The 72,089-nt window shown below is 41.9% G+C and overlaps 1 non-coding gene and 2 pseudogenes across 1 annotated transcript; all 3 read left to right on the top strand.

The window, feature by feature from the left end:
• Nucleotides 1–6,229: 6,229 nt before the first annotated feature.
• On the top strand, nt 6,230–6,420 carry LOC132229082 (U2 spliceosomal RNA). Its single transcript, XR_009451645.1, has one exon. It is a non-coding gene; the product is annotated as a U2 spliceosomal RNA (small nuclear RNA).
• An 11,969-nt stretch (nt 6,421–18,389) lies between these two features.
• On the top strand, nt 18,390–45,988 carry LOC132226668 (polypyrimidine tract-binding protein 1-like; annotated as a pseudogene).
• A 20,197-nt stretch (nt 45,989–66,185) lies between these two features.
• LOC132226667 (neurofilament light polypeptide-like) overlaps nt 66,186–72,089 on the top strand; it is a 6,861-nt pseudogene continuing 957 nt past the window's right edge.

The raw sequence follows: 72,089 nt of genomic DNA, 5'->3' as shown, positions 1-72,089 counted from the left end.
GGAGGCAGATCTTGCGCAGCCACTCCTGAGCGCTGATGGCCTGCAGGCGCTACTTCAGCTCAGCCTTCAGGCTCCACTTGGAGTGCTCACAGCTGTCACCACTGCCATGTGGGGAGTACAGGCCACCCTCAGCCGGCCTGTCTCCCCTGTCCAGAGGCTCTCTGCGCTGCTCACCTGCCCAGAGTGACTGGGGCTGGGTGGAAGCCAGGTGTCCTGCCCTGCACAACCCCGGCTGATCTGCCCCTGTGCAAGCTGCCACCCCGCCGGGAAGGTTCACGGATCCAGGTCCCAGGACCATGGACAGCCTCAAGTGCTGCCCCCTGCCAGGCAGGGTCACAGATCTGTGTTTTGGTCCTGTGGACAGCCTCAAGCGCTGCCCCCTCCCGCCCCCGCCAGGACATGGATCCGGTTCCCAGAGCACGGACAGCCTCAAGCACTGCCCCCCGACCGGCAGGGTCACAGATCCGGCGCCCAGACTGAGGACAGCCTTGCCCGCTGCCGCCTGCCTTCAGTATGCAAATTAGCCACCATCTTGTTGCTTCAGGGTGGGGTCCCCACTGGAGTGCCTGGCTAGTCTGGGTGAGGGGCTGAAGGCCGTTTTCAGGCTGGTGGGCGACTGACGCTCCCAACCTCTCCTTTTTTTCCTTTTTTTTTTTTTTTAATTCTGGGATTTATTTACCTTCTATGGCTCTCACTGGAGCTGAGAGCCAGCTTTAGCTCTGAGGTTCGGCTCTAGCTCTGAGACCTGGGCTGCTGAAAGCAGGTACTTGGTTTGTTCTATAATTGAAACACTGTTGCGGTCCTGCTGGCTGAAGCCTGGCTGGCTGAAAGCAGGTTTCTTGAGTTTGTTTAGGTTCTATAATTGCAACATAGTTGCTTAGACTGCAGCTCAGAGGCCGGCAGCGGCAGGTGGGGAACCTTGGCTTCCTCCTTCACTGGAAAAGCTAGCCTCCTGTTCGCTTCAGCTGCCTGGCTGCTGGCCGCCATCTTGGTTGGCAGTTAATTTGAATATCCTGCTTATTAGCCAATGGGAAGTGTGTTGGGGTTATGGTCAATTTGCATGTTTCTCTTTTATTAGATAGGATGATAGCTTTGCAAGTAGAGTAATATTGGTTGTAGGTCCTTGCTTTTCATTTCTTTGAATAGTTCATGCCAATTCCTTCTGGCCTGCAAAGTTTCAGTTGGAAAATCAACTGACAATCTTATGGTAGCTCCCTTGAAAGCCTGCAACACTTTTCTCTTGCTGTCTTTAAAATTCTTTCTTTGTCTTTAACCTTTGGCATTTTAATTATGATTTGTCTTGGTGTGGACTTCTTTGGGTTCATCTTATTTTGGACTCCCTGGACTTCCTGGTCTTGTTTGTCTATTTTCTTTGCCAAGGTAGGAAAATTTTCTGTCATTTAAAAAAAATAGGTTTTTGATTCATTATTCTTCCTCTTCTGCTTCCACACCCTTATTCTGTGAATGTTGGTTCACTTGATGTTGTCCCAGAGACCCCTTAAACTATCTTCATATTGTGTGTGTGTGTGTGTGTGTGTGTGTGCATTTCTTTTTGCTCCTGTGATTGGGTATTTTCTGCTACCTTATTTTCCAAATTGCTGATTTGATTTTCTGCTTCATTTAACCTGGCTGGTTCCTTCTAGTGTATTTCTTTTTGTTGTTGTTAATCCTCACCCAAATATATTTTTTCCATTATTTTTTTATTTATTTTCATTTTTTTACTCTTTTTTTTATTGCTTAAAGTATTACAAAGGGTATTACATATGTGTCCTTTCCCTCCCCCCCCCGCCCTTGACAGTCCCCTAGCCTTCCCTATCCCCCAGTGTCTTATGTCCATTGGTTATGCTTATATGCATGCATACAAGTCCTTTGGTTGATCTCTTACCCCTCTCCCTCCTGCCCCCCAACCCTCCCCGGCCTTCCTGCTGCAGTTTGACAATCTGTTTGAGGCAGCTCTGCCTCTGTATCTATTATTGTTCAAAAGTTTATAATGGTCTCTATTATCCATGAATGAGTGAGATCAAGTGGTATTTTTCCTTCATTGACTGGCTTATTTCACTTAGCATAATGCTCTCCAGTTCCATCCATGCTGTTGCAAATGGTAAGAGTTCCTTCTTTTTTACAGCAGCATAGTATTCCATCGTGTATTTCTAATCCATTCATCTACTGATGGGCACTTAGGCTGTTTCCAGATCTTAGCTATGGTGAATTGTGCTGCTATGAACATAGGGGTGCATATATCCTGTCTGATTGGTGTTTTTCCATTGATTTTTTAGAGAGAATGGAAGGTCAGGAGAAGAGCTAGAGAGAGACATTGATGTGAGAGAGACACATTGATGGTTTGCCTCCCACATGCACCCCTATTTGGGCTGAGGATTGAACCTGCAACCCAGGTACATGCCCTTTACTGAGAATCAAACCTGTGTCACTTCAGTGTGCAGGCCAATACTCTAACCATGCCGGTCAGGGCCTTCTAGTGTATTCTTTATTTCAGCTATTGTATAATTCATTTCTGATTGGTTCTTTTTTATCTTTTCTAACTCAATTTTTATGGTTCCTTTCAGTTTGTTAAAGTTCTCACTGAGTTGTTCTCTTCTTCCCCTAAATCTGTTGAATATTATTATACCTAGTGTTTTGAACTCTGTATTTGGTATATTGTCTTCATTTTGTTTAGTTCTTTTTCTGATATTTTCTCCTGTGTTTGTTTTTATGTATTTGTTAAAACTGCTATGTCTCCCAGCCTTGGATACAATGGCCTTGTGTAGTAGGTGTCCTGTGGGACCCAGTGGCACAGTGTCTTCCATCATCACAGAGAGTCACTCTAAATGGGCCCCCTGCCATGTGGGCTGTGTGCAGCCTCCAACTATACTAGTAGTTGAACCTTGATTGCTGTTGGTACATCAATGAGAGGGATTGACCCTCAGCCTAATCAGCTTTGAAGACCACCCATGACTACCAGGAATAGCTGCTGTGCAGGGGCTAACTCCTTTGAGCAGGACATGTTTGAGAAAGGTGCTGGTGCTCACAGAGTCTGCTCCTTGAGTGTGTCACACAGGAGGTGGTTGGGTGGTGCCTTAGCGCATAGGTGTGCTGACTCTGAGTCCTCCCAGGAGGTATAGGCCAAGGTCAGCCACTACCTCTGCCCTACTCAGAACCACCCAGTATGAGATTCAGATAGCTGCCACTTTTGCTGGACTTGAAGGTGCCCACAAGAGACCAAGTTGCAAACTGAGGCCAGCTGTTGCTAATGCTAGGCTTGGGGGTTGCTTAGCAAGTTGTACAGGGCTTGCTTAGTCTTAGTCTAAATGCTACTTATTTGGGCTTTGTGAAGCTTTGAGAAATTTCAGGTAAGTCCACAGCATGAGATAAGGCAGTACATTTGTATGAAACATCACTGGAAGTGGCTTCTGTGCACCAGAAACTTAGGTGGGTGGAAGCTCAAGGAATAACCAGGGAAGGGAAAACAGTGTTATCCAGTTTTATGGAGATTCAGATGTGCTGCCCACCTGTTTATGCATGGGGAGGTCTCAATAAAGGAACAATGGCCTCTCCCAGCACTTTTGTCTAGGAAAAAGCTGCCCCTCCATCCCTAACCCTGAGGCCAGACAATTCAGTTTATCCTCCTATGTCCATCCCTGGCACCTTTTGAGCTGCTGCCCCAGTGCTCAAGTTTAGAGAGTGTATGTGAGGCTAAGTAAGTCTATATGCATGCTCTTTTAGAGTAACATTTGGGACTCCTGCAGCTTTCTGTCTCACTCAGCTCCCATCTCTGCTGATTTTCACAACTAGAAGTTTTGAGAACTTCTCTTTCTGGCACTGGAGCCCTGGGCTGGGGATCTTGGTGTGGAGTTGGGATTCTTTGCTTGTTAGGGAGGGAGCTGTCCTCTACAGCTGATATATCTCCTAATTTATGTGTGAGGAACCTGCTAATTCAGTATCTCTGCCTCTCTTACCAGTCTTCACTTTGCCGCCTGAATATGCAAATTAACCACCATCTTTGTTGGGTTAATTTGCAGAGTTGCTCTGATTGGCTGGTGGGTGTAGCAGAGTGACACCAATTTGCATGTTTCTCTTTTATTAGTGTAGATGTGTATACTATATATTCTAAGTGAAAAACAACAGATGGCATGAATAAGATTAACAGATTCTGAAGTACTCAAGATGAGAGCTACAGACTAGACCACCACTGAAACATAAGTTTGACGAAAGGTTTTTCACACATTTCTGGCAAAAAGTAATTGAAAAGTTTGTAACACAGTACATATTTTTATTAAATTTCTGTATATAATTATGCTAAAATTGAGCATATTTTTCTTATATAGATTGAATTTTCTTATTCTCAACTATAATAGCTGACATTTCTTGAGTATTTCTTTTATTTCAGATAGTGCCATTCATTTTCATTGTCTCAATTTTCAAAGCTCCCGAAATATTATTCAAGTGTATATCTAGAAAATAAAAGAAGTAGGATTTAAAATTAGGTATGCTCTACATTAAATATCTAGCCCTTTCTACTACTTTATGTTGCTACGTTTAACAGTTTTTGTGGTCTTCATCAAGAGTTGGATTAAGAATTTTTCAGATATTGTTATAAATATTTAGGCTGGATATATCCCAATTACTCATGAAATAAAAATGCCAGTGCCCAGAGTAGACAATGCAGGTAAGAAATGCTTCTTATAAAAGTTTAATTCTAGAATTTGTTCCTATTACAAAGGTTTTGGTCTATTTCTCTAAATTCATCTTCCATTTGCCCTATATTAATATTCTGCTGCAATTTTGCTGCCTAGATGACATTCCTTAAATACTTTTATTTAATCTATAATTTTGCTCATGTTTTCCTCCTTATCCGCAATGCTCATTCTCCTGAATTCTTTTTGTTCATCTCTTACACAGAAGTCCTTCTCTGCCACTCAGAGACACAATGATCATGTATTTAGGACATTATTCATCAGCATTGCCCACCTGGTAGAAAACATATATGCCTTTTGTTTAGTACTTGCCCTTTTATATATACTCTAGTGGCCTGGTGCATGAAATTTGTGCGGGAGTGGGGGGCTCCCTCAACCCAGCCTGCACCCTCTCCAATCGGACATCCCTCTTGCAATCTAGGACCACTGGCTCCTAACTTCTCACCTGCCTGCCTGCCTGATTGCCCCTAACTGCCCTCCCCTGCCAGCCTGATCTTGCCTTCAACTACCCTCCCCTTCTGGCCTGATCTTGCCCCCAAATTCCCTCCTCTGCTGGCCTGATTGCCCCTAACTGCCTCTGCCTTGGCCCCCACTAAGCAGTTAGGGGCAATCAGGCAGGCAGGCAGGCGAGCAGTCCTGGATTGTGAGAGGGATGTCCAACTGCCCCTTTGAGGGGTCCCAGTTTGGAGAGGGAGCAGGCTGGGCTGAGGGACACACACTCTCCCCGCCCTCTCCCCACCCCCCTGCCGCCCCATGTATGAATTTCATGAACTGGGCCTCTAGTAAATAATGAAATGTCAATAAATGCATATCTATCAATAATCATTTTAAATGAAAATGGATTAAATGATTAAATCAAAAGACACAGTGTAGCTGAATGGGTAAGAACACAAGACCCATATATATGCTGTCTACAAGACACTCAGTTTGGATCAAAAGACACATACAGACCAAAAATAAAGAAATGGAAAAGCCCTAACCGCTTTGGCTCAGTGAATGGAGAGTCTACCTGCAGACTGAAGGGTCCTGGCTTCAATTCCGGTCAAGAGCATGTACATTTGTTGCAGGCACACCCCCGGTGGGGGGTGTGCAGGAGGCAGCTGATCAATGTTTCTCTCTTATTGATGTTTCTAACTCTCTATCCCTCTCCCTTCCTCTCTATAAAAAATCAATAAAATATATTTTTTAAAAAAGAAATGGAACAAGATATTTTATGAAAATGGAAACAAACAAACCAACCAAAAGCTAGGTAGCAATCAGACAAAATTGCAAAACAAAAGCCATAATAAGAAACAAAGAGGACATTAGATCAGGATAACAGGATCAATCCAACAAGAGAATATAATCATTGTAAACATCTGAGTGCCCTAAATGGAAGCAACTAAATATGTAAAGCAAATACTGATGGACAAAAAGGGAAAGATAGACAGTAATGCAGTCATAGTAGGGGATTTTACCACTCCAAGATATCAATGGATTGCTTTTCCAGGCACACACAAAAAATTAACAAGAAAATGTGGCCTTAAATGACACATTACATCACTTCTCAGCCTTTTGGCTAAGATTAAGTGTAGTATATGTTCTTATCAGTGCAATATCTGATATGTCTTCTATCTGAGAATAATATATTAAATGGATTTTTGGAGCAGGGAGATGGAATAGAAGCTTGCTCCATCCACTCCATGCATCAACCCAGTATTGCAGTACCTCTGGGAATGGTGAATAAAAAAAAAAATGACACATTAGGCCAGACATTTTTAGAGCATTTCACCCCAAAGCAGCAAAATATACATTCTTTTCAACTGCACATAAAACATTTTCCAGGATAAACAACATGTTAGGACACAAACAAGTGTCAATAAATTAAGAAGATTGAAGTGACAGGACCACAATAATTTTAAACTAGAAATCAATTACAAGAGAAAATTAAAAACACACCAAGACTAAATAACACATTACTAAACATGAAGGGGTTAACAAGATCAAGAAAGAAATCAAAAGTTACTGGAAGACAAATGAAAATGAAAATACAACAACCCAAAATCTATGAAACACAGTGAAAGCAGTTCAAAGAGAGAAATTATTAACAATATAACCTCAAGACACAAGAAAAGCCTCAAATAAAGAATCTAACCTTACACCTAAAGGAACTAGAAGAACAATAAAAAACAAAGCCTAAATTGACTGGAAGGAAGGAAATAAAGATCAGAGAGGAAATAAAACAGTCTTAAAAAAATTAATGAAACCAAGATCTGGGTCTTTGAAAAGATAAAGATTCACCAACCTTTAGTCAGACTTCTCAAGAAATCTGCTTCTTTGAGAAGATTCAACAATGTTTAACCAGATTTATCAGAGAGAGAGAGAGAGAGAGAGAGAGAGAGAGAGAGAGAGAGAGAGAGAGAGAGAGAATTAAAATAAATGAAACCACTGAGCAACACCAGCTGGGCTCAGTAAAAAAATGACAGTGAGGTATCAACTCACACTTCTTAGAATAGCTACCATCAACAAATGACAAGTACTGGTGAGGACATGGAGAAAAGGGAACCCTAGTACACTGCTGGTGGGAATGCAGACTGATGCAACTATTTTTTTTTTTAATTAAATCTTTATTGTTCAGATTATTACATTTGTTCCTCTTTTTTTCCCCCCATAACTCCCCTCCTCCCAGTTCCCGCCTCACCCTCCGCCCTCACTCCCCACCCACTGTCCTCATCCATAGGTGCACGATTTTTGTCCAGTCTCTTCCCACATCTCCCACACCCCTTTCCCCCCCAAGAATAGTCAGTCCATTCCCTTTCTATGTCCCTGATTCTATTATAATCAACAGTTCATTCTGTTCATCAGATTATTTATTCACTTGATTCTTAGATTCACTTGTTGATAGATGCATATTTGTTGTTCATAATGTGTATCTTTACCTTTTTCTTCCTCTTCCTCTTCTTAAAGGGTACCTTTCAGCATTTCATATAATCCTGGTTTGGTGGTGATGAACTCCTTTAGCTTTTCCTTATCTGTGAATCTCTTTATCTGACCTTCAATTCTGAATGATAGCTTTGCTGGATAAAGTAATCTTGGTTGTAGGTTCTTGGTATTCATCACTTTGAATATTTCTTGCCACTCCCTTCTGGCCGGCAAAGCTTCTGTTGAGAAATCAGCTGACAGTCGTATGGGTATTCCCTTGTAGGTAACTGAGTTTCTTTCTCTTGCTGTTTTTAAGATTCTCTCTTTATCTTTTGCTCTTGGCATTTTAATTATGATGTGTCTTGGTGTGGTCCTCTTTGGATTCCTTTTGTTTGGGGTTCTCTGCGCTTCTTGGACCTGTAAGTCCATTTCTTTCACCAGGTGGGGGAAGTTTTCTGTCATTATTTCTTCAAATAGGTTTTCAATATCTTGCTCTCTCTCATCTTCTGGCACCCCTATAATTCTGATGTTGGTACGCTTGAAGCTGTCCCAGAGGCTCCTTACACTATCCTCGCATTTTTGGATTCTTTTTTCATTTTGCTTTTCCGGTTGGATGTTTTTTGCTTCCTCGCATTTCAAATCATTGACTTGATTCTTGCGCTCCTCTGGTCTGCTGTCGGGCGTCTGTATAATATTCGTTATTTCAGTCCGTGTATGCTTAATTTCTAGTTGGTTCCCCAATATAAGATCGAGGGTCTTATTAGTTTTCGTGTAGATCTCATTAAGTTTATCGGCAGCTTCTAAACAGTTCTTGAGAGACCTTAAAAGTGTGGTTCTGAACTCTATATCTTCCATTGACAATTTTGTCCTGTTTCTTTGTCTCCGCATTTTGTTATGCTTCCTTGGTGCACCCCCTAGTGGTCTTTGTTCGCAGTCTTATAGATAAATCTTGATTGTTGTAGCTAATACCAGGGAGGGTTTGACCTCCAGGCCAAGTGGCTATGAGAATCAGCTGTGTCAGCAGTGAGAGAACTTCTGTCCTCTAGGGAGGTGTTAATCTAGCCTTTGCCTGAGGCTATCCGGCAAATGCCTCTGTGCAGGGCTTGGGCAGGGCGGGTCACACAGGATCAACAGGGTGGGCGGGAGAGAGCAGTTATGGCGGCTCTCAGTCCTGTCCCCAGGGGCTCTGCCTCTCTGAGTCCCAGCACCCGCTGCAAAGCTCGGAGAGAAAGCTGCACTCGCTCTGACCGAAGCCAGACAGTCCCGCTTCTCCCGTTTGAGTCTGGGTCCCTAAAGACTCGCCCGGATCTGGAGCTCAGAGTCTGCGACTCCCTCCCGATTGAAAACGCCAACCGCGCCCTCCGCCGCCAGCCCGCTCTGCGCACTCCGCACCTCAGAACTTGACCTCAGCACCGCGCCTCCTCTGAGTGTCCGTGTGTGTGTTTCTCTTTCCTCCTAGTTGTAGGACTTCCACTCAGCCAGCGTTCCTGTGGTTCTGGGTGATGTCCCTTCCGTTTTTTGGTTTCACTTTTGAAGTAGTTGTTCAAAGCAGCAAACTCCGGCGTTAACCTATGCCGCCATCTTGGTTCTCTCTCACTCTGATGCAACTATTATGGAAAACAATATTGAGTTTCCTCAAAAAATTAAATATGGAACTTCCATTTCACCCAGTAATCCCACTTCTAGGGACATATCCTAAGAAACCCAAAACACCAATCAGAAAGAATATTTGCACCCTATTTTCATAGCAGCATTATTTACAATAGCTAAGATTTGGAAACAGCCCAAGTGCCCATCAGTAAATGAGTGGATAAAAATGCTATGGCATATTTACACCATGGAACACTATGCAGCAATAAAAAATAAGGCTCTCTTAGCCTTTGAGACAGCATGGAGTGACCTGGAGAGTGTCATGCTAAGCAAACATGATCTGACTCATATGTGGAATCTAATGAACAAAATAAACTGATGAACAAAATTGATCCAGAGGCATAGAAGCATGGAACAGACTGTCAAATCTCAGAGAGAAGATGCGGGTGGGTGAGTGGGTGGGTGGGAAGAGATCAACCAATGAACTTATATGCATACATACAAAACCCATGGACACAGATAATAGTATGGCAAAGGACTGGGATTAGCCAGAAGAGGTCAAAGGGGATAAAAGAACATATGTAATATTTTAAAGAACAAAGATTTTTTAAAAATAAATAAAATCAGAAATGAAAGAGAAGTGGCAATTGAGACTGTGGCAATACAAAGAATTATATAAAAATACTCCAAATAATTATATTCCAACAAATTGGACAATCTGGAACAAATTGATAAATTTCTAGAAACATGTTCTTCCAAGACTGAACGAAGAAGAAACAGAAAAATCAATCTCTACCAATGAAATGGAAACAGAAATACAAAAAACTTCCAACAAACAAAAGTCCTAGACTGAATGGAATTCATTGGTGAATTTTACAAAACATTTACAGAAGAATTAACATTTATGCTTCTCAAACTGTTCCAAATATTTGAAAAGATGGAAAGGCTCCCAAGTTCACTTTCTGAGGCCCACATTATCCTGATTCCAAAATCAGACAAAGACATTATAATAAAAATTATAGGACAAAATTCCTGATGAACATATATGCAAAAATACTCAACAACATATTAGCAAACAGAATTAAGTAATATATTAAAAATATCATGCACCATGATCAAGAAGGATTTATTCCTGAAAAGCAAGTTTGGTTCAATATCCACAAATCTATTAATGTGACACCACATAAACCAAATGAAGGATAAAAATTATATAATCATATCAATAAGTTCTCAAAATAATTTAACAAAATCCAACACCCATTTATGACAAAGACACTCAGTAAAGTGGAAATAGAGGGAACACACCTCTGTATAATAAAGGCTATATATGACAAACCCAGAATTACATCATACTCAATGAAGAAAAGCTAAAATCATTTTTCTTAATATCAGTAACAAAACAAGGATGTACACGCCACTTTTATTCAACATAATATTGGAAGTCCTGTAGTCCTAGCTATAGCATTCAGGCAAGGGAAAGAAATAAAAGTCATCTAAATTAGAATGGAAGAAGTAAAACTTCATTATTTTCAGATGACATGGTACTGAATAGAAAACTCCAAAAAGATACCACCAAAAAACTACTAGAACTAATAAATAAATTTAGTAAAGTAGCAAGATACAAAATTAATATTTAAAAATTGATTGCATTTTAACAGCAATAATGAACTCTTAGAAAGAAAATTTAAGAAAAAAATACCAATTACAATTACATGAAAAACAAAATAAAATCCCTAGGAAGATATTCAATCAACGAGGTAAAAGACCTGTACTTGGACCTACCCTGTTTGGCTCAGTGGATAGAGTGTCGGCCTGCAGACTGAAGGGTCCCAGGTTCGATTCCTGTCAAGGGCATGTACCTTGGTTGCGGGCACATCCCCAGTAGGGGGTGTGCAGGAGGCAGCTGATAGATGTTTCTCTCTCATCGATGTTTCTAACTCTCTATCCCTCTTCCTTCCTCTCTGTAAAAAATCAATAAAATATATTTGGGAAAAAAAAGACCTGTACTTGGAAAATTATGACATTAAAGAAAGAAACTGAAGAAGACACAAATAAGTGGGAAAAAAACACACGTATGAATAAGATGATTAACATTGTTAAAATGTCCATAGCATCCAATGCAATCTATAGATTCAATGTGTTATCTATCAAAATACCAATGGCATTTTCCACAGAACTAGAATACTCCAAAAATTTATATGGAACCACAAAAGACCTCAAATACAGAAATCTTGAGAGGAAAACACACACACACAAAGTTAGAGGTAACATGTTACCTGATATCTATACTAATAATAGACAAATATGGAAATTGACTGTCCATCTGCAATGCCCACAGCCAATCAGGAGTGAGTATGCAAATTAATCTGACAAAGATGGCGGGCCTGTGGGCAGTGCACATGCGAGCAGGCACCAAGTGGCCGGGGGTGAGGTGGGATGCCTGCCCCAATGTGGCGGGCAACCATGGGACCCCGTCCGTTCTGAGCCTGTGGCCAGTGTGTGCAAGCACCAGCACAGAGTGGCCAGGGTCCCGTGGATGCCACTGGAGTGTCTGGTCCTGTCAGCTGGGCCTGGCGGTAGCTAGAGTTGCCAGTCCTTTTGATTTCTGCAGCCCCTGGACTGGAAACGGAAACCAAGAGCATGGGGAGCACCAGGAATTCTGGGAATCATAGTTCTGGTGGCAGACGCATTGTGGGATCTCCTAGACACCAGAGCAAAGTGAGCATGGAGCAATTTACTGTTGCAGATGGGGGATGGAGGGAAATCAAAGGTGAGAGACATAAGTAAAGTCAGAGTGTTGAGGAAAAAATTAAAAGGAAGTTATCCTACAACTTCTAGGAAATCTCCACCAATGGAGCAAAGAAAAAAAAGCCTCTATTATTCAGTGAGCACCAAACCAAACTTGGTTGGGTTCTCAGACAATTCACTCCTATGATTGCAAAGACAGACAGAAACTCCTGGATTGGAGAAGGCTCCCCTGAAGGCTTCCAGATTGGAGAAGTTGCAGGTCGGACTGAGGGACCCACCCCCCATGCACGGATTTTGTGCACTGGGCCCCTAGTCAAACTATAATACAACACTGTAATAATCAAAACAATATGGTTCTACAGAAAAACAGACACACAGGCCAATGGACGAGAACAGAGAGCCCAGAAATATACTCATACTTATATGGTCAATTAATATATGACATAGAAGGCAAGAACATACAATAGGGTAAAGACAGTCTATTCAATAAGTAGTGGTGGGAAAATTGAAAGGATAAAAGAAAAAAATAAAACCAGACCACACTCTTACACCATACACAACATAAACTCATAATAGATTAAAGACTTAAATATACAGTCTGAAACCATAAAATTCCATAGGCAGTGAGTTCTTTGGCATTGGTATTTTTTAAAAATACATTTTTATTGATTTCAGAGAGGAAAGGAAAGGGAGAAAGAGATAGAAACATTAATGATGAGAGAGAATCATTGATTGGCTGCCTCCTGCACACTCCCTACTGGGGAATCGAACCTGCAACCCAGGCATGTGCCCTGACCTGTGAATCAAACCATGACCTCCTGGTTTATGGGTAGATGCTCAACCACTGAGAAACACCATGACCTCCTGGTTTATGGGTAGATGCTCAACCACTGAGAAACACCAGCTGGGCTTTCGCATTGCTCTTAATATATATATATATATATATATATATATATATATATATATATATATATATATATACATATATATATATATATATATGTATATAATCATCAGGAAGGAAAACAGAATAAAAATAAACAAATGGGACTACATCAAACTAAAAAGATTTTGAATAGCAAGGAAATCAACAAAACAAAAAGACAACCTACTGAATGGGGGAAGATATTCACTAATGATGTATCCAATAAGAGGATAATGTCCAAAATTTATAAAGAACTCTTACAACTCAACACAAACCTCCCTCCAAACAATCTAATTAAAAAGTTGGCAGAGGACCTGAATAGACACTACTACAAAGAGGACATACAGATGGCCAATAGACATGAAAAAATGCTCAACATCACTAATCATCAGATAAATGTAAATGAAAACCACAATAACGTGTCTCCTCACACTGTTGGGAATGGCTATCATCAATAAATCAACAGACAATGAGTGTTTGCAAGAATTTGGAGAAAAGGGAATCCTGGGGCACTGTTGGTGGGACTACACATTGATGCAGCCACTATAGAAAACAGTGGGGAGGTTCCTGAAAAAAATTAAAAATTCAACTACCTTATGACCCAGCAATACCACTACTTGGTATATATTTGAAAAAATCCAAAACACTAATTCAAAAAGATATATACACAACTGTGTTCATGGCAGTGTTATTTACAATAACCAAGATATGGAATACCCAAGTGTCCATTGATAAATGATAAAAAAAGCTATGGTACATATATACAATGAAATATTACTCAGCCATAAAAAATAATGAAATTTCAAAAATTTTTTTCAATATTTTTGATATCATGGATATGCCTAGAGGGTATTATGCTAAGTGAAATAAGTCAGTCAGAGAAAGGCAAATACCATATGATTTCACTTATACATGGAACCTTTAAATACAAAATAGAAACAGACTCATAGATACAGAGAACAAACTGATGGTTGCCAGATGGGGGCTGGGTGAAAAGGGTGAGGGGATTAAGAAGTACAAACTGGTAGTTACAAAATAGTCAAGGGAATGTATAGTGAATAATGCAATAGCTACATATAGTGCCAGGTGGGTGCTTGAATTATTAGAGGGATCACTTTGTAAATTATATGTAGTTGTCTAACCACTATGCTGAAAACCTGAAACTAATAAAAATAATATTGAATGTCAACAGAAAAAATAATCAAAGGAGTTATATAGTAGGTTACACATCAAAAAAGAAATGGTGCATGCATGTGTGTGTGTGTGTGTGTATGTGTGTGTAAGTTTGTGGTATGCATGTGCACATGTGTAATGACCTGTGAGCAACAAAGGGGTTGAAGGCTTTTGTACAGGGCGATGACAAACACTGATTGAATTTCATGGACTGTGATCTAAGAGCTACTTCTTTGGTTTTAAAAGGAATTGGTTATTAAGCAATGAGAACTTTTAATGTGGAGTTCTGTAATTATTGTGATCTCCCTTCGAACAGCTGCATTTTCTACATGTATATTTTTAGTAGAAGTGCCTGTACAAACAGAATTAGTGTCCTTCTGCCCAAAGTCCTGTCTACCTTCATTCACTGTTTCCTGTCATCTTCACTCAGTAAACAGTCATTCCACTTACCTTGTAGAGAAATGTTTATTTTAAGAAAAGTTACTTTAAATTACTAGGTATACGCATCTTCTTTTAAAAAAAGACACAATTCATAAAGAAGTGTTTCATGAATATTTGAATTAATGGACATTCAACATTTAGATATATGTTTCTCTATTTGGGATTGTAATGCCAGGAAATGTCAAGACATCCCCAAGTTTTTTTTTAGGGTCTTCACCTCATTCCTGCCAACCTAATCCCACTTATTCAACACCAAGTATTGCTAGAACACCTATTATACATAAGAAAAATATTAAAGTCATGAGTCATTTCCTCACTGCATTTATAGTGTAGTGGGGAAGGCAGCAAGCAAACTGAAATTACAAGAGAAGATATGGTGACTACCATAATTAGATACTCACAGAATTCTAAGGAAGCCAAAGGAGGGTACTTAGCATTTATGGAATGGTCAAAGAAAGCTACCTAGAGAAGGAGCCTTATGGGCAGAGTGCTGAGAAACTTTACTACTCTTATCAGCCAAGCCATTCAATTCAAATCTTCCTTCCCAAAGCTACTTCCAGGTATTTCCATAATCCAACCCAAGTTATTGCTTAATTTGAATATTAAAATCTGTCATATTGAATTCTAAATTAATTTAGCTTTGTCATAGTTTACTTAAAAAGTAGTTAACAATAGTTATCCAATAAGCATTTATTGAGCACCTATTGTATGCCAGGTATTGTATTAAGTGTCTATGCTCTAAAAATGAGTGAGACACAATTCCTGTACAAACATCCAGTTATAAAATGCCATCCTCCTATATAATAAAAGCCTAATTTGCAAATTGTCCCCTTGGGCAGTAGTTCCACCAGGAGTTCGACTGCTTGCTATGATGTGCACTGACCACCAGGGGGCAGAGTGGAACACAGAAGGTGTTGGCAACACAGCGCTGGCAGTGGGCAGCAGTAGAGGTGCTTTCAACCCTGATAGGCCCCAACAAGAGCGAGACCATGGTGGGATGGTGGAGCAAGTGAGCGGGTGGTGCCAGGCCAAGGTAGGTGCAAGCGGGGGCCAATTGCCCCACAGACGGCAAATCAGCAGTGGCAAAAGGGGGCGGGGCTGCCACCCAGCTCCAAGATGCTGAGGGAGCCAGGCAGGGGGCCTGGCCCCAATTGATCACCCTGCAGGCGGGATGGTGGAGCAGGTGAGGGGGCAGCGCCAGACCATGGCGAGGTGCCAGGCAGGGCTGTGGGGCTGCGAGGCTGGGGGTGTGAGTTGGAGCTGAGAGCTTGGAGGCATGAGCTGGGGCCTGATTCCCACAGGCCACTTTGAGGGACCCCACTCATGCATGAATTCATGCACCAGGCTTCTAGTGGGGATATAATATACAACGTAGGGAACAAAGTCAATAATTCTGTATAATAAAAGCCTAATATGCTAAAAGTCCGGTTGTCCAGTAGTCTGTTCAACCAATCAAAGGGTAATATGCTAATGATATGTGAAGGCTGCTCAACCACTTGCTATGATGTGCACTGACCACCAGGGGACAGTCAGTCAACCAGTCAACCAGTCGCTATGACATGCACTGACCACCAGGGGGCAAACGCTCCCCAGTAGGTTAGCTTACTGCTGGGGTCTGGCCAATTGGGACTGAATGAGATGGGCCAGACATGCCCTGGAACCTCCCACGGTCCCTCCCTGGCTGGCCAACTTCCCATATCCCTCTCCCTAATTGTTCACCTGTGGTATCCCTCGGCCTGGCCTGTGCCCTCTTGCAATCTGGGACCACTCGGGGGCTATCAGAGAGCCGGTTTCAGCCAGATCTTGTGGGCCAGGCCAAGGGACCCCACTGGTGCATGCACCAGGCCTCTAGTACAGTAATAACTATGTACCTTGACAGATGCTTATTAGATTTATTATGGTGAACATTCTTTAAGTTACATAAATGTTTAATAACTATGTTGTATACCTGAAACTAATATGATATTGTATGCCAACTATAATCCTATCTAATAAAAGAGAAACATGGTAATTAGTGTACAACCGCTACCCTTCCCATTGGCTAATCAGGGCGATATGCAAATTAACTGCCAGCCAAGATGGCGGCCAGCAGCCAGGCAGCTTGAAACTAACATGAAGCTTGCTTGCTTCAGTGACGGAGGAAACCAATGTTCCCCACCTGCCTTGCCGGCCTCTGAGCTTGCAGTTTGAAACATTGTAACAATATAGAAGCTAAACAAAACCCCAGAAACCTGCTTTCAGCGAGCGGGGATCTCAGAGCTGGAGTTATACATTGTTTTGATTATAGAACCCAAACAAACCAGATACCTGCTTTCAGCAGCGGAGGCCTAAGAGCTGGAGCCTCAGAGCTAAAGCTGGCCCAGAATAAAAAAAAAAGAAAAAAAATGAGCAGTTGGGAGCTTCCATCACCCGCAAGCCTGAAAACAGCCCTCAGCCCCTCACCCAGACTGGCCAGGCACCCCAGTGGGGTCCCCCACCCTGAAGGGTGTGTGACCAGCTGCAAACAGCCATCATCCCCTCACCCAGGCTGGCCAGGCACCCCAGTGGGGACCCCCACCCTGATCCAGGACACCCTTCAGGGCAAACCAGCTGGCCCCCACACGTGCACCAGGCCTCTATCCTATATAGTAAAAGGGTAATATGCCTCCCAGCACCGGGATCAGTGGAGCTGCGAGGCCTCCTGGCACCGGGATCAGCGTGACAGGGGGCAGTGCCCAAACTCCCTGATCGCCCTGCGGCTCTGTGTGTGACAGGGAGCGGAGCCACAACCTCCCTATCGGCCCTGATCTGTTCGTGACAGGGTGCAGCGCCCCAACCCCCTGATCGGCCCTGCTCTGTGTGTGATAGGGTGCTGCGCCCCAACCCCTCCCGCCCCACGGGCCCTGCTTTGTGTGTGACAGGGCAGAGCCATAACCTCTCCATCGGCCCTGCCCTGAGTGTGACAGTGGTGGCGCCCTAACCCCATGATCAGCCCTGCTCTGTGGGTGATAGAGGGCAATGCCCCAACCGCCCCCCATAGGCCCTGCTCTGTGTGTGACGGGATAGAGCCATGACCTCCCCATTGGCCCTGCCCTGAGTGTGACAGGGTGCAGCACCCAAGCCCCTGATCCGCCCTGCTCTGTGTGTGACAAGGGGCGGTGCCCCAACTCCCCTATCTGCCCTACTCTGTGAGTGACAGGGTATGCAGCCCCAACCCCCCTGATGGGCCCTGCTCTGTGAGTGACAGGGGGCAGCGCCCCAACCCTCTGATGGGCCCTGCTCTGTGCGTGACAGGGGGTGGCGCCGCAACCTCCCCATTGACCCTGCCTTGAGTGTGACAGGGGGCGGTGCCCCAACCCTCCAATCAGCCCTACCCTGAGCGTGAATGAGGGTGGCATCGCAACCTCCCAGTCCACCCTGCTCTGTGCATGACAGGGGCGGCACCCCAACTCCCCAATCGGCCCTGCTCTGCGCCCGACCAGGGGCTGCACCTAGGGATTGGGCCTGCCCTCTGCCACCCGGGAGCAGGCCTAGGCCATCAGATTGTTATCTCCCGAGGGGTCCCAGACTGTGAGAGGGCACAGGCCGGGCTGAGGGACCCCCCTTCCCCCCAAGTGCACAAATTTTTGTGCACCGGGCCTCTAGTTAAAAATAAAATTAAAAAAATAAAGAATAAAAGAACTGGGTTTCTGGTAATGTAATTTAAATAATTCAAAATTAATTTTAAAACCAAACATTGACACAGTTTCTGTACCAAAGAATGGAAAAAACAACCCTTCAAATAATTAGTAATTAATGTGTAAGTACAGTAATTATAATATGTAAAGTTGTTTTTAAGATCACAAAGAAAGTACATGTAACCCATTGCATTTAAAGTGGGAAGTATAAGAAGAGGCTATTACAGGCCTCCACTTCCTCCCCTGCAGTCTCTTCTTTGTGCAATGGATGGCATTGTCCCAGAAAAAGCAATTGGTACAAAGCAGAAATTGGATAAGCTCTTCTCTGGCTGCATCACTGACGGACCCTTTATCTGAGCAGTAGCAACTCAGTCTCTGCAGCAAATGGAAATGACAACAAGAAGTTCAAAGGTGACAACAGAAGTGCAGGCTTGTCTTTCAGAGAGATTCGCATCTGGAAGCTTCCCAGTGATGTCACCGAGGACGAGGTCATTTCCCTGGGACTGCCCTTTGGGAAGGTCACCATTTCCTGATGCTGAAAGGGAAAAACAGGTCTTCATTAAGAAAAACATGGAGGAAGCAGCCAACACCATGGTGAACTACACCTTGATGACACCCAAGCATCTTGGCCAGCCAATCTATATCCAGTTCTCCAACAACAAGGAGCTGAAGATGCACAGCTCACCCAACAGGTACAGGCCCAGGCAGCCTTGCAGGTGGTGAACTGTGATCAGTCCGGAACTTGGCACTTGCTGCCTCGGTCCTGGCTATGGATGCTGGGATGGCGATGGCTGGCCAGAGAATGGTGCTCAGGATCATTATGGAGCCCTTCTTCTGCTCAATAACCTTGGACGTGCTTCACCAGATCTTTTTCAAGTTTGGCATAGTTCTGAAAATCATCACTCTCACCAAGAACACCCAGTTCCAGGCACTGCTGCAGTATGCCAAACCATGAGTGTCCAGAAGGCTAAGCTGTCACAGGACAGGTAGAACATCTACAATGCTTGCACACACTCCGTATATACTTTTCTCTGCTCACCAGCCTCAATGTCAATCAAGTACAACAATGACAAGATCCAAGTCTACACCACTCCTACCCTGCCCTCTAGTGATAGCCATGCCTCGCTGGATAAGACCATGGCTCCGGCCATGGGCCTTCCGTGCACCTGCTATCATGTCAGTTTTTCCATTGGCAGGAGCTGGCTCCCCTCTCATCTTTGCAATTTCTCATGCTGCAGGTCTTTCTTTTCCCAATGTGCACGGGGCCCTGGTCCCTCTGGCCACACCTTCAGTGGCAGCAGCTGGCCCGATCACCATCCCAGGCCTGTCAGGGGCTGGAAATTCTGTTATGCTGGTCAGCAACCTTATCCCCCAGAAGTCACACCCCAAAGCCTCTTTATTCTTTTCCGTGCCTATGGCTATGTGCAGTGGGTGAAGATTTTGTTCAATAAGATGGAGAATGCTCTGGTGCAGACGCCGGAGGGAAGCCAGGCCTAGTTGGCAATGAACCCCTCAAAGAGCACAAGCTGCAGGGAAACCCTGTGCACATCATGCTCTCCAACCATGAGAACATGCGGCTGCCCCATGAGGGCCAGAGGGACCAGGACCTCACCAAGAACTATAGGAACTCACTTCTGCGCAGCTTTAAGAAGCCAGGCTCCAAAAACTTATAGTATTTCTTCCCACCCTCAACCAACCTGCACCTTTCCAAGATCTCGCCTTCCATATCCGAGGACAACCTCAAGATCCTCTTCTCCAGCAACAGCGGAATTGTCTAAGGGTTCACATTCTTCCAGAAGGATTACAAGATGGTGCTGATCTAGATGGGTTCAGTGCAGGAGGCCATCCAGGGACTCATCCACCCACACAACCACGACCTGTGAGAGAACAGCCACCTGGGAGGACAAGGGCTCTTAAGCTTTCAAGGTTTTTTTCCCCTGCAAATTATAGACCAGAGTTTTTTGTTTTTGTTTTTGTCTGCCTCTAAGGCTGGCACACATTAAGGTGGCACAACAGCTCTTGAGTCTTAACTGTCTCCTTTACCTTGTGTAGTCCTGCACTCAGGGGTCCCAGGGGCTTCCCTGTGCACAGACCTTGTGCTGGTCGACCCCTCTTCCTGGGGGCTGGACTACTGAGTGTTCGTGTTTGCATGGGGACAAGGGTTTAAATATAATTTTTGTACCTGTTGTAAGACATGAGGGGCAACAAGCACTGTTTTTTATGGTGTCACATGTATATTTTGATGTCAGCAATTATAGGTTCAGTATTGTAATGTGGAGCATTGCACATTTCATTGCCTGCCTTATGGCTTGTAATGTTGAGAAAACTGAATTAAAGTGATTTTATAACAAATCTTCCCTTTTCTGCCGGCTTTCTGTTCACACTGTAGAAGGCAGTTTGGCAATCCTGTACTGGAGTTAAATAAATTCTCTCTATCCTGGTAAGAAAAAAAAAGAAGTGAGAAAGGCAAGAAAGGCCCCATATCTGAGGCAACAGTTAAACTTAGTAGGTTGTGTAGGAGGTAATCAGAGGTATGAAAAACTTATTCAAATTAAGAATGTTCCATTCTATCCCTAGTATTTCTGATGGTATTTAAATTATAGATAATTATTGAAATTTATAAAATTACTTTGCTATAACTTTTGAGACAATGATACAATGATCCCTTTTAGTCAAGTAATGTGATTGATTTCATTGATAAATTTTTCCACTATTGAACCATTCTTAAATTCCTGGAATAAGCCTATATGATCATGGTTTATTTCTTTAAATTCACAGTAGATATACTTGCATACAATTTTATATAGACTTTTGAAATTTATGCTTATAAGTAAAGTAGGCCTATATTTTCTTATGTGTTGTGCTGTTTTTCATGGCTGTTGAAATCAAGTTAACACAAACTTCAAAAAATAAATTGGCAGCTCCTTTTCTTTTTTCCATAAACAACTCTATTATTGGTTATTTTTCCATGAGCATATCCTATTTTGTGAATGTGTTTCTTTCCTGTTATTATTATTGCTGTTGTTGCTATTATTTCTCTGGTTCCCAGCCCGGGTTGCAGGTGGAGTTAATATATATATATATATATATATATACATATATATATATATATATATATATATATATATATATATATATATATATATATATATTAACTTCAGGCCAAATCCCTCTGCCAGGGACTAAACCTCCTTGGACGCCGGGTAGTGGACGAAGAAGATATGAGAAGTCATCTATACTAATACAAGGGTAGTATGCTAATTAGATGTCTTCTGGATGACCTTCCAGACGTCCTTCCCAACAAAGCCGTGGTGGCTGTGAAGCCCAGAGAGAGATGGCTTGGCAGCTGCCATGGCTCCAAGGCCCAGAGAGAGCCACGGCAAGCCAGAAGTCCCGCTTCTGTGTGTGAGCTGCACAGGAAACACCTTTTGCCTTCAATACTGCAGCGACTCTTCTTGGCATTGACTCCACAACCTGTTGAAAGGTGATGCAAGGAATCTGACACCATGCCTGATGAATAGCACTGTCCAGTTCTGTGAGATCTGATGATTGTGGAACCAGCTGCCTGATGGCTCTTTTACCTTTGTCCCACAAATGCTCAATTGGATTGAGATCTGGTGATTGTGGGGGCCACCTAAGCAAGGTAAAGTCTTCTTCACGTTCTTAAAACCACTCCTGCACAATATGAGCACCATGGCATGGCACATTGTCTTGTTGGAAGAAGCCATCTCCATTGGGATACGCCACCAACATGATAGGATGAACTTGATCAGCAATGATACTTAGGTATGTTGTGCTATTCAGACGTTGTTCCACATGAATTAAAGGGCCCAGATCATGCCAGGAAAACATGCCCCAAACCATAACACTGCCCCCACCAGCTTGAAGGGTTGTACTGATGCATGTGGGGTGCATGCTTTCATGCTGTTTCTGTCAAATTCTCACTCTGCCATCTGCATGATGTAACTGGAAACATGATTCATCAGACCACATGACTTTTTTCCAATGCTCGACTGTCCAATCCTTGTGTTCCTGTGCGAATTGGAGACGTTTTATCTTGGTAACTGCAGACAGCAAAAGTGTTTGAACAGGCCTTTGGCTTCCATATCCCATACAATGCAGTGTATGGCTAATTTGCCTACAAACGTCAGGTGGTCATAATAATCTGGCCACTCAATGTTCAAATATCTCCCACGTTCAAAGGCTGTTAAATTGTGTTGTTTACCCATACCTCCGGAAAAAAAATCATTTCTACTGTCATGGTTAACAACCTGCTTCCCTATTTCTAATGGTCTGGCCTTCTAGTAACTTCAGCACGAAATTATAGCTAATTTGCTTACAAATGTCAGGTGGTCATAATAATCTGGCCACTGAGTATATATATGAGTTACCTTATTATATTACTTACTAGTAGCCCAGTGCACGAAATTGGTGCACTGGGGGTGTCCCTCAGCCCAGCCTGCACTTTCGCCAATCTGGGACCCCTCGTGGGATGTCCAACTTCCGGTTTAGGCCTGATCTCACAGGCAGTCAGACATCCCTCTCACAATCTGGGACTGCTGGCTCCCAACTGCTCTCCTGCCTGTCTGCCTGATTGCCTCTAACCACTTCTGCCTGCCAGCCTGATCACCCCCTAACTACTCCCCTGCCAGCCTGATTGATGCCTAACTGCTCCCCTGCAGGCCTGGTTGCCTCCAACTGCCCTCCCATGCTGGCCTAGTCTCCCCTAACTGCCCTCCCCCGCTGGCCATCTTGTGGCCACATGGGGGTGGCCATCTTGTGTGAGATATGGCGGTCAATTTTCATATTACCTCTTTATTATATAGGATTATATAGGATGCATTCTCTATATTTATAGTTTTGTTCACATGATCCACTTTGGACTTAGAAAACTGAATTAAAGCGTCCTACTTCTAGTCTATGCTATAGACTAGACCAGAATTACTAGGATAGACAAAAAGCCTTTCTTTTTCTTCACTGTGGCCTTCCACAATTTATAAGAAGCACCTAATAAATTAAACCTCAAGATTGTTAGCTCCTCTGATTCAAGCAGCCCCTCTTTCAAACTGCAAGACAAGTTACTTTCAAGGCTACATTCTTTTTTATTATTATTATTGCTTAAAGTATTACAAAGAGTATTACCTATGTCTCCTTTTTTTCCCCCCTGCCCTTGACAATCCCCTGGACTCCCCTACCGCCCAGTGTCTTATGTCCACTGGTTATGATTATATGCATGCATACAAGTCCTTTGGTTGATCTCTTACCCACCCGCTCCTGCCCTCCCACCCTCGCCGGCCTTCCTGCTGTAGTTTGACAGTCTGTTCGAGGCAGCTCTGCCTCTGTATCTATTTTTGTTCATAAGTTTATAATGGTCTTTATTGTCCAGAAATGAGTGAGATCATATGGTATTTTTCCTTCATTGACTGGCTTATTTCACTTAGCATAATGCTCTCCAGTTCCATCCATGCCATTGCAAATGGTAAGAGTTCCTTCTTTTTTACAGCAGCATAGTATTCCATCGTGTAGATGTACCACAGTTTTCTAATCCATTCATCTACAGATGGGCAATTAGGCTGTTTCCAGATCTTCGTTATGGTGAATTGTGCTGCTATGAACATAGGGGTGCATATATCCTTTCTGATTGGTGTTTCTGGTTTCCTGGGATATATTCCTAGAAGTGGGATCACAGGGTCTAATGGGAGTTCCATTTGTAGTTTTTTGAGGAAACTCCATACTGTCTTCCATAGTGGCTGCACCAGTCTGCATTCCCACCAGCAGTGCACAAGTGTTCCTTTTTCTCCACATCCTCTCCAGCACTTGTCGTTTGTTGATTTGTTGATGATAGCCAGTCTGACAGGTGTGAGATGGTACCTCATTGTTGTTTTGATTTCCATCTCTCGGATGATTAGTGACTTTGAGCATGTTTTCATATGTCTCTTGGCTTTCTAAATGTCCTCTTCTGAAAGGTGTCTCTTTAGGTCCTTTGCCCATTTTTTGATGGATTGTTTATCTTCCTTTTGTTAAGTTGTATGAGTTCACTATACATTTTGGAGATTAGGCCCTTATCAGATATGACATTGGCAAATATGTTTTCCCACGCAGTGGGCTTTCTTGTTGTTTTGTTGATGGTTTCTTTTGCTGTGCAGAAGCTTTTTATTTTGATGTAGTCCCATTTGTTTATTTTCTCTTTAGTTTCCAATGCCCTAGGAGCTGTATCGGTGAAGAAATTGCTTCGGCATATGTCTGAGATTTTGTTGCCTTTGGATTCTTCTAGTATTTGTATGGTTTCCCCTCGAATATTTAAGTCCTTTATCCATTTTGAGTTTATTTTTGTGTATGGTGTAAGTTGGTGGACTAGTTTCATTTTCTTGCATGTATCTGTCCAATTTTCCCAACACCATTTATTGAAGAGACTATCTTGACTCCATTGTATGTTCATGCTTCCTTTGTCAAATATTAATTGAGCGTATTGGTTGGGGCTGATTTCTGGGCTCTCTATTCTATTCCATTGATCTATATGTCTGTACTTGTGCCAATACCAGGCAGTTTTGAGAACAGTGGCTTTGTAATACAGCTTGATATCTGGTATTGAGATCCCACCTACTTTGTTCTTTCTCAGGATTGCTGCAGCTATTCGGGGTCGTTTTTTATTCCAGATGAATTTTTGGAGAGTACGTCCTAGGTCTGTGAAATATGCCATTGGTATTTTAATGGGAAGTGCGTTGAATTTATATATTGCTTTGGGTAGTATGGACATTTTAATGATGTTGATTCTACCAATCCAAGAACACGGTATGTTCTTCCATCTCTTTATGTCTTTCTCTATCTCTTTTTTCAACGTCCTGTAGTTTTCTGAGAAGAGGTCCTTTACCTCTTTAGTTAAGTTTATTCCTAGGTAGCTTAATTTTTTTGGTGCGATGGTAAATGGGATTGCTTTTTTAGTATCTCTTTCTTCACATTCACTATTGGTGTATAGAAATGCCATAGATTTCTTGGCGTTAATTTTGTATAATGCTAATTGCCGAATTCTTTTATTAAGTCTAATAGTTTGTTGATGCAGTCTTTAGGGTTTTTAAGTACAATATCATGTCATCTTCAAATAAGGACAGTTTTACTTCTTCTTTTCCAATTTGGATGCCTTTTATTTCTTCTTCTTGTCTCATTGCAATGGCTAATACTTCCAGTACTATGTCAAACAGGAGTGGTGAGAGTGGGCATCCCTGTCTTGCTCCTGTTCTTAGGGCAAATGGTGGTAGTTTTTGTCCATTGAGTATGATATTGGCTGTGGGTTTGTCATATATGGCTTTTATTATGTTGAGGTATGATCCTTCAATTCCCACCTTGCTGAGAGTTTTTATCAAAAATGGGTGTTGAATTTTGTCAAACACTTTTTCTGCATCAACTTATATGACTATGTGGTTTTTTCTTTCAATTTGTTTATGTGATGTATCACGTTTATTGATTTGCGGATATTGTACCATCGTTGCATCCCTGGGATAAATCCTACTTGGGCGTGGTGTATAATCTTTTTGATGTACTGCTGGATCTGATTTGCTAAGATTTTGTTGAGGATTTTGGCATCTATGTTCATGAGGGATATTGGCCTGCAATTCTCTTTCATTGTGGTGTCTTTACCTGGTTTTGGTATTAGGGTGATGCTGGTTTCATAGAATGAGCTTGGAAGTGTTCCTTCCTCTTGGATTTTTTGTGTAGTCTGAGGAGGATAGGTTTTCGTTCTTCCTTGAATGTTTGGTAAAACCCCCCTGTGAAGCCATCTGGTCCTGGGCTTTTGTTTGCTGGAAGCTTTTTGATGACTGCTTCAATTTCTTCCATAGTTATTGGCCTATTGAGATTTTTAGATTCTTCCTGATTAAGTTTTGGAATGTTGTATTTTTATAGGAATATGTCCATTTCCTCCAGGTTGTCTAATTTGTTGGAGTAGAGTTGTCCATAGTATTTTTTAACAATCATTTTTATTTCTGTGGGATCTGTTGTTATTTCGCCTCTACCATTTCTGATTTTGTTGATTTGGGTCCTTTCTCTTTCCTTCTTGGTGAGCCTGGCTAGAGGTTTGTCAATCTTGTTTATCCTTTCAAAGAACCAGCTCTTTGTTTCATTGATTTTCTGTATTGTTTTTTTGCTCTCTATGTCATTTCTTTCTGCTCTAATCGTTATTATCTCCTTCCTTCTGCTCACTCTGGGCTTTTCTTGTTGCTCTCTTTCTAATTCTTTGAGTTGTAGATTTAGATGATTTACTACAATTTTTTCTTGTTTGTTGAGATAGGCCTGTAGAGCTATAAACTTCCCTCTCAGGACTGCTTTCATTGTGTCCCAAAGGTTTTGGATTGTTGTGTTTTCATTGTCATTAGTTTCCAGGATGTTTTTAATTTCTTCTTTGATCTCATTGGTAACCCAATAAATATTTAATAATGTGTTATTCAGCTTCCAAGTGTTTGAGTATTTTGAGTTGTTTTTATTGTAGTTTATTTATAATATTATGGCCTTGTGGTCTGAGAAGATGTTTGGTATGATTTCAATCTTCTTGAATTTGGGGAGACTTTGTTTGTGACCCAATATGTGGTCTATTTTTGAAGATGTCCCATGAGCACTTGAGAAGAATGTATATTTTGTGGCTTTGGGGTGAAGTGTTCTGAAGATGTCAATTAAGTCCATCTGATCTAGTGAGTCATTTAGGATTGCTGTTTCTTTGCTGAGTTTTTGTCTAGTGGATTTATCCAGTGATGTCAGTGGTGTATTAAAGTCCCCTACTATGATTGTATTGTTGTCAATCTCTCCCCTGATATCTTCTAAGAGTTTTCTTATGTATGTGTGTGCTCCTGCATTGGGTACATATATGTCTATCAGGGTTATATCCTCTTGTTGTATCAATCCCTTTAGTATTATGAAGTGGCCTTCCTTGTCTCTTGTTATGGCCTTCACTTTGAGGTCTATTTTGTCCGATATAAGTATTGCTACCCCAACTTTTTTTTCATTTCCATTTGCCTGAAAGATATTTTTCCATCCCTACACTTTCAGCCTGTGTGAGTCCCTTCTAATGAGGTGGGTCTCTTGTAGACAGCAAATATATGGGTCATGTTTTTTTATCCATTCAGCCACTCGATGTCTTTTGATTGGACCATTTAGTCCATTTACGTTTAAAGTTATTATTGAAAGGTACTTGTTTGTAGCCATTTCTATTTTTTTCTTTGTGGCTGTTTTCTTTCTGTGCTTTTTATTTCTTCTTTTTACACCAGTCCCTTTAGCATTTCTTGCATTGCTGGCTTGGTGGTGATAAACTCCCTTAGCCTTTTTTTGTCTGTGAAGCTTCTTATTTCCCCTTCAATTTTGAATGATAGCCTTGATGGATAGAGTATTCTTGGATTCAGTCCTTTGCTTTGCATCACTTTGTAAATTTCTGTCCATTCTTTTCTGGCCTGATGTGTTTCTCTTGAGAAATCATTTGATAATCTGATGGGGGATCCTTTGTAGGTAACTCTCTGTTTCTCTCTTGCAGCCTTTAAGATTCTGTCTTTGTCTTGTACATTTGCCATCCTTATTATGACGTGTCTTGGTGTGGGTCTTTTGGAGTTCGTCTTGCCTGGGACTCTCTGTACTCGTGTAACTTTTTTCTTCCCCATATCAGGGAAGTTTTCTGACATTATTTCTTCAAATAGATTTTCTAATCCTTGCTGCTCTTCTTGTCCTTCTTGCAGCCCTATTATGCATATATTACTTCGTTTCATGTTGTCCCGAAGCTCCTTTAGGCTCTCCTCCTGCTTTCTAATTCTTTTCTCCAGTTGCTGTTCAGATTGAGCTTGTTTCTCTGCCTTATCTTCTAATTCACTAATTCGGTCCTCTGCTTCTTCTAGTCTGCTGTTGAAACTTTCCATGGTGTTTTTGATTGTAGCTACATCACTTTTCATTTCTTCCTGATTCTTGCATAGGTTGTTGATTTTCTCATCCATCCAGTGAATGAATTGTACAACCATTATTCTGAATTCTTTTTCTGTCATGTTGCATGCTTCAACTTCATTAATGTCCTTTCTTGGTGACTCCTCATTGTCTTTCCTCTGGGTGTTGTTTCGTCTCTTCATTCTGATTATCTCCAGATGGTTCAAACGTCGAGTTGCGTGGGCCTGGGCTGTGTGCAGTGGGAGCCTCCCACCACCCTAGTGTCACTGAAGGCTCTGACACTAAGATGTGTGGTTGTTGTGGGTTGGTGGAAACCAGGTTCGCTCAGAGTCAGTGTTGTCATCGCTCAATGTGGCCTCATAGGCGCCCTTAGAATCAGGGACCCTGCCTGCACCGTGCTGGAACAGAGACCACCCTGAAGCATGTTGAAAACCAGAGCCCCCTAGCGTGCGCCAGGAGTCAGAGTCCCCCAGAATCCAGTATCAGAGTCTCTGTTGCTTTGCGCGACCTTGCCTTGAGAATCAGGGTCCCTGTGTGCCCTTGCACCAGGAATTGGAGTCACTGGCTCTTAGTATGAATGCACAGGAAATCAGGATCTCAGGCGCAGGTGAGGAGAAACACAATGAAGTCACTGGTGCTTGGTGCTACCTCCTGCCCAGAGAATCGGGGTCCCTGGGCCTGTGATACGCGGGACAAATTCCCGGTGTTCTCGCAATTGCTCCCAGCCCAGGGCTCAGAAGCAGGCAGTGCACCCAGGCTCAGTTCCTGGGGTTCGTGAGCTTGCTCCCAGCCCAGGACTCTTGAACCCGGCCCTATGTGGGATCAGTTCCAAGGTGCTAGTGCACTTCCAGGCTAAAGTTCCTGGAGCACTGAGGCCCCAGAAAGGGGTGGGTCTATCAGTTAGTTACTCTGGCACTGCCCACAAGCCTGCGGAAGGGGGGATGGGCTCTGTTACTCAGGGCTCTGCCGCGGGATTTCTGAACTTTTGGTGTCCACAGGTCTGTAGCTGTAGTCACAGGTCTCTGTCCCCAGTGGCTGCAGGGTCCTGGTATGCGTCTGAGATCAGACTGGGTGGTGCTGAGGCCAGGATCCTAGTCTCAAGCAGCTCTGTTTCCCAAGATGGTGTGGTCGCCATGCCTGTGCTGGCCACCCAGGAGTGTCCATGCAGGGAGCGGGACTCCGCCGCCTAAGACTGCCCAGTTTAGCAGCCCCTTAGAAGACCTGCAGAATCTAACTGTCCCTACACGCGTCCACACACTCCTCAATCACTTCCTTGCGCTCTCACACTCTCTCCCTCCCTACCTTCCTGCTGGTCGCCATTTTGGAAGTCCTCAAGGCTACATTCTTGCAAACCTCTCCTACCTGTTGTTTTTTACAACTCTGGGATAGTTAATAAAAAGTTTCCTACCTTCTTTCTCTTCAAACAAGATTCTTTTGAACTCTTCAAAACCTTTACTCTAAGAATGTTTTACAGGCTTCGGAAAATACTGATAAGACACCTCCCTAGGACATCTGCCTGAATTGTTTCCTGAAGAACCAGCAAACTTTTCAAGGACAACCCCCTGATGTCTGGTCAACTCCAACCTCAAAATCCCCCTCCCTTCCTTATCACCTAGCAATAGCAGCCAAGGCTTTAAAAGGGGGAGCAGCTTTTGTTCTTTGCCCTTGTATTGATTAGTAATACACTGGCCCTCTCCCTTCCAGAAAAGTAAAAATAAGCTTTCTCTCTGCATCTATCTATCTATCTATCTATCTATCTATCTATCTATCTATCTCTTCTTTTAGTTCTGAATTCACAGGCTGTATCACCAGCTAAAAACCCTAACAAAAAAATCTTCTGCAAATTCTGCTTCATACCTAGCCCCGCCTCCTTATACCACAATTAAGTTAGTATCTCTGAAGTAGAGATAAAGCATTATTTTTAAAGCAATAATTTGCTGTCATGTTAATGGCTGCCCAGTCTTTAGTGCTCCAAATCCTTCATCTGTACATTATTTAATTGTTTTAAGCAAATTTTAAAAACGTTTCAATCTTTTTGTTTCAATTGCATCTCATGTATATAGCATACAGAAACATTCCTTCCCTAGGAGGGTTAAGTTGAAAATAATTCTCACTATTTCCTTTTACTCACCTCTCTGCTCTCTGCTTTCTCATTCACACCCACTTTCCACATCCAGTCCAACAGCAAGCTATTATGGCAAAACTCTCAAATCCACTATTTCTCTCACTCCCAACACCTTAGTCTAGGGCAGTGGTCGGCAAACCGAGGCTCAAGAGCCACATGCGGCTCTTTGGCCCCTTGAGTGTGGCTCTTCCACAAAATACCACGTGGGGGCGCGCACGTACAGTGCAATTGAAACTTCATGGCCCATGCGCAGAAGTCGGTTTTCGGCCTGGGCGACTCTATTTTGAAGAAGTGGTGTTAGAAGAAGTGGGGGGTGTTGGTCGTTCAGGCAACAGGAGATGATGCGCAGGCGGACCAAGGGATACTCAGCACAGGGGAGGTGCACGATTCATGCAGGAGTGGAGTGAGCCAGTCAGTCAGCAGTCTCATTGTGCAGTGGTTAGTGCTAGTCGCTTCCGCAAATCGTGCACAGGGGACAAAAGTACCTACTTGAAGCATAAAGTTACCTGTATTTTTCCAACCAGCTGCAAATCCTACAGGTATTCAATTTTATCAATAAATAATATCGTTATTAAGTATGATATCAAGTTTTATTCAATGTACCTATAGTTTAACTAAGACTTAAAACTTTAAGTAAAATTTATTAAGTTAATTTTAGTGAACGTTTTGGAGTGAAAGAAGATGTAGGATTGAGAAAGGTATGTTGGACATATAGAGAGGATGAACGAAAGGAGATAGACAAAACAAGTATATAAGACGAGTGTGGATGGGAGAGTTGGAAGGTATCGACCTCAGGGAATGTACCTCAATCAGCTTAGGAGTACCCTAATTAAGTTAATAACAATGTACCTACCTATATAGTTTAAGTTTTAAAAATTTGGCTCTCAAAAGAAATTTCAATCGTTGTACTGTTGATATTTGGCTCTGTTGACTAATGAGTTTGCCGACCACTGGTCTAGGGCAGTGGTTGGCAAACTGCGGCTTATGAGCCACATGCGCCTCTTTGGCCCTTTGAGTGTGGCCACGAAGTTTCAATCACACTGTACGTGAGCACCCGCACGTGGTATTTTGTGGAAAAGCCACACTCAAGGGGCCGCAGTTTGCCAACCACTGGTCTAGGGTAACATCACTGGTTGTCCAATTTTCTTTAGTAGTCTCCAACCTTGCATCTTCTCTCCCTCCTTTTTCCCTTACCAATCACTTTTTCTCATGGAAGTCAAAATAATCTTTTTTATATTTAAAAAAACTTTATTGTTGAAAGTATTACATATATCCCCATTGACCGCTCAGAATATTATTTTTAAATACTTGATTAGATTTTGTCACACCTCTGCATAACATTATAAAATCCAAACTCTTAAGGGAGTCTATGTGGGCCTACATGGCCTTTTCTCTAACTAATTCCAGCCTTATTTCATGACGCCATCTTCTAAGTGCCAAATATTCTGGTTCCTCCAACACACTGTAATTTCCATTCTAAAATTTTATTTATGTTGCTCATCCTACTTGAAACTACCCTAGCTTCCCCCTTCATCTAATTAGCTTCTACTCACCTCCCAAGTTTCTGTTCAAATGTTACTTTCTCAAGAGACCATACCTGACTACCACATTTAGATTAACTCCTTCCTGTTATTTTTAGAAAACCATTCTTTTCCTTCATTACACTTATATAATTTATACTTAGATAGTTACATGTATGCTAGTTATGTGTGTGCTGGTCATTTCTCCCTGACTAGTGCCCTATTCCATTAGGAAAGGGACTTGTGTAGTTCCAGGCAAGTAGTAGGTTTGTCAAGTTGTAAAAGTTTTAGTTATATGTGAGAAAATTGTCTCTGAGAAGTTATATAACTTTGTGAATGCATTAAAACTTTGAGATAATCCTGCTGTGTTTTAGTTCTAGTTGAATCCTACAAGAATTTTGAGAACTTTTCATTATACACAATTCAATATAGGTTAAAATAAAATCAAAGGTTTATAATATTACTAGAGGTCCATTGCACGAAGAGATTCATGCAATAGGCCTTCCTTCCCCTGGCTGCCAACACCGGTTTTCCTCCAGCACCCGGGACCCAGGTCTTCGCTCCGGTCGCAGCAGAGAAGCCAAGCCTCTTCAGTCTTCAGTCTTCTTTAGTCTTCAGTCTTCAGTCATCTTCAGTCTTCATTCTGCCATCTTTGTTGAGTTAATATGCATACCCATCCTTGTATTAATTAGTAATACACTGGCCCTCTCCCTTCCAGAAAAGTAAAAATAATTTGCATACCCATCCTGGTGGGCTTATGGAGTGACACCAATTGGCATGTTTCTCTTTTATTAGTGTAGATACAGCTCAATACTGGCCTTGCGAACATTGACTGCCTTAGCCCTTGTTCTATGTGTCTCCATTCCTACATGCAAGCTGGGCAACTGTGGTCAACCCTGCCCCAGGACTGTTGGGTACTTAGGCCTTATAGCATTAGACATACTTAGAGGGGATCCATCACTATCCCCACCAATACTGCCATTAGACTTCATCTTTGAGACAGAATCTATTGACCCAATAAGGTAACAGGGAATACTCTTTTATCATGTGAAACTTTAAAATATTAACATGAACAAACATCATTGTTATTTTACCATGAGGTTCTCTAGGAGACAGAGACATTTAAAAAGCTCAAACAAAACCCAGCATTTAAAAATGTCATCTCTCTCTCTCTCTCTCTCTCTCTCTTCTTTTCTTTTTTAACAAGTAGGACAGAAGGAAACTATAAAAGAAGTTAAAAGAGCAGACTTTCAAATTATTTTTCATCTTGATGGGAATGAAAAAAATACCTGGTAGCTTTTCCAATGTAGAAAGTTTGGTTATTCTTGACCTAATTCCTGTCTAGCACTCTTTGCACTGTTCCTCTCTCTACCACACCTCCCCCAGCTTCTCTGCTAAGGAGTGCTCATTTGCATAATTAAACTGCTTAACAGGGATGCTGAAAGAGTAGAACAAACCATGCTTGGAGCCAAATATTCTTCAAGTGCCATTTTTACCCACACCCCCATTGCGGGAGAGAAACCATTTGAAGAAAAAGTGGAAGCTGCATAGTGATATATTAAAAATGCCCATGGAATATAGTTTATAAAATTGAGAAGTTTAGCATGGGTCTATTAGCCTGAAGGCAGAAAGAAATGAGACATAGACAAGGAGGAAATATGAGGATCTGTGAGAACTGAGTTGGGAAAATTTAAATGCATTTTACAGCTTTTGGAACTAGCTTGTCAAGGCTGAATCCATATATATGAGGAGTTAACTCTCCCCATTGTAGTAAGTGTGAAATACCACATAGAACTCCAGTTATTAGAGTCACTCGTTTGGGTAAATTACCTTCAGGAAACTACTCCTAAAATGCACATAGTTTTTTTTGTTTGGTTTTAATTTGTTTGTTTGTTTTCTTGCTTCTTTTGCTCAGAATACAGGGATAAGACAAAACAAAGGGCTAATTTTGTATAAGGATGAATTCTGGACCATAAAAGAATGCCTCAAGCTGGTTAAGTTTGATCTGAAATGACATTGCAACATAATGCCTAAAACACAAAGCTTGATGTGGGAAGGAAATAAGAACTCTGCTTTTATTTAGCTTTGCCTTAGAATAGTTCTTTAGATGCTTTTTATCAAGAGATGTTTATTCATAATGTTAGCAGGAAAAATCAGTTAAAACACTTGTATGTTGGAACATCTGTGATTTTTAATATGTCTTAGCTAATGACAATAGAGATAATGGCCAGAACCCAAGGCAATAGAGTTCTTCTGAGTAGAGGTAACTGGGCCTTCTTCACAGCTCAGACTCAACCCCAACCATAGCCTGCATCTCTCCTGAGCAACATCTGTTGGCTAGTGATACCTCATTCCATTTTCCCATGGGGTTTAACATTAGTCACATTATGTTAAATGTCAGCATCCCATGAGCCACTAGTCCAAGCTAATGCCCCTCCTGTAGAATATAAGCTACATGGTAGATGATGCTTTGTCTGAGTTGCTCATAGATGTATTCACAGTACCTAAACCAGTGCCTGTGCCATGGTAGGCACAAAATAAATATTGAAACAACAAGTGAAAGAATGAGCAAACAAGAAGTTAAAGCAGAAGCTCAGTAGAGTGATCAAGTCATCTGGTTTTAACACTGAAAATTCTATATCACAGAAACCTCAGTCTTAGATAAAGCAGATGGTCAATAACCTAATGTCCAATCATATAAGTAAAACTCACAATGTGGGCGTTAGAGGTTATCCATTCAACGAATGTTTTTTTGAGTATCTAGTAGGTTTCAGACACTAATCCAGGCACTAAGATTAGGGTAGTGTGCAAGACACAAAAACACCAAATGTAGCTTACATTCTGGTGTAGCAGTCATTAAATACGCAGACCATCAGACACATTGCATAAAATCAGGCAGTAAGATGTTCAGTGAAGAATAATGAAGCAACGAAAATGATAACGAGTGATGAGGGAGGGGCGCTGTTTTGAATATGATAAGTCAGTAAGTGTCTGCTGATGTGATCAGTGTTCTGAATGAAGTGAGGGAGTAAACTTTGAGGATCTGTGGGAATGAGTGTGCTGAAAAGAGAAAAGCAGATGCACAGGCCCTGTAGCAGGAGTATGCTAGGCTTATCTATACATATATAAAAGCCTAATATGCAAATTGTCCCTCCTGGGAGTTCGACCGGGAGACCGATCACTCACTTTGATGTGCACTGACCACCAGGGGGTGGCATGGAATGAAGGAAGGCCCCAGCCAGAAGACAGAAGACCCCAATTGGGCCTGATTGCCAGCCAGGCCTAGGGACCCTACCCAGGGACAAATTTCATGCACCAGGCTTCTAATTGGAGAATCAAACTTTGCTATTGTTTGACCTACCTCCTGAAGTTTAGGCCTACAGGAAAACAAGCCTGTATATGATCACTTTTTTAATCTGTGCATTCCTTTATTCATTCACGTATCTCAATAACATATTTTTAGGTGCCTACTATGTGCCAGGAACTATGCCATATATTGACATATAAAGACAACATTGGCTCACTCTTGTCCATCCTTTCTCTAAAGGAACAAGAACTCTCCCAAGTATTCTTCAGAGGTTTATGAGGTTATATTCTGAACAGACTAAAATTGTTAACCAGCCCTGCAGCCTAACTAGCTTAAACTTCTACTATTGCCATATCCTGGGACATCCTGCTCTACATCCCACCCATGAGGCTTATCTCTGCATCAATTACACACTTAGATAACTGAAAGCACTTAACAAAACTCTATAGCAGTGGTTCTCAACCTTCCAAATGCTGCGACCCTTTAATACAGTTCCTCATATTGTGGTGACCCCAGCCATAAAATTATTTTCGTTGCTACTTCATAACTGTAATTTTGCTACTGTTATGAATCATAATGTAAATATCTGATATGCAGGATGTGTTTTCATTGTTACAAATTGAACATAATTAAAGCATAGTGATTAATCACAAAAACAATATGTAATTATATATGTGTTTTCCGATGGTCTTAGGCGACTCCTGTGAAAGGGTCGTTCTACCCCCAAAGGGGTCGCAACCCACAGGTTGAGAACCGCTGCTCTATAGGATGTGCTTTTCCAGGCTTTAATAAAGATAAGGACATGTTACAGCAGGAAAAGGAAAGCACAAGCAAACATCAAAAGAGTTCTGAGGCTTCCAGGTCCAGTCCCCAGGCTGTGTTTCATCTTTAGATTGATTGTTAACCCCATAGACATGTTGGTCTCGGGATTCAAGGCTCAAGTTTATAAAGGGTCTTTTATGTGCCACTCATCATGTGGCTAAAAGCAAGCTTCATAATTGGTTAAATCAGGGCCAAACCATCAAGCAACACATTTCAGTAAACAATGTGGAGATGGTAATACATGGTGCATCTAAAGGCATTTTGGACCTTCATCGGTGCATTATATATCATTCGCTATTACCAGTAATTTTCATTCGTAACTTGACTGAAGATTTCCAGTTACTTTTGCTGCTGTGACTGATGCTGCCTTAGCACTAAACTGCAAAAACTTCATCTGTGCCCATTTTCTTCTTTCCTTTTCTGCTCATCTTATCTCTACCCATAAATTTGAAACACATTTATCACCTGATGAAACCTGAATTAAGCTTTTGCCCATTTATCCATCACCACACTTAATCACTGCTTAATAGCCAGTAGGCAGCCCTAACTTAATATGTTCTAAATAAAACTATTATTTTTCCCCAACCACCTCCCTCTCCCGGGCATCCCAGTGTGTGGAATAAAAACTTATCCAATTATACACCCCCCAACTAAGGAGATATATATCTTTTTCTTTGAATTTATCAAAACAATCATCTGATCAGTTTTTTCTGCCTTTGAATAGAGGAGTTTTATTTTTTTTTTTAATGCAGTACATATAGTACAAAGACATTGGAGATTACATATACAGTATCTTAAAGTCAGGTTTGCTGAAATATAATTGACAAACAATATATCACATACTTCTGAGTGTACAGAGAGGATATAGTCTTGATTTTTATCATTCATTTTTCTTTACAATTCACATTCTAACATCAAGCAAATTCATTAGCTTTATTTTCTGAAAGATTCTCATTTGACATCAACATGCTGAAGGCTACAGCTATACTTACTGAACATGCAATCAGGGCAAATGTGTGTGTGGGGGTGGGGGTGGGGGGTTGGCGCGGGATGGTCTTAGGTATAGCTGACAACTTCCTCTCCTGGGGGAGAAAGAAGGAGATGAGGCTACAATTTGCAATGCTCTGAAAAAGAACTCAAAGTGATTCCGATGGGCATTTAGGGATCAGCAAGCACACTGAACCTTAATATTAAAAGAAAGTATTCTAAGCACTAAGAAAACTTTAAAATTAAAGCTGATCCTGCTTGAGATAGGGAATTTGTGACACTTTCTGCCAGGAAAAGGAACAGTACAGAGTAAGTCCAACTAAGGGCTAAAAGAAGGAAGGGAAATCAACCTACCTCAGATGGGATTGTGTATAAGGGGGATTCTGATATAGAAGGAGAGTGGGTGTGGTAAGGTGGGGAATGTCCAGTCAAAAATAAAGTTAGTTACTTAATGCCTAAAATGACAGCTAATAATACTTACAGGCCAACTCAAAGAAAAGTTTAGGTTTTAAAAGAGTTTTCAGAATGTAAAAAGTTTTGCTGAATTTGACTTTTTAGTATAAAACCAAATAAAACCAAAAACGTATGGAAACCCAAATATGCTTGCTTTAGAAGTCATAATTGACATAGATAAAGTAACTTTCTCACACACAAAAATAAGATTTATGAAAGTACTAGAGGCCCAGTGCACAAATTCGTGCATAGGTGGGGTCCAGCTGACCTGGCCCCAATTAGGGCCAGGCCTGTAGGAAGGAGGAGATGGCGGGAGGGCCCAATTAGGGTCGGGCAGGCTGGGGGGAGGGGCCATGGGTAATTGGCCAGCAGACCCAGCCCCTGAGTGGGGTTGGGGTGCCGATCAAAGACAGAGCTGGCTGGGGGGAGGGGCCACAGGCAGATCAGGTGGTGGGGAGCTGATCGAGGGCCAGTGGCCTGTGGGAGGGGCCATAGGTGGTTGGCTGGCCAGCCCTGCCCTTGATTGGAGTGAGGGGGGTCAATCATTGGCAGGGCCAGCCTCAGGGAGGGGCTGTGGGCTGATCAGGATGGTGGAGGCCCTTTGGGGTGGGACTGGTTGGAGGGAGGGGCTTCAGGAGGTCAGTCGGCCAGCCCTGCCCCCTATTGCTTTAGAGCCGGCGGATCAGGGACAGGGCCAGCGGGGATGAAGGGCCGTGGGGAGTGTTGGCTGGCCGGCCCCATCCCCCTGATTGGGCTGGTTTGCTGGCCACAGTGGGCGTCATAGCAACTGGTCATTCTGGTAGTTATGGCATTACAATTGCTGGCTTTTTATAGAGAGAGATTATTGCTAAATAGGGTCTTGGCATCCTTTTTAAAATTTTTACTTGTTGATTGTAGTTTGCATTCAACACTTTTTTGTCTTAGTTTCAGGTGGATAGCACAGCAGATAGATATTCATATAGGTTTCAGTGTTTCCTTCCATAGTCAAGTGCCCACCTGGCACTATAGTTACTAGAATTTTGTTAACTATATTCCCTATGCTTTACCTTTTATCCCCTTGCCTATTTTGTAAATACCTATTAGTACTTAATCCCATAATCTTTTTTTTATTAAATCTTTATTGTTCAGATTATTACATTTGTTCCTCTTTTTTCCCCCCATAACTCCCCTCCTCCCAGTTCCCGCCCCACCCTCCGCCCGCACTCCCCACCCACTGTCCTCATCCATAGGTGCACGAATTTTGTCCAGTCTCTTCCCACATCTCCCACACCCCTTTCCCCCCCCCCCAAGAATAGTCAGAAAATTCCCTTTCTATGTCCCTGATTTTATTATAATCACCAGATTATTTATTCACTTGATTCTTAGATTCACTTATTGATAGATGCATGTCTGTTGTTCATGATTTGTATCTTTACCTTTTTCTTCTTCTTCCTCTTCTTAAAGGATACCTTTCAGCATTTCATATAATACTGGTTTGGTGGTGATGAACTCCTTTAGCTTTTCCTTATCTGTGAAGCTCTTTATCTGACTTTCAATTCTGAATGATAGCTTTGCTGGATGAAGTAATCTTGGTTGTAGGTTCTTGGTATTCATCACTTTGAATATTTCTTGCCATTCCCTTCTGGCCTGCAAAGTTTCTGTTGGGAAATCAGCTGACAGTTGTATGGGTATTCCCTTGTAGGTAACTGACTGTCTTTCTCTTGCTGCTTTTAAGATTCTCTCTTTGTCTTTTGCTCTTGGCATTTTAATGATGATGTGTCTTGGTGTGGTCCTCTTTGTATTCCTTTTGTTTGGGGTTCTCTGCGCTTCCTGGACTTGTAAGTCTATTTCTTTCACCAGGTGGGGGAAGTTTTCTGTCATTATTTCTTCAAATAGGTTTTCAATATCTTGCTCTCTCTCATCTTCTGGCACTCCTATAATTCTTGTGTTGGTATGCTTGAAGCTGTCCCAGAGGCTCCTTACACTATCTTCGTATTTTCAGATTCTTTTTTCATTTTGCTTTTCTGGTTGTGTGTTTTTTGCTTCTTCGTTTTTCAAATCTTTGCCTTGATTCTTGTGCTCGTCTGGTCTTCTGTTGGGAGTCTGTATAGTATTCGTTATTTCAGTCCGTGTATGCTTAATTTCTAGTTGGTTCTTTATCATAACATTGAGGGTCTCATTAGATTTCTTGAGGATCTCACTACATTTATCGGGGGCTTCTAGACAGTTTTTAAGAGACCTTAAAAGTGTGGTTCTGAACTCAATATCCTCCATTGACAATTTTTTCCTGATTCTTTTTCTCCGCATTTTTTATGCTTTCTTGGTGCACCCCCTAATGGTCTTTGTGCGCAGTCTTGTTGTAGTTAAGCCTTGATTGTTGTCGACAATACCGGGGGTGATTTGACTTCCAGGCTAACTGGCTATGAGAGTCCGCTGTGTCTGCAGTGGGAGAGCTTCTGTGCTGGATCTCTAGCTCGGTGCTAATCTAGCGTTTGCCTGAGGCTGTCCGGCAAATGGCTCTGTGCAGGGCTTGGGTGGGGTGGGTCCCTGGCGATCTACAGGGCTGGCAGGAGCGAGCAGTTATGGCTGCTCTCAGTTCCATCCCTAGGGGCTCTGCCTCACAGAGTCCCAGCAACCGCTGCAAACCTCGGAGAGAAAGCTGCCTTCGAGTTCCAACCAAAGCCAGACAGTCCCGCTTCTCCCGTTTGAGTCTGGGTCCCTAGAGACTCGCCCGGATCTGGAGCTCAGAGTCTGAAACTCCCTCCCGATTAAAAACAACAACTGCGCCCTCCGCCTCCAGCCCGCTCCACGTGCACTCCGCACCTTAGTATTTCACTTCAGCACTGCGCCTCCTCTGATTCTGGGTATGATATTCTCTTTCCTCCTAGTTGTAGAATTTCCACTCAGCCAGCCTTCCTGTTGTTCTGGATGATGTCCGTTCCGTCTTTTAGTTGTTTTTTGAAGTGGTTGTTTGAGGCAGCAATCTCCGGCATTAACCTATGCCGCCATCTTGGTTTCTCCCATAACCTTTTTTAACTTAATCTTCCAATGTCCCTCTTCTCTGACCTTGTCTGTTGTCTGTGTCTATAAGACTATTTCTAATTTGTTTGGTCCTTTATTTTGTTCTTTAGATTTCACATATAAGTGAAATCATATGGTATTTGTATTTCTCTGCCTGTCTTATTTCACTTACATAATAACATCTAGGTCTATCCAGCTATTGCAAATGATATTTCATTATTTGTTATGGCCAAGTAATATTCTATTATACATATGCACCAATTTTTTTTATCCACTCATCTATTGATGTACATTTGGGTAGCTTCCATATTTTGGCTATTATAATAATGAGCCAGTGAACATGGGTGTTTTGAGTTTCTTTGGCATCTCATATGTTAAAAAGAACTCACAAACCCTCCCTCGTGCACTGTTGATGGGAATGTAGATTGGCACAGCCACTGTGAAAAGCAGTATGGAATTTATTAAAAAAAATAAAAATGGAACTGCCTTATACCCAGTGATTCCACTTCTGTGAATATATCTGAAGAAACCTGAAACACTAATTCAAAAAAATATATGTACCCCTATGTTAATTGCAGCTTTATTTACAATAGCCAAAATTTGGAAGCAGCCCAAGTGTCCATGGGTAGATGAGTGGATAAAAAAGCTGTGGTACATTTATATAATGGCATATTACTCAGTTGTAAAACAGAAGGAAATCTTACCCTTTGTGACTGCATGGGTGGACTTGAAGAGTATTATATGAAGTGAAATAAGCCAGTCAGTGAAAGACAAGTACCATACGATTTCACTTATACAAGTGTGTTAATCTAATGAACAATAAATGAACAAAATAGAAAAAGACTCATATCAGATACAAAGAACAGACTGACAGCTGTCAGAGGAGAGGGGAGTTGGGGAGCTGGTGAAAAAGATAAAGGGTAACAAAAAAAACTTCATAAACACAGACAACAGTATGGTAATTACAAGAGGAAAAGGGGAGTGGTGGGAGGTAGAAGAGGGTAAGATGGGGATATGTGATGAAAGGAGACTTGACTTGGGGTGGTCAACATACAATGCAATTTACAGATGATGCATTATAGAATTTATACCTGAAACCTATATGATGTTATTATTGTCACTCCAATAAATTCACTAAATAAAATAAATAAATTGATAAATAAATAAATAAATAAATAAATAAATAAATAAATAAGAAGTCACTTTAGTTTGTTCTTAGAATTGCTAAGAGCAGTACTATTTGTAATGGTACCCACAAAGATAGGACATAGTTTATTGCCATCACAATTGAGAAGAGAAAGTTCACTTTACTAATGAAGACAGTAAAGCAAGAGTGGGCACAGCAAAAAGGGGGACCAGCTACAGCATCTTGTAATTAATCAAGATTCACACCCTGGAAGAATCTCATTTTTTTAAAAAAAACAACACTAGCTAACAGCACTCACTGAAGAAGCAGTTGTTGATTTTATTTTCAGCTTATAAGAAAGTGGCCTTGGAAGTTTTCATTTGCATCATATGTAAACATGACTTTTGCAATAGAAAAGAGAAGAGTTATACATTATCAAATATAAATAAACAAAAATAAAACAACTTTAAATGTTGACTATGTTGACCTTAAAAATAAGCTCACCAATGTGTGATTTACTAACTAGCATAGTAAGTTAATATTTAAGAAAGAGGATATAGTGACAAAATATAACTTGATTACATTTACATTTTAAAATGATTGGAGTAGTATAAAATATAGGCATTTTTAGATATGTGAGCTTATTATGTAAATGGTAACAAACACACAGCTATAATACACTTCTGCATGTGTGGGTGAATTAGTGAGGAAAAAAGAAAAAACTGCCAAATTAAAAAAATCTGTGCTGAGATAAAAAAAACTATATATATACATATATTTGTATTACTGATTTGTGTAAAAGTTAATATTAATTGGTAAGGTAATCCACTAAACCAAACCTAATATGATGAATCAAAAAGACTAAATTACACTGCATTTACATGCAACTTTATTACATACATGATTTCTTTTTCTCAGATATTAATTAAAAATATAGTCAGATTATTTGTAAGAACTTTAGCTATATAAGAGACTAAAATGTATGATGACACCACAACTGAAAATGAAAAATACTGTGTCCCCAAGACATGAGACAGGCCTTAGTGCTGAAGTAAGTCATTTCAGATCCATTCTGGAATATTTTTCTGCCCGAGGGAAGAACACTACAAGCAGAGGATAAAGTTGGAAAAGGCAACAGCCAACCCAGTTTAAAGATTATTTTCCATGTAATTTTTTCCAACTTTCCTATGTTTCAGCATTAAGTGGCCCCTCTACTGTGTGTAAAAAAATCTTAAACAGTATTCAATGTATATTAAAAAGAATAAAACAGGCTTATTTAAATTCATAAGCAAAGTGGGGATTTTTAAATTAAAAACTAATTGATATGTCCCTTGGCCTTCCTTCTGTCTTCTTTCAAAAAGTATCTATTTAGTTCCGTTGACCATTTTTTGATTGGGTTGTTTAACTTCCTTTTGTTAAGTTGTATGAGTTCCCTGTAAATGTGGAGATTAAACCCTTATTGGTGATAACATTGGCAAATATGTTTTCCCATGCACTGGGCTTTCTTGTTGTTTTGTTGATGGTTTCTTTTGTTGTGCAAAAGCTTTTTATTGTGACGTAGTCATTCGTTTATTTTCTCTTCAGTTTCCATTGCCCTAGGACAGGGGTGGGCAACCTTTTTGTGAGTGTGTGTCAAAACCAGCAAAATCTCTGACTCACAATTCTTCTGCGTGCCAACCCTAATTTTTTGAGAACATGTTACGCCTACTTGATATCTCATAATGTGTACATATGTGAAGAACCTTGAAGAAATAATAAAATTCATTTGAGCAACAAAAACACAGTATATGATGATGAAAAATAAATTTATTTTTTGATGTATACATGTACACTGATATTCCAACAGAAAACTTTATGACTCTGTTTGATATTAACAGTGAAACTTTGGCTGCTGCATCACTGATGCCAGAGATTTTACATCAGGTTTATATTTCGTGACCTTCAGAGATATGCAGGAGCTACTACTTTCATCCATCAGACTACTTCTATTACGAGACTTAATAAAATTCATCACTGAGAACAAAGATTCACAAGCGTATGTGGATGAAACCAAAACACTGGTCAGATCTAGGAAGGCAGGGAGAGTTAAGGCAGAGGCATAGAAATTGCTCTTCCCCTCTCTCGTCAATCCATGTCTACGGTCTTTAAGATAACTTGTTATGTAAAATTATTTATTTATCTAAGATGCACCTACACTGAATTTATCTGAAAAATAAAAGTCGATATTAAGAAAAAAATTGTAAATGGAAGATTATAAGAGAGGGTTTCGTGTGCCAGCAAAAGTTACTGGCGTGCCAATTTTGGCACACGTGCCAGGGGTTGCCCACCCCTGCCCTAGGAGCTATTTTGGTGAAGAAATTGCTTCAGCATATGTCTGAGATTTTGCTGCTTGTGGATTCCTCTAGTATTTTTATGGTCTCCTGTCTGATGTTTACGTCCTTTTTCCATTTTAAGTTTTGTTTGTTTGTTTTTTTCTGTGTGTGTGTGTGTGTGTGTGTATGTGTGTGTGGTGTAAGTTGGTGGTCTAGTTTCATTTTTTGGCATGTATCTGTCCAATTTTCCCAACACCATTTATTGAAGAGAATGTCTTGACTCCATTTTATGTTCTTGCCTCCTTTGTCAAATATTAATTGAGCATAGTGGTTTGGGTTGATTTCTGGGTTCTCAATTCTATTCCAATGATCTATATGTCTGTTCTTGTGCCAGTACCAGACAGTTTTGAGAACAGTGGCTTTGTAATACAGCTTGATATCTGGTATTGAGATCCCACTTACTTTGTTCTTCTTTCTCAGGATTGCTGCAGCTATTCGACAATGCAATACCATCTCACACTTATCAGAACAGCTATCATCAACAAATCAACAAATGACAAGTGCTGGCGAGGATGTGGAGAAAAAGGAACCCTCGTTCACTGCTGGTGGGAATGTAGACTGGTGCAGCCACTGTGGAGAAGAGTATGGAGTTTCCTCAAAAAACTAAATATGGAACTCCCATTTGACCCAGTGATCCCACTTCTGGGAGTATATCCCAAGAAACTAGAAACACCAATCAGAAAGGCTATATGAACCCCCATGTTCATAGCAGCACAATTTACAATAGCTAAGATTTGGAAATTGCCTAAGTGCCCATCAGCAGATGAGTTGATTAAAAAACTGTGGTACAACTACACAATGGAATACTATGCTGTGGTAAAAAAGAAGGAATTCGACCTGGCTGGTTTGGCTCAGTGGATGGAGCATCGGCCTGGGGACTGAATGGTCCCAGGTTCGATTCTGGTCAAGGGCATGTACCTTGGTTGTGGGCACATCCCCAGTGGGAGGCATGCAGGAAGCGGCTGATCAATGTTTCTTATCGATGTTTCTAACTCTCTATCCCTCTCCCTTCCTCTCTGTAAAAAATCAATAAAATATATTTTAAAAAAAGAAGGAATTCTTACCATTTGCAACAGCATGGATGGAACTGGAGAGCATTATGCTAAGCAAAATAAGCCAGTCAGAGAAAGATAAATATAACAGGATCTCACTCATTTATGGAAAATAATGAACAACATGAACTGATGAACAAAAACAGATCCAGAGACAGAGAAGCATATTTCAAACCATCAAACCTCAGAGGGAAGGTAGGGGAGGGTGGGGATAAGGGAGAGATATCAACCAAAGGACTTGTATGCATGCATATGAGCCTAATCAATGGACACAGACAACAGGGGGGTGAGGGCCTGAGTTGGGGGGTGGGGGTTGGGGGGCAATGGGAAGATAAAAACACATATGTAACAACTTAATCAATTAAAAAAATTTTTTTTAAAAAAAGGAAGGAACTGTGAGCCATGAGGCTGCAGTGGGCACAGGGGCAGGTCTCAGCCTATCCTCTGCACCCCTGCCTGGCTCCTCACGCCATGGCCCCGTCTGCTGGCAGACTTGCTCCTGCTGCCACCACTCCCAGGTGCTGACAGTGTGTCCTGGCTTGCACCCACTGAGGGTACGGAGCAACTGGGGCCAGTGCCAGCAGCAGGAGTGAGCAACTGCTGACCCTATAGCCCCTCAGGAGCAAGGGGAGGTGGAGAAGCCCTCAGGGGCAATCAGGGACGGCAGTGGCCACTCGCACCCACTGACAGCACTGAGCAATTGGGACTGGCGCCAGGAGCTGGCAGTGGGTGCAAGCAGTGGCTCCGGTGTTGGCAGCAGGTGTGAGCGCCTGGCAGGACCACAGTGCAAGGGATCAAAGAATTTTCAATAACCACCAGAGCTCATCCAGATGACAGTGACCGGCTCCTGGCCTTGGTCTGGCACCCCCACTCACCTGCTCCACCATCCCGCTGTGGCCAATGCCGCCATGCTCTGCACTCTGCTGCCTGCTGCCAATGCTCACCATGTTTCGCACGTACTCCCTGGTGGTCAGCGCACGTCATAGTGACTGGTTGTTCAGTTGTTCAGTTGTTCCGCCATGTGGTCTATTTGCATATTAGGGTTTTATATATATAGATTGGCTAACACAGAACTCTCTGATATTGGGCCATTATGTTCTGAAGTCACTGTCCTGCTTGATGCCATGGAGCAAAATGATGTACAACTTCAGGATGTTTGTGGATCTCAGGATGCCTTCGTCCAATGACTTCCAAAATTGAGAATAGCACATTGCATTTCCAAGTACTTGAGATGGGTTCCTTTCTTGGTCTAAAGCAGGGGTCCTCAAACTTTTTAAACAGGGGGCCAGTTCACTGTCCCTCAGACCATTGGAGGGCCGGACTATAGTTTTTTAAAAAAACTATGAACAAATTCCTATGCACACTGCACATATCTTATTTTGAAGTAAAAAAACAAAACGGGAACAAGTACAATATTTGTATTTGCATGTGGCCTGTGGGTATTTGCATTGAGGACCCCTGGTCTAAAGATATGTAACCTAGTACTTTAATGAAGTAGTGAATGGAAAAGAAGCATAACTAGCTCTCAGTCCAGCATAGAATAAAGGATTGTCAAGAAAAAGTCCAGCAGAGCCTTCTGAGAAGCAACAAAGCTTTATTCATATATGTTTTGCAAACCAGGGAGATATGAAAAGCATGCTCCACAGAGTGCTGGGTAGGTGGTTAGGGCAGAATTTTAAAGACAAATTTGAAGAAGCGAACTTTTAAGGGTATTGGCTGGAAAGGAAGTATACATTTTCTGATTGGTTGGGGCAATAGGATTATCCAGCATCAGCTAAATTAGCAGAGGAGTACCAGAAGGTAGTGTTATAAGATATGGGAAACATCCTAGTTCCTGTAAGGCTTGATAAAAACAAGATATTGTTAAGGTCCCAGCTTCCTTAGATCCTGCAAAAATTTTTGTTATTAAACAAACAATACAGCGAGTGCTGTTTGTCACTTTGGCAAAATCAGAGTCCAAATTGCAAAGAAATCTGAATATCTGACCAAAAAATTGTATTCTGATGTTAAAATCCATAGATGCACAAGACATGTGGCATGGCATCTCTAATTTCATTTTAAAGTGGCTCCATTTTTATTATTGTTCACAGGATGATGACGAATTATTGAGAAAATTCATAATCATAGAAAAATGAAACCAACTTATTGTGTTGGGTTCTTGCCACCCCCCTTCATCTATGAAGGGGACAGGTTGGTCCTTCTTTAATATCCCATGCTCAGTGGTTTTATTGTATGTGAACTCTTACAATTCATGATACATATATGTAACAGAATGGTTAAATGGGATTTGGATGTATCACTTTCCATTGGGATGCCAATTTGACAGATATCAGGATACTAAACTGAATGTACATGTGGAGATTAACTGAAAAAATGTCCCCAAGAATCTCAATGACTCCTGGTTCCTCTGCCTGACCAGGAATTGAAAAAGGCTTCAGAAAGGATGGATAGGCAATTTGCTAAAAGATTTGTTTGAAGATAGCTATTGTCAAGCTGTGAGTCACTGCTACCCCTTTTGCAGGGTGGCACTTTCTTCTAACCATAAGCTAGTGACAGGGGCTTCAATGGGAACTCTCAGAGATCTTTGACATGGCTCCATCCTGGGAAATCTAGGGGCTGGAGAAGCCTTGTGGGCAGAACCAGAAGACGCTGCAGTGTTGGCATCAGCGTGCACCTTACTGATTATGAAAGCAAGTAATGTGTGGGTGTTTTCCTGAACCAGAAGTGGGTCTTGCTGGAGAGAGACCCATGAGAAGATGTTTTGAGTCCTGCTCAAAATAATCACTTAAAAAGAAGGGTAATTCTCAGCAAAAAGAAACTGTAAGTTTACACTGAACACTCAGGGCTGAGGGTGTAACATTAGTGACTGACAAAAGTAGAGAAACATCCTCTCAGGTCATAAGACTATAGCAGGAAGGGTCCCAGTAAGGAATCTCTAAAGAGCCCATAAAAGCATCACATAAATAAAGATTTAGTTATCAGCCAGGTCCTCCCAGGTCTAAGTAAGCAGAAAACTACCCAGCCAGGTAGGAATTGCTTCATCCTTTCACCTCTACTCTCTGACCAAGTTTAGGAGTTTACACCTTGGAAAAGTCCTTCAAAAAAGTGCATGGGATGGAGGTAAACAGGAAAGAGGAGAGAACAGGAGGGAAAGTCCATCTTCCCTACCTGCAAGGTTATAGATATACAGAAGGTCCAAACTGGAGGAGGGAGATATATAACTCGAAGTTATGTTTAGATCTTTGGTTATTATGTGCAGTTGGATATTTACTGTAATTATAAATTGAGGTTGTGTTTGTCATTTAAAGTAATTTCCAAAACTCTCACTGGGGCAGAGGAAAGTTATCCCCATTGAAGAAACTTTAAAGGGATAAGTTTTAAAAAGTAGGTTAAGAAAAAATGGCATATATTGATGGTATCCCATGAGTTGCACTTGTTGTATAGTCAGCTTATAAATAAATGTGGAAAGTTTAGGAGTGTTTCTTAATATCAGTTTTATGTTAGGGTACCAAAAGGAAATACCCCAAAATACATATGCTCAGACTTACCCTGTATATCCTGAGTGTCAGTTTGTGGTGGAGTTCTAGCAGATGCATTTTTTGAGGGGGAAAATTTTCCAGAGAATTCTGATGCTCACCACTCCTGATAAACAATATACTTACATGAATCCATGGGTTATAGTTCAAAAATTACAGTTACGGCATTGAAACAAAACAGATTTGGGGAGGAATGTGATTAACACTTTGAATCGGAATTAATTTTGAGCTAGATTGGCCACATTGTTTATAATATGTAATATTTCTCATATTATGCGAGGATTGGTAGCTAATGCCAAAAGAATAGCAGTGAATGCTCTGAAAAGCATGCACTAACTGGAAGCAGGAGGCAGTTGATATGAGGACACTGTGTTGTTTGTTGGATGCAGAGAGCAGCTGAAGAAGGTGGCATTCAAGGAGCATTCATGGAGAAGAATGCAGTTTTGAACATGCATGAGAATTATGGCTGGGGGACGCGTTCAAACATCATCTCTGAGTTTCTGAAACTCTTCTCATACTCGCAACACCTTAAAGTGGCAGAAATGCTAAGCAACTGGAAGTGTGTAAAATCTTAAGCAGTCTTTAGTTCAAGTTCAATGATATAGAAAATTGTAGTTAAGGAAGTTCAGAGGGAAAAATCAATGTTTTATATTTTATGGAACCACTATAATTAGTTTGCTTCTTTCAAAGCATCTTTTGAGTTCATGCTTATTTTGCCAAGAGGTTGACAATCTGTAAAAACATTCAGTGGATCCTGTACACATGACAAAATCAGCTCCTTAAAGTTGTAGTAAGAGAGACAGAATCTACTAGATATAACTGATACTTTTTTTTCACTGCTTAAAATTATAGTTGAGTTCCTTTAATTAAAAAACAACCACAATAATTTGTTCAGTGTTTTATACTTTCCAAAATGTTCTCCCTGATAACATACCTTTTTTCTGTTTTACTCATAACAAGTCAAAAAAGAAGGCATGACAAGTACTAAAATTGAGGCAAATATCCTAAAAAAAATGAAAATAGCTAAAACCTCTAAATGATTAAGTCCACCTTTTACTTTTCTCCTAGACTCTGAATACAAACAGTAACTATGAACAGCTCCAAGGGTTACGTGTGCAACTTGATTGGAAGCTTTTTGACATAAAAAATCTGGCTAATGCAGTGCCTTTTCAGAGGCTGACATTATCCAAACTTGTGTGAGGTGTGGAAAGTTGACCCAGTTACTATAACGAAGTGGCTCTAGACCTCAAAAACCAGGACCATCTCAGACCTCTCCACCCAATTTCCTCAATTTGTGTGTCACTTTCAGTCAATGAAGGGTGCAAGGTCTTTCTATTAAGACTTGTCATCATTTGTTTTTAGCTCAACAGCTGAGTCATCAAGGATGAAAACACTTCTGAATATTCAAAGAAATCAGTCTTCTTCATAATTAACAAGCACCAACTCTCATAGGTGAGGATGGGATGTGGAAAGGGCAAAATTGAAGAGTCTGAAACAAACATCTCAAATCTCACTTATTTAATCATAAGTTGCATGACTCTGGAGTTTTCAATGAGAGCCATAAAGAAAATATATATAAGATCAAATAGATCAAATTTAAAACATCATGCAAGGCCATATAAGGGCAAATGAGTAAAACTCCTGAAACTCATTTGTCTGCAATCTTTATGAAAATGTTTTGTAGACTATGCCAGGCACAGCTCTGGGTTCTACATAAGAAAACTGCATCTGGTTTGACTCCAATATAGCTGTGTTGCCTTCCTTGGTCAAAGTCACTTAACTGCTCCTCACCATCATTTTGACATTTGTAAAATTGGGATACTACAATCTAGCTAGCTACCTTGCTCAACTTTGGGTGTATTAAGATCAAATTGGATAAGATATGTGAAATTATTTCATGAACTCAGACCACTATATAAATGGAATATTTCTATTTCTGTAAAATGCACTTTCCGTCTAGGTAGCACATAAAACACATGATCTCACTCATTTGTGGAATATAGAGAACAACATAGACTGATGAACAGGGACAGATCCAGAGACAGAGAAGCAGCAATCAGACTGTCAATCCTCAGAGGGAAAGTAGGGGAAGGTAGGGGTAAGGGGGAGAGATCAACCAAAGGACTTGTATGCATACATATAAGCCAAACCAATGGACACAGACAACAGGGGATGAGAGCATGAGTGGGGGGCGGGGGGCGTTGGAGGCTAATGGGTGGATGAGGACACATTTGTAATACCTTAACCAATAAAGAAATTAAAGATTAAAAAAAAACACATTTTGACCTTCATAGTTGCTGTTTGAGCACTTTTCCCAGAGTCTCTCACCTCTCCCACTATTTCCCACTACATTCTACTCCTTCTTGTGTCAATTTAGCCCTCAACCTTCTAGGTGTTGTCTTATGCGCTGATCTTGACTCAGTCACAGAGTTGACTTATCTGTGTTGACTCTCGGCAAACATCCTATCTGACCAATTCCTAGTCTCCAGAACTCCATCCTAATATAAGCAGGTCTGTCTCTAGTGGCTCTCCTAGGATCTGCCCGCAAAGGAAAAAGGGTACATATTCTTTTCTCTTACCTCCCTACTCCATGCCCATTTCCTATGTGCTTGCAAAGTGACTCTATATGAAAACAAAGAACAATTCTGTGAGACAGAGCTAAGAATGAAAAGGAGCTGGTATGCTCTTCACAAGGGTTAACACTGGGGCAAGCAGGAATCAGAAAGTTGTGGAGGCATGTGGGACCGTGTTATCCCTGACTGTTCTAGGTCTGGCCCGGGATTCATTCCCAGATGCTTTGAGAGTCAGGGGGCAGAGAACCTCCTTTCCGTTATTTATTCAGAGTAGATCACCTTCCTATGGACAGGGAAAAGAATACAGCCACAATCCTGTGAATTCTGATATTTGTGCTAATGAGCTCCTTAGCAAAAATAAGTATCACAAAAGACTTTAGAGAGACTCAGACTGTTTTTTTGATCCCACTTTAAGGCAAAGATTCAGAGTTACTAGTACACTGTTAGTCACAACACACTGGAAAAATCCTTGACAAAGCTCTTGAACCTCTGCACAGTGGGATTTAAAACATTCTCATAAGAAATGGAATGAGGCAACAAAATCTCAGACATATGCCGAAGCAATTTCTTCACTGATATAGCTCCTAGGGCACTTGAAACTAAAGAAAAAATGAACAAATGGGACTACATCAAAATAAAAAGCTTCTGCACAGCAAAAGAAACCATCAACAAAACAACGAGAAAACCCACTGTGTGTGACATTTGCCAATGTCATATCTGATAAGGGCCTAATCTCCAAAATTTATAGGGAACTCATACAACTTAACAAAAGGGAGATAAACAATCCAATCAAAAAATGGGCAAAGGACCTAAATAGACACCTTTCAAAAGAGGACATTCAGAAAGCCAAGAGACATATGAAAACATGCTCAAAGTCACTAATCATCTGAGAGATGCAAATCAAAACAGCAATGAGGTACCATCTCACACCTGTCAGACTGGCTATCATCAACAAATCAACAAACGACAAGTGCTGGAGAGGATGTGGAGAAAAAGGAACACTTGTGCACTGCTGGTGGGAATGCAGACTGGTGCAGCCACTATGGAAGACAGTATGGAGTTTCCTTAAAAAACTGAAAATGGAACTCCCATTTGACCCTGTGATCCCACTCCTAGGAATATATCCCAAGAAACCAGAAACAACAATCAGAAAGGATATATGCACCCCTTTGTTCATAGCAGCACAATTCACCATAGCTAAGATCTAGAAACAGCCTAAATGCCCATCAGTAGATGAATGGATTAGAAAACTGTGGTACATCTACACGATGGAATACTATGCTGCTCTAAAAAGGAAGGAACTCTTACCATTTGCAATGTCATGGATGGAACTGGAGAGCATTATGCTAAGTGAAATAAGCCAGTCAATGAAGGAAAAATACCACATGATCTCACTCATTCATGGACAATAGAGACCATTATAAACTTTTGAACAATAATAGATACAGAGGTAGAGCTGCCTCAAACAGATTGTCAAACTGCAGCGGGAAGGCCGGGGAGGGTGGGTGCAGGAGGTAGGGGGGTAAGAGATCAACCAAAGGACTTGTATGCATGCCTATAAGCATAACCAATGGACATAAGACACTGGGGGATAGGGGAGGCTAGGGGACTGTCTAGGGTGGGGGGGGGAAATGGACACATATGTAATACCCTTTGTAACACTTTAAGCAATAAATAAAAAATAAAAAAAAGAATAAAGAAACTGATGGAATAAATTTCAAACATTAGACCAAAAAAAAAAAAAAAAAAAAAAGAAACGCCCTAACCTTTGTAATAGAGATTGATAGGATTGAATCAACTGGTATAAATACAGATGTAACAAGACAGCAAGACACAGAACTTAGAAGACAGAAAATAAAAGAAATGGAATGAAAGAAAATATTGACATATGTGCCTCATGTGCCAGGTACTGTGGAGGATGCTTTGCAATGTGACTGCCTCTCATACTTACATGTTTTACAAGACAGGTGATTGACATCTATCATTTGCAACCACACAATATGTTATGAAAACCCTCTTTCCATTTTTATAATTTTCCATTTTATCAACTCTGCCTTCCAATGGCATGATAATTCAAGGAAACTGGCCACTCCAGCCTCCCTTCCAACTACGTTGCACACAGGAGACCCCAGTCAAGCCCACCAATCAAATGCAGCTGCATGAGATTTCAATTTGGAAGTAAGCAATATGAGAGTGAAGGCTTGTCAGGACATTTGTATTGTTGATATGGGTGACAGCAGAAGGGTCCAGTTTGGGGAATAATAAGAAGGGTTGTAGAATGATCAAATTCCTGCAATGTATAGCATTGCAGTTAAGTTGGGTTCTTGCAGGCAGATCGAGGAGCAGCAGGGGACTCCTAATAAAGTCTCTTTCATAGCATGGTATTAATTATTGTTTGTGAAAGCTTAGCCTCAATTCTGTTTTCCTAGCCCTCCCAGAAATTCTGAACTACCTAAAGCACCTTAATAAATTCCCTCTTTAAATATGAGAAAACTGACTCACAGAGGCTAAACAACTTTCCAAAGGTCACACAGCTAGTTAGAGATAAGATGAAAATAGAAAAGCTGTGTCATCTCCATAAGATGGGGAACTGTTTACTGAAATATGTTGATCTCATTTACCCTTCTCTTATGTACTGTAATATTTAGCTTATTGAATCAGCCTCTTTGCTCTAGGCTAGAACTTTCAAACTGCAAATGTGACCATCAAAACTTAATAATCCTTGAGGTACAGAGTTTTGCAAAGAATTACAGCGACTATCCTTGGCACAAGTATTTAAGTGTTACAACAGCTTTCAACTGAAATGACCTTCATGACTCAGACGTGTTTCTCCAGTGGTGGGTAAGCACTCTATGACTCTCTCTGAGTCATTTCAAGGTGAGCATATGTCACTGAACAGAACCCTCAGCTCTTTATCAGACAGAAACACATTGCTGAGAATTATCAGAGGATGCAAGAGCCCATGGACTTCTGATGACTCAGAAGGGAGTCAGGAGGGTGGAAGTGAGACATTTTACAATGTCCTGTTCTTCTGCTCCTGTGTGGTTTTCACAGCTGTCTTTTTGTACTTTTCAACACCAACATCTCAATGTGATGATGAAGCAAGTGGTCCTTTTGGGAACACACATTTAGAGGAATAAAGGGATATGTAAGCAATAGATAGACCGTCAGAAAAGAAACAGTCCCCAGAGGGAAATATGTTCCTTGTGACTAGGCATATGGAGCAACTGCTGAATCCCAGCCTATCTGATGGTATGTTCAAAATATGAAATTGGCTTTGATGTCCTTCTAAGGAACAACATTGGGAAGAAAATCTGTTGAACAAAACAATCATTACAAAGTAAACATTTTTAAATTATCAGCTTCTCCCCATTGTCTGTTTCTTCCATTGTACATGCTGCATGGATCTCAGTACAAGTGTGCTTTAATAGTAGGTCTGAAATACATTATTTACTAACTGTCTTACCTGCCTCATTATAATATCCCTCACAAGCAATTACATTTGTATTTTATTTTGATTCTAAGCTACTGCAATTACAGCTAGATTTTAGTCTGATTACAAGATTTTGCTATGGAAATTGAATACAGTTGTGTATGATTGAAAGTTTTACAATAAGAATTATATGTGCAGAGCCACACATGTTAAAAATGGAATGTGTGCAAACCACTGACCTGAATCAGATTTTTAGCACCAGATTTTTAGGTGCAGAATTCTTAACCTAAATGAAGTCTTATTCAGAACTCCAAAATATAAAATAGATATAAGGCATATTTTTTAAGAAGGCTGTACATTTAAAATGTGCAAAATTGATCTGCTTTTACATTGATCAATGAGAACAGTGAAGCCATCTTCACAGACATAAAATTTTGAGATCAAGAATGTGAATGACAGTTACAGTCATATATTAATATCCGCATCTAATATATTCCTGTATACTTTGTATTGCACAGTAATGAGAAAAAATATAACTTACACAGATAGGCATTATAATTGTGGAAATTTTAACAGCTTGATTTGAAACCTGAAAATATATCCTAGTAATCTGATTCTAAAACTTTAAATATTATAAAATTGTGTTTCAAAGTTGAAATTTATGAATTTAAAAGTCAAACAAACAAAAAGCACCCAAAACTTACAAGTTCCAAAAATATCTATAATACAGTTTCATTGTGATGCAACCTTTCATATATTTCCTTGTTATTACACAGTTCAAGATTATTCCCTGGCCCTGTAGTTTAGGTTCAAAAACATACTGTAGAAAAATTTAATCCAGGCTCAGATTTGCAGGCCAGGACTGGAGTGGGCTTATGGAGAGTGAAGTAACCAGAAGATTTCTTTTCTGGTTCTTAGACCTTATTATTATAGAAGTCCTGAGAAGTCTGATGATAACGCATGATTTTAAGCTGAAACCACAGAAATAGTTTCTTTCTGTGGTTTCTTTAAATATGCTCATTTTGGAAGTAAGTAAATTGAGATGAAATTATTAATTACTTGTACAAAATTGTAGGACTATAGCAATACTGCTGAGACTCATATGCCATTCTTCTGACCCTCAGTATGCTGCTCATCCTATTACAGCTAAGTTGTAGGAACATGGAGTAGTGAGAGAAAGGGGAGAATATTAGTTTTTATAATAATCTACAGAATGATACCCTATAATCCAGTTTTCTTTGAAGCAAAGCTAATATCAGCTATTTTCTCTTTTGTCCTTTAGTTGGCCTCTAGAGCACTAAGGAAGGAACCACCATGGTTCCCAGTGCAGCAAACATGATTCCAATACTGATGAGTCTCCTGGGAGGGAGCACAACCACTTCACAGTCTGACATTTAGATGGGCCACAAATTCTCCCAACATTCTAACATTAAAATCATCAAGAAATATCTAAACTTTCTTTGAAAAGACTATCAGTAAAGTCCAATCTAGGGATAAGCCAGAGCTATCTCAGTCTCCCTTTCTTCTGGATTTCACTGTTTAAAAAAACAACAAACAAAAAACTGTTAGAGGATAGATCTGTATCTTAGGCTTTTTAGAAAAAAAAATACAAGCTATTTTCCAAAATATTATAAACTAAAGGGAAGGTGCATGAAATTTGTGCACTGTGGGGGGGGGGTCCCTCAGCCCAGCCTATACCCCCTCCAATCTGGGACCCCTTGGGGTATGTCCAACTGCCGGTAGTCAGACATCCCTCTCACAATCCAGGACTGCAGGCTCCCAACTGCTCGCCTGCCTGCCTGCCTGATTGCCCCTAACCACTTCTGCTTGCCAGCCTGATCACCCCCTAACCACTCCCCTGCCAGCCTAACTGATGCTTAACTGCTCCCCTGTGGGCCCAATTGCCCCCAAATGCCCTCTCCTGCCGGTCTGATTGCCCACAACTGCCCGCCCCTGCCAGCTCGGTCACCCCCAACTGCCCTCCCCTGCAAGCCTGGTCGCCCACAACTTCCCTCTCTTGCCAGCCATCTTGTTGCAGCCATCTTGTGACCACATGGGGTGGCCATCTTGTGTGAGGGTGTGATGGTCAATTTGCATATTACCTCTTTATTATATAGGATTGCCAGATTCTTTTTTTTTTATTGCTTAAAGTATTACAAAGAGTATTACATATGTATCCATTTTATCCTCCCGCCCTAGACAGTCCCCTAGCCTCCCCTATCCCCCAGTGTCTTATGTCCATTGGTTATGCTTATAGGCATGCATACAAGTCCTTTAGTTGATCTCTTACCTGCCTACCTCCTGCCCCCGAACCCTCCCCGGCCTTCCCGCTGCAGTTTGACAATCTGTTTGAGGCAGCTCTGCCTCTGTATCTATTATTGTTCAAAAGTTTATAATGGTCTCTATTGTCCATGAATGAGTGAGATCATGTGGTATTTTTCCTTCATTGACTGGCTTATTTCACTTAGCATAATGCTCTCCAGTTCCATCCATGACATTGCAAATGGTAAGAGTTCCTTCCTTTTTAGAGCAGCATAGTATTCCATCGTGTAGATGTACCACAGTTTTCTAATCCATTCATCTACTGATGGGCACTTAAGCTGTTTCTAGATCTTAGCTATGGTGAATTGTGCTGCTATGAACATAGGGGTGCATATATCCTTTCTGATTGGTGTTTCTGGTTTCCTGGGATATATTCCTAGGAGTGGGATCACAGGGTCAAATGGGAGTTCCATTTTCAGTTTTTTAAGGAAACTCCATACTGTCTTCCATAGTGGCTGCACCAGTCTGCATTCCCACCAGCAGTAGGATTGCCAGATTCTTCTAGTTGAATCTAAAGGCTGGTCCAGCATACATTTAAATAAAACACTGGACAGTATATTTAGTGACTGTATTTCAGTTTGTTCTTGGTAAGATTTAGGGAAAATCTGTCTGAAGGTGAAATTTTAGCATGGTTGAAAGCAGCATTTTACAAATGAAAAAAATATTAATATGTTAGTTATTGGAAAAAAGAGGAAGAAACAGTGTCTGGTAAGCTTGGGATAATGACTATAGCTTTCAAATAATAAATAAAGAGATCAGGCAGGCAGAGTGGTTAGGGGTTAATTATTATCCAGGAGGTGTCATTAAAATATTAGCTCATAAAGTTCAATTACAGAGTGCAAGCCTCTGCAAAACTTTATATTTCTCTACACATTTAGACTTTAAAAGTTACTTTTATTTATTATTATTATTATTATTATTATTATTATTATTATTGCTAGAATATAATAAGACATTGCATAACTAGGCTGAGTGAATCTCAGCACTTCTAAATATGGTCTTGTGCTACCTTTCATGAAGGAATCTACATATATAAAAAGCCATCATCCACAACAACCGGAACGACCAATGACCGGTCACTATGATGCCCACTGTGGCCAGCGAACTGGCCTGATCAGGGGGTGGGGCTTCTGGCCAACCTCCTACGGCCCCTCCCCCTGGCCAGCCCAGCCCCTGATTGCCTTCTGCACCCCAATAGGGAGTGGAGCCAGCTGGCCAACCTCCTGCAGCTCCTCCCCCTGGCCAGCCCCACCCCTGATCACCTTCCCCACTCTAATAAGGGGTGGGGATGGCTGGCCAACTTCCTGCAGCCCTTCTGCCTGGACAGCCCCACCCCTGATCACCTTCCCCGCTCTAATAGGGGGTGGGGATGGCTGGTCAACCTCCTGCAGCCCCTCCCTCTGGCCACCTCACCCCTGATTGCACCCCTCACCCCAATAAGGGGCAGGGCTAGCTGGCCAACATCTTGAAGCCCCTCCCCTGAGCCAGCCCCGCCCCCAATGGGCCCCCACCACACTTATCAACCCTCAGCCCCTCCCCCCACCTGACCCCACTCCAAATTGGCCCTCTCCAATCAGAGGCAGGGCCGGCTGGCCAACCACCCATGGCCCCTCCCCCAGGCCTCTGGCCCCTGGTTGATACCCCCACCCCATTCAGAGGTGGGGCCAGCTGGCCCACTGCCTGCAGCACCTCCCCATGGTTGGCCCTGCCCTCAATTGTCCTCCCAACCCCAAACAGGGGTGGAGCCCACCAGATAATCACCCGCAGCCCCTCGCCCCAGCTGGCTGGGGTGGGCCAGCTGGCCAACCTCCCACCATCTCCTCCTCCCAACAGGCCCAGCCCTGATCTGCCCCAGCTGGGGTTAGGCTGACTGCACCCCACCCGAATATGAATTTGTGCACTGGGCCTCTAGCCTGTAATAATAAAAGCATAATATGCTAATTACATCAGACAGCCAAACAACTTTCTGGATGTCATTCCGGAAGTCCTTCCTGAGGAAGCCATGGCAGCAGGGGCTGAGGTAGAGGTGGTTAGGGGTGATCAGGCAGGCAGGAGAGCAGTTAATGGAGATCAGGCAGGCAGAGTGGTTAGGGGTGATCGGGCAGGCAAGCAGGTGAGTGGTTAGGATACAGTGGACCCAGATTGCGAGAGGAATGTCCCACTGACAGTTTAGGACTGATACCTCTGGGGTCCAGGAGTTTGAGGGGTGCAGGCTGAGCTGAGGGACCTCCCCACCCCCTGTGCACAAATTTCGTGCACTGGGCCTCTAGTCTACAATAATACCAGGTCATAAGAACAAATACCTAGTATGTCCCGCACTCTGAATAATGCAATCATTACCTTTACCTTTCACAATTTTTAGAATCAATGAAAAGATCTTTCAGACAAAAGTCAACAAGGAAACAGCTGCCTTAAATGCCACACTATACTAGATGGATTTAATTGATATTTTCAGAGCATTTTACCTCAAAGCAGCAGAATATACATTCTTTTCAAGTTTACATGAATATTTTCTAGGATAGACCCCATATTAGGACACAAAAACATCTCAATAAATTTAAGAAGATTTAAATCATATCAAATATCTTTGACCACAATAGTATGAAACTATAAATCAATTTTTTTATTGATTAAGATATTACATATGTGTCCTTGTCCCCACGTTACCCTCTACCCCCCCCCATGCCCTCATCCCCCCCCCCCCGTTGTCCGTGTCCATTGGTTAGGCCTATATGCTTGCATATAAGTCCTTTGGTTGATCTTTCCCCCTTACCCCTACCCTCCCCTACCTTCCCTCCAAGGCCCGACAGTCCAATCAATGCCTCTCCGTCTCTGGATCAGCCCGTGTTCATCAGTTTATGTTGTTCATTATATTCCACAAATGAGTGAGATCCTGTGGTATTTATCCGCTCTCCAGTTCCATCCATGCTGTGGCAAATGGTAAGAGTTCCTTTTTCTTCTTCCTCTTCTTAAAGAATACCTTTCAGCATTTCATATAATGCTGGTTTGGTGGTGATGAACTCCTTTAGCTTTTTCTTATCCGTGAAGCTCTTTATCTGACCTTCTATTCTGAATGATAGCTTTGCTGGATAAAGTAATCTTGGTTGCAGGTTCTTGCTATTCATCACTTTGAATATTTCTTGCCACTCTCTTCTGGCCTGCATGGTTTCTGTTGAGAAATCAGCTGACAGTCGTATGGGTACTCCCTTGTAGGTAACTGACTGTCTTTCTCTTGCTGCTTTTAAGATTCTCTCTTTATCTTTTGCTCTTGGCATTTTAATGATGATGTGTCTTGGTGTGGACCTCTTTGGATTCCTTTTGTTTGGGATTCTCTGCGCTTCCTGGACTTGTAAGTCCATTTCTTTCACCAGGTAGGGGAAGTTTTCTGTCATTATTTCTTCAAAAAGGTTTTCAATATCTTGCCCTCTCTCTCCTTCTGGTACCCCTATAATTCTGATGTTGGTACGCTTGAAGTTGTCCCAGAGGTTCCTTACACTATCTTCATATTTTTGGAATCTCTTTTCTTTTTTCTTTTTCGGTTGGGTATTTTTTGTTTCTTTGTATTTCAAATCTTTGACTTGATTCTTGGGATCCTCTTGTCTGCTGTTGGATCTCTGTAAATTATTCTTTATTTCAGTCAGTGTATGCTTAATTTCTAGTTGGTCCTTTTTCATGTCCTCCATGGTCTCACTATACTTATTGAGGGATTCATTAAATTTATTGGCGGTTTCCATAAAATTCTTGAAAAACCTTATAAACGTGGCCTTGAACTCTATATCCAGTCGTTTGCTTTCCTCCATTTCTGCAATTTGTGACCTGTTTCTTTGTCTCCGCATTTTGGCTGCTTTCCTGTGTTGGTAGAGTGGCCCTGCGTGCCAGGTGTCCTGTAGGGCCCAGTGGCTCAGCCTCCTCAGTTACCTGAGGTGGACACGCTTGGTGCACTCTTGGTGCCTTGGTTGTTGTAGGATCACTGGGAGGAATTGACCTCCAGGCCAATTGGCTATGAGAATCAGCTGTGTCTGAAGTGGGAGAACTTCTATGCTGAAGACACCCTTCTGGGGCAAGACTTGCTTCAGTGGGGCTTTGGTGCTCACTGAGTCTGCTCCCTGAGTGTGTCCCTTATGGATCTGAGGCATTGCAATCTGATGGTCCCCCTCTGACCACTGGGTACAGTGGCTCCTGGATCTAAGGAGGTGCTAATTCAGCCTCTGCCTGAGGCCACACAGCAGGAGCCATGAAGAGGCTCAGCTGTGAAGCAATGCAAGCCGCTGCAGGGCCTTGGGCCTTCTCTTTATAAATCAATTTTTAAAAACACCCTGAAAATCACAAACACATGGAAGCTAAATAATATGTTACTAAACAATAAATGGGTTAACAATGAGATCAAGAAAGAAATCAAAAGATACCTTGAGACAATAGAAAATAAAAACACAACAACCCAATATCTATAGAAGACAGGAAAAAGTAGTCCTAAGAGAAAATAATAACAGGCCTACCTCAAGAAGCAAGAAAAATCTCAAAAAAACAACAACAACAAAAAAAAAACAATCTACCCTTACACCTAAAGGAACTAGAAAAAGAACAACAAACATAGCCCAAACTGAGTAGAAGAAAAAAAATAATAAAGATAGAGTGGACTACAACAAACTAAAAAATTTTTGCACAGCAAAGGAAACCATCAACAAAATGAAAAGACAACAGCAATCCCTTTTCTGGGTATGTAGCCAACTATGTTTAAATACTAATTCAAAAGAATATATGTATCATTATGTTTATTGCAGCATTATTTATAGTAGCCAAGATATGGAAGCAAACTGTGTCCAACTGCATAAACAAGTTATGTATATATGGTGAAATTTTACTTGGCCATAAAAAAGAAAGTAATCTTACCATTTGTGACATTTATGGACCTAGTGGGTATTATGCTGGTGAAATGTCTGACAGAAAAAAACAAATACTATATGATTTCATTTTCATGTAGAATCTAAAAAACAAAATAAACAATCAAAAACAAACTCATAGAAACAAAGCACAAACTGATGCTTGCCAAGTATGAGGGCTGTTGGGGCACTGGCTGAAAAAGGTGAATGGAATAACAAGTACAAATGGGCAGTTACAAAATAGTCAGGAAGCTGGATATATAGCATGAGGAATATAGTCAATATTATTGAAATAACTATGTATGGTGTCGGGGGGGTACTAGACTTACTAGGGTGATCACTTCGAGGCATTCATAGAGGATGCAGTATGGAAAGTATTATTTCTGTGGAATTAAACCCACTTTCACCAGGAACAGGTGGGGACATAGGGGACACCACAATAATAACAGATGGTGACTCAATGGGACTAACACGGGAAAATAATTGGCTCATGGAAAGCCATCCCTCTCTGCTCCTTCCCTCCAAAAGGGCCTGCAGCTTCCAAGCCTGCCATTTTGACCTGCATCTGGCCCCCACACAGAAGGGAGAAAACCTGGAAAAGCTGACCAGTATTATGGTGAGATGAAACCTCACCTCTCTAGGCTGGGAGTTTTATCATTAATTTATCTCCTTCTATCCTGTCCTGGTTTCTGTGTGATTTTTTTGTTGCCTTATCTCAGCTTAGCCCTTCACTGTTTCTGGCATTGCTGGAAATGCTGAAGCTTGGGCCTGCTTCCTCTCACCCAGTGCAGCTCCAGTAGCCTGGGCACACAGGATCCAAAGTGTGGGTTGGGAGGGAATGGTCACAGGAGATGCCTCTGTAAGTCGCCCCAGAGGTATGGGGCCACTGCATGCAAAGTGTTGAATGTGAGAACATATTTGGAACATGCCAGGTGCCTGCACACAACCAGAAATAACAGGCTTCTAAGACTGCCCTAGTCTCTGGGTGCTTAGGGTGTGGCTAGCAGCCTAGCACCAAGCCCCCAAACTTTTCTCTCAGCCTCTACGCTTGCAGTGGAGGTGGCTGCCTCCCTGTGACACAGACTTCATTGCTTGACAAGGGTATGGAATTTCCTCTTTTTAGGCAGGCTGTTGTACAGGCTGGAGCCCTGCAGGCTTAGGTCAGGGATCTCAGATCTCCTAGCTGTGCTAGCTGTGCCCTCAGAGCGGGAGGGGGCACTGGTTAGCTGGAGCAAATTCCCTTGGCAACCAGGTTTGTTTATAAGGGTTGGGAGTTGCAACTGCCACCAGAAACTGCCAGCAGGATCCTGCCCCTAGGAGCCCAAACTGCTATAGTCTGATCCCGCCTTCTCTGGTAACCACCTTGATGGGAGGCAGGAGTTGCAGCCGCCCCTGGTAATCACTTGTTACTGGGACAGTAGAGCCACCACAGCTAGGCAACCCTGGTAAATTTTAGCTTCTATTGCAAACGCAACTGCTGTATATTTTGGCTCATGCAAATACTAATACTTGTTTGTTAATGTTTCCATAGATAAAACTATATAAAGAAAAACCTCAAATATACAGATGCCCAGGAAAATGAAAGATCCTTAAACTAATCTTGGAGACTGACTAAATGTTTATTAATATCCCCAAGAAAAGATAATTTAACCCCAGTACCCAGGTGTTAAATCTCTGTTCAGCAAGTTAACAGGGAATGTTCTTTCTTCCCTCCTCTAGCCCAGTTAAAGGCCAGAATTTGTCTACCCAAGACAGGAAAGGATAGAAACTTTCAGTAAAGTTAGAGGCCATCACAATATCTCATGAGGAGAAGTTAGCAGGGTTAACAAACCTCCACACCTAAGCAAAATTGCATTGCCACTATTTGCCACTTCAGGAAGAGTCTCATTCCTCAGCATTTGTCTATGGACAAATTCTGAAACTGGCATAGACAGGATGGCCATGGGATGCCACAGCAGCTAAGGGGTCACAAACCATCCTGGATTTTATTTATTTATTTTTAATATATTTTTATTGATTTGAGAGAGAGAGAGAGAGAGAGAGAGAGAGGGAGAGAGAGAGAGAGATCAATGATAAGAGAGCATCATCATTTGGCTGCATCATGCATGCCCCCTAATGGGGATCAAGCCCACAACAGGGGCCATGACAACCTAGTTCCTGGGCCGCTGCTTAACCACTGAGCCACATCAGCTAGGCCCATCCCAGATTTTAGTCTGTGACAGGAGCTAGGGGGTATTAGGGATGTTCATTCTCCCTCAGCTACCAGTATCTTCCTCTTCCAAAAGGATGAATTGAATTTAGGTTTTTCTCCCCAAAGTCAGTAGGTATTACAACCTCCATTTAGAATGCTTGGAAAGACTCTTTAAGAATGCATAATCATTTTAAAAGCCAGTTCTGGATTTTTCAAGGAAAGGATTGTCAACCTTTAAAGTGCTAATACCTAGTCTGAAAAAGTCTTATTTGGGCCATATCTTGGAATGCAATTTCTGGAAGAAACTATCTAAGACAATCAGTTTAATTTAGTTCCCCTGTGATTTGCTAAATCAATGAGTATTGCTATATAATACCTGTATCCATGGAAGTATGTCTCTTAATGTATAAATGTGTTTGCCAATCAAGAAGCCTATGTTTCTAAAAGTTATAAAATATGTTTGCCAATCTAGGGACTGCTAATTGCCTACTTTTAGCTGTATAATACAATTAAAGTTTGGTTCTTTTCACTCTGTTAAAAGGACAAGTTTTCTCCCTAACTTATTCCTCCAAAATTTGGTAATTTTTACTGAGTGAATCAAGGCGATACACTTCTTTGTGTAAGTTCAATAAGGCCAGTCTTCACCTGTGGTTTTATTTCTAAGACTTTGACTAGAATGCCAGGTCTAAGAAAGACGTGCCTGGACTCTGGATGTCACCAGAAAGCCTTAAGGAATTAAGATTGAGTTCTAAAGCTAATCAAAGCCTGCTGCAGAAATGGCCTGATACCTTGCTTGGTTACATGAAACATGAAATCTTTCCAGATAAGGAAGGAAGATTACTTTCCTGAAAGATGGTAAGGAAACACCCTCAAGACATTTTTGGGGACCTCAAGGATTTGAGATATTGCAAACAAAGCCAGATGGCAATTATGGCTTGGCTTCTTTGCTCTGAGGGGCTGACTAAAAGCTCAATATAAAGATTTCTTGTGTGTTTCCCTGGCCGGTGTGGCTCAGTTCATTGAGTGTCGTCCCATGAACCAAGAGGTTGCCAGTTCAATTCCCAGCCAGGGGACATGCCCAGGTTGTGGGCTTTATCCCTGGTGCAGGGTGTGCAGGAGGCAACCAATCGATGTATCCCTCTCACATCAATGTTTTTCTCTCTCTTTCTCCCTCTCCCTTCCTCTCTCTCTAAAATTTATAAAAACATATTTTTTAAAAAATATTGCTTGTGAAAATTCCAACAAGATAAATTTGAAAAAAGACTGCATAATTTATTTGATCAATTGCTATTCTTGTGTGTTTATGCAAGTAATCAGACCAAATTAAAGCTTAACTTAATACAGTCTTTTATAAAATAAGGGCAATTTTAGGGGAAAATGTATTTCAATTGAAATCACAATGCCCAATTGTGAATATTAGACTCCACTGCAGTTAAGTCTTCAACATTTTGTTTTTAAGACTATGTCCATGTATGCCATACAGATCTTAGCACCTGATGACATCACCAGAGATGTTCAAACTCTAAACTGTCAGCGCAACCTATCAAATTGTCACTGCTTGCTTTCATTCCAGCAAAAGCCTTGCATCTGAAGTCTTATTCACTGGTTTATGATTTGCTGTGTTCGTTAACCTTTGTATTCTATGTGTGTTCTTCCTGCTCTCTTCATAGAATATATGCCTATGTTATTATTTATCTGATTGCTTGTTCACACAGTATAAGCTTCAGTTTCTCACAAGGGACATCTTAGAACATTCTCTTAGCTTATTTTAAGTTAGGTCTGGTAGAAAAAAAGAGCTTTCAGATAGACATAACACACCTTCTACCAGGAAGCCACTACTCCAACCTAAGCTGGAACACTGTAGAGTTAGTTTTTCCCTTTATCACATGGGTTTTTACCTCTTACCAGACCTTTAGTTGCTATAAGTCTCCTCACTCTTGTCACCTCTAGAATACAACAAGAATGCAAGCTTGTCTAGCAGCACCATCCTCTAGACACCATCATCTTCTAGACACCATCATCCTCTAGACACCATCATCCTCTTCTAGACCAGTGATGGTGAACTTATGATACGCGTGTCAGAGGTGACATGCGAACTCATTTTTTTTGGTTGATTTTTCTTTGTTAAATGGCATTTAAATATATAAAATAAATATCAAAAATATACATCTTTGTTTTACTATGGTTGCAAATATCAAAAAATTTCTATATGTGACACGGCACCAGAGTTAAGTTAGGGTTTTTCAAAATGCTGACATGCCGAGCTCAAAAGGTTCGCCATCACTGCTCTAGACATTGCCTATGCTGCCTCTCAGGGACAGTAGACTGGACTTTACGAAATCCATCTTTCCTGCATAAAGACTCCCATTCCACTTTTCTCCTTCTTTCTCTGGAAGATAGTGAGAACCTTTAACCCTTGCAATAGTCAAGACTATGCCCCTCTGACAGCATGAAGCAGTTACAAGAAGATGAAGAACTTGTGTTCTGTAAATGGAGGGAGGGGGTTGTTACTGTTGTAATTAGCTAGTTATTAATATTAATAATAGGAAGAGGGCAAAGGGAAACCCAGACATTATAAGCATGTTCATCTGGGCAGCTTCACCAGGAAGCTGCAGTTTCACACTCCACAGGGAAACATGAGTCCATTCCCTGCAAATCACTGGAGGAAAGGCTCCAACAAAAGGGAGATGGCCATTTGCGTAGTGAAGATCCTTGCCTTTCAGTCTAACTTGGAACAAAGATAATTGGCTGGGGTGAGTGACTGGGGTGGAGGACAGAGCCTCTGCAAGCCTATGAAAACTTGGAATGCACAAACCCAAGACAAAGAAATTCTCTCTCTTGTTCATCTTGTTTTCCTCCTCCTTCCTTGCATTTGCCTGTGCACTAGCCTGAAAGGTGGCCCTAAAAGCTGCATGGCCCATGGCCATGCAGACCCTACATGCAACAAACTGCAGCTGGGAACACAAGCTAAGTGAGACCGATGCTAAACTGGACTATGCATTATGGAGCAAAAACTCTGGACACTGGTTTTAATCCTAGTTCATCTGAAGAGGGGCTTTTTCCTTGGTTGGGTGGAGCGAGATAAGACTTAGGAAATGCAGAGGTTTAATTCTACAGAAATGACACTCTCCATGATGCATCATCCTCCCATGTGGGCCTCCAAAAATTCTTATTCCAGTGGCATCCCGAGAAGCCCACTTCCACTAGCAATAGGTGGGAACATGGAGGACACCCCACCAATAACATTCCCTCCCCTACTTCCTTTAGATACACTCAGAAGACTTTCCTCTTTACTAAGTGCCATCTTTCTACTAGCTGCTGAATGGTGGCCTTAGTGGGCATGGGCAGCATGCTGCGGAGTAGAATGGAGTATGGTCCTAGGAGCACAGCAGGAGCTTATTTTTTTGGCCTTTTGTTCTCCTTCCAAATAATGAATAGAAATCTGGTCTTAAGTCTTTGACAAACTAAACTGAGGTCCCTACCAACTTTGGAGGATACATAGACAAGGCATAATTGTCCAGTTATCCTATGTCAGCAAAAACTTTCAATGGCCCTCCCACCTGTTTAACATGCTTTCTTTCCCTTTGCCAAACATGTGCTGCAATTTTTGACCTGTGTATTCTTTAAGACTTTATCTAAATCATTTCTTTTTGCAAGTTTGTCCAGGTTCCTAGTTAATATCAATGTCTCCTTTAACTTATTATTTGATGAGCTTTGACTCTTTATTACAGTGTGATATTAATATGAATCTATATCTATAACATCATCTAGAACTAGATCTATGTCTGCATTTCTTATGTTATTATTTCATTTTACTATATTACTATGAGATTATGTTTACCTTTAATTTGTGCAGCACAGTGCCTTGCATACAGTATTTGTCAGACTGGATTGAAAGTCAAATAAGCTGAAATTGTTCATTGTCTCATTACTTAGTCCTTCCAGTTGGCAAGTGTATTGGGTTCTGAGAAGCTCGTGATTGATTACTAGTTGTACTGATTCAAACTTAGGCTATCCATATTCAATTTGGACATATTCCAAATTTAATGAATGATGCCATACTGCCAGATTTCACATTGCAAAGTGAGTTTGATTAAATTATATTAAATACATAGAATTTTTTATGTAGACTGCTTCAAATTTACTTACTTTGGGGCCTTGATTTACTTGATTTGTGGGCTCATATGTTCAGTCTTATTCACTAGTTTATGATTTGCTGAGTTAATTAACCTTTGCATTTTGTGTTCTTCAGATTTCAGAGGCTGAAGTAATGTTTTTTTTTTTCTTTTACTGCTGTCTTTCTATATGAACATTAACAAGTTACTTATAATCCCTGTGCAAAACAAAAACAATAGTGTATTACTTGTAGCCTAGCAATTTCTCAAAATTATTATGTGATTATGTTTATAGAGTCTTTTATCCTTGTTCAGTGGATAAAAGCTATGTGACAACCAAATAAACAAAAATAACAGCATTAGTGTTATTATTAAGGCAATATCTACTGGAGCAGGGGGCAAGAACGATGCTGAAGGCCAGGGCGGTGGATGTAGCCTCTCCTGTCCTGGACCTACTAGAGCTAAGGACCTGAGGAATCTGAAGAGACTGCAGATAGGTGGATGAGACAGGAGTGTCCTTGATTGGAACTTTCTGTGCCTCCTCAACTTGTGTGACTTTTTCCTTCACCAGGTTAGGGGTGTTTTCTGCCATTATTTCTTTAAACATGTTCTTTGTTTCTTGCTCACATTTTTTAATGAAAATTCTAAACAAAGTGGGAATAGAGGAATCATACCTCAACATAATAAGAGCCATACATGACAAACCTTCAGCCAATATCATACTCAATAGGCAAATTCAAAGGGAGTCACACCTAGAGAAATCGTAATTAAAATGGCAAACGTTAAAGACAAAGAAAGACTCTTAAAAGCAAAGAGAGAGAGAGAGAGAGAGAGAGAGAGAGAGAGAGAGAGAGAGAGATGAAATTACCTACAAAAGAGGTCCCATTATAATGTCAGCTGTCTTTTCAACAGAAACACTTCAGGCCAGAAGGAATTGGCATAAATTATACAAAATAATAAAAAGCAAGGGCTTGAATCCACTCTATTAAGCAAGGTTATCACTTAAAATTGATGGTGAAATTAAAAGCTTTCTGAACCAAAAATTTTTAAAAAATGGTTAAAGGAGTACATTGCCACAAAACCATCAATGAAAGAAATATTAAAGTGAACTGATTTGAAAACAAGAAAAAAAGAAGAGAGAGATGATCATAGGCATAAAGTAAATAAAAATGTCAATAAATAAATATCTTTCAATAATAACTTTAAATGTAAATGGATTAACTGCTCCATTCTAAAGACATAGCGTGACTGAATGGATAAGAAAATATGACCCATATGTGCTGTCTACAAGAGGCCCACCTCAGAACAAAAGATACACAGAGACTGAAAGTGAAGAGATGGAAAAAAAGATTTCATACAAATAAAAATGAAAAAAGAAAAAAAAACGAACTCAGGTAACAATACTCATATCTGACAAAATAGACTTCAAAACAAAGGCCATAACAAGAAACAAAGAAGGCCACTACATAGTACTAAAGGGGATTGTTTAAAAAGAAAATTTAACCCTTGTAAACATATATGCACCCAATACAGAAGCATCCTATATAATAAAAGCCCAGCGACCTAAATGGTGGAACAACCAGAATGACCAGAGACCAAGGTGATCAGGCAGGCAGGTAAGTGGTTAGGGGTGATCAGGCAAGCAGGTGAGTGGTTAGGGGAAATTAGGCAGGCAGGCAGGAAGGTGAGTTAGGAGCCAGTGGTTCCGGATTGTGGGAGGGGGAAGGTTGGGCTGAGGGACCCCCTCCCATGAACAAATTTCATGCACTGGGATTCTATAATAATAAAAGCATATTATGCTAATTAGACTGGATGTCTTTCCAGATGAAGCCAGGGCTATGAAGGAAGCCTGGGTCTCAGGTGCCTGCTGGCGGCTGGAGGGAAGTTCAGGTCCCATGTGCCAGTGGGAAGACGGTACTGGCAGTTGGGGGAAGGAAGGCCTACTCTTGCACCAGTATCTACACTAATAAAAGAGAAACATGAAAATTAACCATCACTCTGCCACTCCTCTACACCCACCAGCCAGTCAGGAGGGAGTATGCAAATTAACCCAACCAAGATGTAGGCGGCCATGGAGCTGGAGCGAGCAGGAGGCTTGGGTTGCCCCTAGTGATGGAGGAAGCCAAGCTTCCTGCCTGCCCTGGCCGGCCCTGGGCTCTGCTCAAGGCTACAAAGTTTCAATTATAGAAGATAAATAAATCCCAGATACCTGCTTCCAGCTGGCCTGGCCTCCACTCAAGGAGGCCCTGAAAAAATAAAAGGAAAAAAGGAGAGGCTGGGAGCTTGAGTCACCAGGGGGCATGGCCAGCCTGAAAACAGCCCTCAGCCCTTCACCCAGGCTGGCCAGGCACCCCAGTGGGACCCCCACCCTGATCTGGGACACCCTTCAGGGAAAACCAGCCAGCCCGCACCCATGCATGAGGCCTCTATCTATACTAATAAAAGGGTAATATGCTAATTGGACTGGGAGACCTTCCAGAAGACCTTCCAGACGTTCTTCTGGACAAAGCCATGATGGCGGGGCAGAGGTAGAGGTGATTAGAGGCCAAGAGGGGAGGGCAGTTGTGGGTGATCAGGCTGATGGGGAGTGGGGCCATTGGGGGTAAGCAGACCAGCAAGGGGCCAGTTGGGGGCGAGCAGGCCACCAGTGGGGGTCAGTTGGAGGTGATCAGGACAGCGGGGGGGGGGCAATTTGGAGTGAGAACGCCAGCATGGGGGCAGTTGGGGGAAAGCAGGCCAGTGGGGAGGGAAGGGGGGGTGAGCAGGCCATCAGGGAGGGCAGTTGGGGGCGAGCAGGCTGGTGGGGGAGCATTTGGGGGCAAGCAGGCAGGCGGCGGGGGGCAGTTGTGGGCGAGCAGGCCGGCAGGCAGAGTGGTTAGGGGCAATCAGGCAGGCAAGCAGGCAGGCAAGTGAGTGGTTAGGAGCCAGCAGTCCTGGATTGTGAGACGGATGTCCGACTGCTGGTTTAGGCCCGATCGCTGTAAACTGGCAGTCGGACATCCTTCGAGGAGTCCCAGATTGGAGAGGGTGCAGGCCGGGCTGAGGGACACCCCCACCCCGTGCACCAATTTTGTGCACCGGGCCACTAGTATGTATATATATCCTATCTAATAAAAGAGTAATATGCAAGTTAACCATCACTCTGATACAAATATTGTGGCTCCCATAGCCACAAGATGGCGGCACCCAGTCCCCTCAGGCCCACTGGAGTCCCCAGTCCTTTCAGCCCGAACTGATTACTATGGCAAGTGGACCAAGAAGGTTTTCAGCAAGTGTGAGAAGCAAGTGTGAGAAGCAAGCCTTGACGGGCGCAGGGCCACTGCACCCCGGGAAGGCCCTCCGAGTTCTGTTCTGAAACCTCAGGCACCCACTCCAGCGGGGGTTGGGGAGAAAGCGCCCCTGCTGCCCACCCAGTGCCAGGTTCCTGGTTAAGGAAGCGAGTCCAAGTCGTAGCCACAAGGCCTGGTGGGGCTATCTCACCCAAGACCATCCTGGCTGAGCACCTCTGGGATCACCGGTGGAGCGGGTGTAAGTTGAACATTTTAATGAAAATGTGACGCCTGCACCCCGCCCCACTGTGTCCTGATCCCAGCGAGGAGAGGGCAGCGGGATCGGAGGTGCAGCCTCAGGACCCCGTTAGGAGGCACCAGGGCTCAGGAGGGGCTGGGAGCAACCTGCAGGCGTGCTATGAGGAAGAGGTGCTGAAGCGCCAGGACACCGAGGACCGGCTGCTGGAGGCGCACAAAGGTGCAGAGGAGGCGGCTCTTGCCGGCACTGAGCTCGAAAAGCGCATCGACCGCCTGATGGACGAAATCACCTTTCTGAAGAAGATGCATGAAGAGGAGCTCCCCCAGCTGCAGGCACAGATCCAGTATGCTCAGATCTCTGTGAAGATGGACGTGTTTTCTAAGCCCGACCTTTCTGCAGAGCTCAAGGACATCCGTGCCCAGTACGAGAAGCTGGCTGCCAAGAACTTGCAGAATGCCGAAAAATGGTTCAAGAGCCGCTTCACCGTGCTGCCAAGAACACCGAAGCACTGTGCGCAGCCAAGGATGAGGTATCAGAGAGCCTCCGCCTGTTCAAGGCCAAGACCCTGAAGATAGAAGCATGCCGGGACATGAACGAAGCGCTGGAAAAGCAGCTGCAAGAGCTGGAGGATAAGCAGAAAGCCGACATTAGTGCTATGCAGGACACAATCAACAAAATAGAAAATGAGTTGAGAACTGCAAAGATTGAAA

This window comes from Myotis daubentonii, chromosome 2 (genome assembly GCF_963259705.1).
Source record: "Myotis daubentonii chromosome 2, mMyoDau2.1, whole genome shotgun sequence".
NCBI lineage: Eukaryota > Metazoa > Chordata > Mammalia > Chiroptera > Vespertilionidae > Myotis > Myotis daubentonii.
Note: the sequence above shows the minus strand (reverse complement) of the source record. Positions and strands in the feature narration are given on the sequence as shown.